General features: G+C 39.0%; 1 protein-coding gene across 1 annotated transcript; it reads left to right on the top strand.

The window, feature by feature from the left end:
• The first annotated feature begins 9,329 nt into the window (after positions 1 to 9,329).
• On the top strand, positions 9,330 to 43,533 carry RBBP8 (RB binding protein 8, endonuclease). The gene is made up of 19 exons (XM_066546403.1): positions 9,330 to 9,434; positions 12,073 to 12,293; positions 17,373 to 17,415; positions 19,796 to 19,891; positions 21,957 to 22,069; positions 23,603 to 23,678; positions 26,766 to 26,932; positions 28,349 to 28,450; positions 29,138 to 29,235; positions 29,861 to 29,988; positions 30,921 to 31,806; positions 31,892 to 32,018; positions 33,851 to 33,951; positions 34,345 to 34,459; positions 35,366 to 35,518; positions 36,139 to 36,208; positions 37,175 to 37,271; positions 40,869 to 41,010; positions 42,940 to 43,533. The coding sequence occupies exons 2-19, from the start codon at positions 12,182 to 12,184 to the stop codon at positions 43,035 to 43,037; spliced, it is 2,724 nt and encodes a 907-aa protein (XP_066402500.1). The 5' UTR covers positions 9,330 to 9,434; positions 12,073 to 12,181; the 3' UTR covers positions 43,038 to 43,533.
• Positions 43,534 to 66,410: the final 22,877 nt, after the last annotated feature.

The following is a 66,410-nucleotide window of genomic DNA, read 5'->3' on the forward strand; positions in this document are numbered from 1 at the left end:
CCTTCACTATAAGAACAAGTTGAAGCCTGCACCATTTATATTGTCTTACTTTTCAGAATTGCACCTTTCTGAGACTCCTCTCCTGAAGGAGATTTTATGTGATCACTGTATAAATTGGTAGAGTTCACAGATAAGTACTACAAGACTTTTCTGGATGGAAGTTGGAGATGACAAATAACTTGTACTTTATTCTCAACTGGAAAAGCATGTAACAGTAGGTTTGATTTTGAAGAGAATTTATCTGTGAAATCCATTTAATGCAAATTATATTTGAAATAAGAGAGAAATAGGTCCTTCAGATAATTTTACTGCCTTCTTCAGGAGAAAAAATGATCTCTCTCACTGAGAACTCCAAGGAAGCCTGATACTACAATATTTATGTCTGTGGTAACTTTACATTTAGAACTGCTATGAGTTATGAGGCTGGGAACAACAGTCAACTGATGTCAAAATATGTGTTGATACATACAATAACTTCCTTGTCTTATACTTTTGCCTTTCAGTTATGAAAAATTAAATTTCTGTAACTTGTGGAAATTAATATAAAAGCATAACTTAAAATCTCAGTCCTGACAGCGACACTGTATGAGAAGCCCTAACTAAGGAAAAGCCCCTGCTGAATCTCTAAGGTGTGTACATGGTGGGTTTTGTTTGGGGGGAACAAGAGTCTGGAAACAACAAGCTCCTTAAAAGCTCTCAAGTCAAAGGAAGAGGTAGTAAACATCCCCTTTTCGCTAGGCTTTTCAGAGTCCAGTAAAGAGTTCAATGGCAAGTACAATGCCTTTAAAGACCCACCATCAGGTTCACTAAAAGACTCCAAGTTTAATGGTGAGCTCAGGATCCAGAAAGGAACATTTCAGAGACCAGCTGACATAGTTGAAAGCGAAAGGATGCAGAAAGGAACATTTCAGAGACCAGCTGACATAGTTGGAAGCAGACCAGCTTTGAAGCAAGCACACCATCCCTCCTTAAGTCTAGTATACAGGCAGAAGAACCTTTGCCACATTTTACATTCTTACAGCTATTTTGGGTGGTAATTTACTTGTGTTAATCAGTTACACAGTTTGTCCAATTATGCGACACTCATAAAACCAAATCGTAGGTAGACAACAGTACATTCACATTGGATAGGGATTTACAGTTCAAGATTAAGAGCTTGTAGAAAGAGCTTTGGAGTTTTTAAAACTTCCATTTAATATGGCACCAAGACTGGGGCATACCCAGAACCCAATGTCCCCGTCACATTTGGCAGTGATGCCCGATTATTCAGTATAGCCTCCTGAATCAGCAAAACCACTTCCTGCAGCAGACTCTCTGTAAATCCCTTATCCAAGTACTGACCCAGCCCAACCCTGCTTAGCTGTATGCAATCATAGCCTAAGGTGGTGTGAGTGCAAGCACAAACAGCATACATCTGGCATTTCAGCTCAGTTAGCTGCCTTCTTCAGAAAAGAGCCTTCCTTTCAAGGCAGTTTTATAGGAAGGGTTACTTTCCTGTAGTAAAATCATCTGAGTATATTCAAATATCAGCTTGTCCTTCATATTCAAGTCAATGGTGAAAACACCATTGCCTATCCTACACAGCACCATTTGAATTTGGTGGTAACTTCCTGTTCTAATCACAGGTTGTGTAGTAACTATTGCTAAAATCAGTAAGTAAGAAAAGATGATCTAAAAAATGATAAATATCACTGTGGAATCATTTTATGAACAAACACAGCTTTCTAGAGTTACACATATACAGGTTTGCTGTATTGAATGTTGAAGTTTGACAACATTCAATACAGCAAACCTTTTCAAGCCTGAGTGTTTAAATTCTGGGTGCCTAAACAAAAAAGAAGCACACGTTTAGCCAATTGATTGTATATGTACCCATGATTACATTTCCAGAAGTGTTAATTCCAGTTCTTACTGATTTAACTCAACATCTCCGACAATCACAGCAGGAGATGTAAAAATTATGGCCTATATTTGTATTTGAAAAAAAAAAGAGTACTAAGTTTACACAGATGCAGGCTTCAGCTTCTGTCAGGGCATATGCTGATCTCTGCCTACAGCCTGAATAACTATGCAATCTGCAGGACTGCCGTGCAAGTATTCTTGCCCCACAGCCATGAACAAGAAGCGGCACAGCTGCTATTGCAGCCCATGTGCTATTGTAGCCGGGCAACTGCTGTAGTTCCTCACAGTTATGGCCCAAACGTGCCATGTTCTCTGACCTGTTTCACCTTGAAATAGGCTGTGCAGTAACTCAGGGTCAGATTGCACAGACTTGGGCTCCACCAAAGTCACAAGGTAGATATTCCACGTGCAAGCTCCCAGTATGCTGTTTCTCAGGTGGTAACAAAGATACACTGAACTCTATGAATACAGTAAATACACTTTTCATTGGAAAGAAATCTGAATTAGTGCATAATTTTGGGGGTTTTAGCTGGTCACACTAAAGATTTGGTGTTACATTATAATAAGTCTGTACTGTTAGTGTTATAAAAAAAGGGCATTTTCTTCTCTGTTTCTCTTTGCACTTATGCTGGGCAGACCTCTAGCCCAGTTCATCTGCATATAAAATGAAACAAAATTTATAACAATAAGATCTTGCTACACTTAACAAGGATGTATCACTCCCCCACCCCTCGGTAAATTATTTTGCTGGAGGCTACATCATTCTCTCAGAGTAGTATGTTGGGAGTTGACAGAGGCGTGCATAATTCGCCGCGGAGAAGCCTCCCCAGCCGAGCTGAGCTGCAGCATGTTGGGCTGGCCTTTGATGCAGACTGGTTGGGCAGGTTCCTGGGTGCCCCGGGAACCGGTCTGACGGGCCTGTTATGCCAACAAATTCTGGTATGATTCCATGCTCTCCAGAATGCAAAAACCTGCCCAGCCAGTTAAATGAAAGGCATATTAGGTTATCCATTGCACATTGTATATATCTTAGGTGCAGCAGATCTCCACTCGGCATTCTCTAGTGTGGTCCACAGTGGCTTCCTCATCTCACTTACACTTGAGGTTTATAGCTGGAGGGGAAGTCAATAGTAAATATTTATCACCCCGACCAAGAACAGAACTTTTCACAAGTCAAACAGAAGGGTGAGTTTTGAAAATCTTTCTTTTAAATTAATTTAAGATAACCTTAAGCAAAAAATTTCTCTGATGCTTGAAGTGGTATAGTGTCTATTTCCTTGATGTGTCTGAGTACTGCCAGTCTCTACAGCACTGGTTGACAGAATTTTGGTAATTGCAGCTGTTTGAGCTTTCTGTGTGCAGCTCAACATCATCTGCTGTCTGCAGGGTATTTACTGCAGAGATAGTTCAATGGACCTAGCACAGCAGTGAGACAGAAACTCCACAGCCAATGACTTGGTATTTTGAGCAGTTCACTTAAGTATTGCTTATATTGCTTCTCTTTTATACAGCATTTTTATAATCCCTGTCACATAACAGCAGTGTTGTGATAAGGCATAATGCCATTACAGTAAGGTGTGTGGTTACTAATTCTTGCCAGACTAATTTTTTTAATAGTTCAATTTTATAGAGTGAGCTACTTAAGCCTGGATTTACCTATTTCATGGTAAGATAGGAAAATTGCTTGTCATTCTTACTGCTTTCTTTCTACATACTTATTAGAAATTTACCTGTTTAGAATGAGTAACGGTGGTAGTAATGGCAATAAAAAGCAGTGCTAGTCATAAAGGGTAGGCTGACCTGAAAGTTGTACCTGTATCTGCAGCTGAATCCATTCACAGGTTCTGTGTCAAATAAGAAAAATTAAACGGTGTGAAAACAAAAGCTGTGGAATCTGGTAACTGATTAACTACTGGGGCACAGAACTACTTGCTGAGCTGAATAGAAAGGAATGAAGACAGGTTTTGTCATGCCTGTTAGGACAAAATAACTCTTTAACTTAAGTAAATGTGAATCTTCTCAACATCTGTGTAGCTACATTTTTAAAAACCCTCATATAGCTACTTCCGTCTCCTGGGAATTCTTGATTTTGCCTAACTTTAAGCAAAACAATTACCATTCTCTTTCACGATGTGAGAAAAACCCATATCAGAATCAGTGGATACAAACCACTAGATACAAAATATCTATATTGGATTATGTAAGATTTTATGGTAGTCACACAACAGGAAGTTTCAATTATGTTTACTGCCAGCTATTTCCAGGCTGATGCTAAAATTAATATTATTCTTTTGTAGAGTGCCAAGAAAAAGGCCCCTTGAGCCTCTTAAAAAAATCAATGAATTGAAATCACTTTCTCATTAGCAGTACTGTATGTGTGTGTAAAATTTTTTCTTCAAAGTGTAGATAAACAGAAAAGAACATAGGAAAATTTTATAGTCTCACAGAGGCTGATAATACTCATCAGGAAAAAAAAGTTCCATTTTCTTATATTCTCAGTTGATTCTGCTATCAAATACATAATGAAAACTTGCTAAGGGATAAACCATTCTCCAAAGAAAAATTACAGCTGGCTGAACTATATGGTTTGCATAAGAACTCTGTGTAGAGCCTCTAAAATGCTACAAGAGAGCATTGATTTCTAAAGCTATAGGATTTTAACACAGAACATGTTGAATGTATTTAAAATTCAAACTAAATAAACCACTTTTTCAAAACGCTGCTTGCCATCCCCTCTTCCCCTGTCCAGTTTATGTGTTCTGTTTTATTTGAGTTTTCCTCAGCTGCCTTTTTTTTTTTAGGGGGCTGGAAGTACAGGGGCTATTGTTTGGGAATTTCTTTTTCCCAAATGGTAAGTAAAATATTACAAATATTACTTCCTATATGCTGTTTCTTTTCTGTCCCTGAATTCATGTTGTTTACTACAGTAAAAGGTAGGTGGCATGATTTTTTGCACAGATCTGTTAACTTTTACTTCAGCCTTCCAAAGCTGAGATAAATATGCATAACTAATCAAACTGGTCATGTTATCCTGAGTAACATCAGTATGAACAAAACATTTCCATCAGTATGAACAAAACATGCAGCTAACACAAATAGGTGCTTCTGCTTAGAGCCTGAAGACCAGGAACTGGGGTCCTGCAACTGTATCCCTCACATTGCCCTTTTTGGTTTTTTCCCCCTCCATCAGGTCTTCCTAAGAGACCTGAGAGTTTGAGTTGAGTAAGCCCTGGCAGTTTCTGACTATAGATGAGGAGCAGTGAAAGCACTTCAAAGAAGAGGGCTCCTTAAAATGAACAGTGTTACTGGCATCGGGAAATTTGATCTTGGCTCAGTTTCAAATGGGGCTACGCAAGCAGCTTGAGAAGAATCAAATTCAACTAGTGGGGTGATGGAGTGGCTCCTCCCTATTTTTCCACAGAGAGCAACCACCTGTGCCAGACAGCAGTGGTGGGGTCTGTTGCCTGTGTGCCTTCCCAGCTGTAAAAAATCATGCTACTCAAAGCACTTCCAGTTCCAACACTTCCAGTTCAAATCCCATTTAGGTAGCAGCTGAACTGTGCCACATATTCTTATTTACTGCATCTGAAGTTAGGCTCCTTTGATGGTCTTTTTGGCAATTGCCACATAAAGTGCATTAAATGAACACGACCAGAGAATTAAACAATATATTTATCCTTCAGTTGCAGATCTGCAAGTCGAGGAGGTTGTGAACACACTGGCCATGTATATGTATGTGTGATCTATTAAATGTGATGCAAATTCATAAAGACCTCACTATTTTATTTTATGCACACACACATATATATTTATTTTATACACACACACATATATATATGCAAAGAATGAAATAGTTACCTTTGTGCATAAAGCAAATAAAATATTTAAATTGGACTTCCTATTGTAATTATTAGCTGGTTTTAATCTCTACATCTAAATTTAAAGTAATAGAAACAAAAAAAGAGTAAGCTTTTCTGCTAATATCTTTTAGCCCTACTCTGTATGCGTATGCAGTGAACTATGTTCTCTGCTGCTACCTGAGTGGTTAGAAACACTGATGCAGCCTCTGTACTACCCCTCAAAAAGGGAGGGGTGTGTGTGTGAATTAAAGGCTATTTTTAATTTTATCTGTGCTGCACATTGCAGTACTCTCACAATAGAACTTCATTTATTAGCTGATTTGCTGGTAAATAGTCCAGTCATCAAGAAGAAAGGCATTGCCACTAAACTGTAACTGAAAATTGACAGCTCCACCTACTATTATAGGATTAAACAGTTCAGACCATCCAGGTCTAAAATGGGCTAGGACAAAATAAGATTCCTGCTTTTCAGAATTGCTCATGGATAAGGGTTCTGTCACCTAGTTCAATGTGCCACAGTAAGGGTTATTTTGAAATCTGGACACAAGCCATGACACCACAGGAAGTTTCATATCTGTTCAAGCGCAGCAACGGTGAAGCATTTTTCCCACAGTTTTATTGTCTAGGTGTGTGTGTTTACTCTTACGGGGTGAATGAGATGCAGTTCCAGTTAGACTAGTCATCTCAAGACACCCAGTGTGTGAATGTGGACTATCAGACTCTCCAGTAGTTTTCTGGCACATTCAATGAGCCAGGAATTTATTCAGTGGCCACCTATGTGATTATGAAATACATAAAATCAAATAAATCTGGAAGGGAGATAAAACTAAAGTTCAACCGTTAACGTTAATCCGTTTTCACTTACTGCAGAGTAGATAAGGATAACACTGTAGAAGTCAGTGGATTTATACTGCTGTAAAGATCAACATGAGAGAATATGAAAACAAACAGCTCAGAGTTTATTGGGCAATAAAAGGGATGACATCATTATTTGCCAGAGTGCTTCCTATAAATAGTAAGAAAGGTACAGTTTATGGTAAAATATCTGATCGATCAGCAAGAGGGCTACTTTATTTCTACTTATCAGATCTGTGCATAGATTTAAGAAATCTCTTAACATGAGGAAATGATTGCTTGCCTACATCACAAACTTTTAGATTACAGAAGTTTCAAAAGTAGAATGAAAAGCTGCCAACAAGCATTATTTAGAAAGACTGGAGTGTCTATCACAACCTATTATGACATGACAGCTTTCTCCAAAACACCTAGCTAATTTTAGTTCCATCATATGTCTACTGATCTGATAATGCATCAAACTTACAATTTGATCCTACAATAAGTAATCTGCTGCTGAGCTCCTGAACAACATGTTTCTTTTATTTAAGTCAAAAAATAAGTGTTTAAACAATGATGAGGAATGAGCAGAAAAGTTAAGTACATGATTTTTTTCAAAATACTTCAGAATTCATGGTACATACTTGATGGGAAACAAAGAATATTTTCAACAGTGGGGAACAACAGATTTGAAGCTTGAATCATGTGTCATCTACCGTCTGACAGTATTTCAAAATACCTCAAAAATGTTGAAATAGTATTTCGGATACAGTTTTATTTATGCTGTAGCTCCTTATTTATGTTTTCTTGAGACCTGAGTGATCTGAGTAATGTAAAAAGAATTAGATGGAACAGCTACTAACAATTATGAAAGACCTGAACACTTAACTTTTTAAATATTGCTATTAACAATCTAGAAAGTATAAGTTTGCAGCACTGTCCCTTCCAAACTGATCACTATTATGTCTTCTAGTCATGCCACCAAGCTGTCTCTGCATGAGTTCCTATACATACCAAAATGGTCCAGCGGAATCACATGAAGGCAGAATAGTAATAGTGAAAAACTCTGTTTTGTTTCTATTTCATCACTAAGAACTACCTAAAATCAAGAGGTTTATCTCATTGCAGACAGCAGGGCTGGTCCCAATGAATGAAGGAAAATTGATCTGCAATTTGGGCAAAAAAAATATAACACTGAGAAGTAACAAAAAAGTTCAGCAACCTTATACCGTACTAATTATATGTGCCTACTGGTTTCCATACTCACATAAAACACAAAAATATGCCTAGGCTGCCCTGTTTTACAGTAAAATGACAAGCCACGGAAACTGTTAAGGTCAAGAGGATGGGGGGAAGCCCCCCCACATACTTCTGTGGGTAAGCCCCAGCAACCAGAATATGAATCCTGGGGCACCGATAAATTTAACAGCATAGTTTTAAAGGCAAGACCACTTCTGGCACAGTAGTACACCCGATGATCCTTTTTACATCTAAACCAGCAAGAATTTCTTTCAGGAAGGCAGGGGCAACATTTGTTTCAATGCAGGCTCCCGCTAACACCCTTGATTTTCCACAGTGTTCTGTGCCTGCTGTGACACTGAACTGTGGCACCAGCCAGGGCTTGGCTTATCCCCTTTGCTTTCCTCTGGCAGCTCTCTGTGGAAAGCCCAGTACTGGGCCAGAGGAGGAGAGGGCTAAGACAACACCTGGTGACGTTAATAAACAAACACGAGCCAGCAGTGTGCCCAGGCAGCCAAGAAGGCCGATGGCATCCTGGCCTGTGTCAGAAATAGTGTGGCCAGCAGGACCCTGTACTTGGCACTGGTGAGGCCATGAGGCTTGGGCCCTTCACTTCAGGAAGGACATTGAGGTGCTGGAGCGTGTCCAGAGAAGGGCAGCAAAGCAGGTGAAGGGTCTGGAGCATATGTCCATGAGGAGCTGCTGAGGGAGCAGGGGCTGTTTAGCCTGGAGGAGGCTCGGATGAGACCTTATGGATCTCCACAACCACCAGGAAGGAGGGTGCAGCCAAGTGGGGTCAACCTTTCCTCCCAGGCAAAAGGGACAGGACAAAAAGAAGTGGCCTCAGGTTGCTCCAGAGGAGGCTGGTTGGACATTAGGAAGAGTTTCTTCACAGAAAGGGTGATTAGACACTGGAATGGACTGCCAGGGAGGTGGTAGCCACCCTCACTGAAGGTGATAAAGACTGGACGTGGCACTCAGTGCTGTGGTCTAGTTGACACGGTGTTGTTCGGTCAAAGGCTGGACTCGATGATCTCAGTGCTCTTTTCCAACCCAGCTCATCCTGTGACCCTGTCACTGTGCCACCCCCGCCACCCGAACCCCCCGGCGACCGCCCGGGACGGGGGCTCAGACCCTCACTCTCCCTTCTCTCGCGAGAGCCGCGCAGAAGCCTCGCGAGAGTTGCCCGCGGCCCCTCCTCCCCGGGCGGGGAAGGCGCTCGCTGCGGTTTTTCCTTTTTTCCCGCCGCCGGCGCGCGGAGCCGCCGGGAGCCAACCAGGTAACGGCGCGCGCTCTCCTCATCCTCCGCCGGGGAGCGACCGCGAGCGCGCCGCCCCCGCTCCGCCCCGGGGACGGGCCCGCCACGGCCCCACCGGCCCCGGGACCCCGCCGGGCGCTCCTCAGGCGCTGCCCCGCCTGCCCGAGGGAGCCCCGTTCTCTCCGTCTGGGAGGCTTCCGCCGCTCGGGACAAGCGGCGTGTGGGACATGCCATACCGCTCCTCTGGCGTCCCGGCTGCGGGGTGTGACCCGAGCCTGGCGGGAAACTCCCAAGTGTTGGTCATGGCAGGATTTCCCAGAGCATCCCGGCGTGTCTATCGAGTGAGTTTTATGTGCGATGTTGGTGCAAGAGGGAAAGGAGAGCGAAGTGCACCGCCGGGAAGTGCAGCAGAGTTGAGTTTGTAGGAGCAGTCGGCGGGGATCAGGGAGCCGTGTGCTCCCCCGAATCCCGGAGGGGCGGTGTGGCCCCGGCTGAAAGGTATCAGCACCGATAAGCGGCCTCGGCGCCTTTATCGGTGCTGATGAATTCCTGGAGGCAATCACTGGTGAGGCCGTGGAAAGCCTGACGGTGCTGGAGGGAGTTGGGTTGTGGAAGAAGAGGGAAATAAATGGACGCTTTCAGGTGGTTCTATGAAAGCGGCAGTCGGCAGGATAGCAGCAGAGCATGACATCCGGGAGAGGGGCTGGCTCTGTGCATCCACCCCCCAAGCAGCTTCCAGTGCTGTCCCTGCCTGCAAGTGTCCGTACATCCAGCTCTGGCGCTTTTACCCCCTAAGGACTGGAAAGCGCTTCCTTAGGGCTGGAGACTAAGCCGTCACTTTTACACCTGTGCAGCTGCCCAGGCCTGTCAAAGGCTCCACTTGAACGCTTCTTGCGGGCCCTGTGCTTTAAGGGAGGTTGAGCACCTGCAGGAAGCAATGTATCATTTTGGGATCTTTGGGCAGATGAAGCTTGGGAAAATGCCTTGCTATTTTTTTCCCTACTTATAGTCGGTTGATGCACTAATAATTTGCAGAAACTTTGAGTGGGTTTTGTGTATTTTTTTTTTTTGCAGTCATCTTGGGGAAAAAAAACCCAAAACAAACACTACGGACACCATTTATTGTCTAGAGTCAGGTGACTTTTCCATGGGGTTGAGTCATCTGACAGACTTAAATCTGAAACAGTAAGTGAAAGCAAGCGTGTGGTTTTCACTGCCCTAGTGCTTGACAGAGAAAAAGCTTGATCCTGAAACATCTGTTGAAGGTGTAAAGCAAGAGTTTAAAAGTCATTCCTAATTTCACTAGGCAATTGGTTCCACAAAGAAGTGTTGTAAGATGGCTTAATGTGGCTGCACAAAAAGTGGAGCATTTCAGCTGCAAAGATGCAAGCAAATCACTGTTCAACTTCTGTTGAAGACTTGTAGGCATTGCTAATTTCACAGGGTAATTTTATTTTCTATTAAGGATTTCTCTGAAGATAGCATTTGTTAACATGAAGCCATATCCTGAAATAGGCACTGAATTTGCTATGGACAGAGCAGGTTAAAGCAAATGTGGAGCTGCTGGCTTCATTATTGTAACATTTAAATATCCTCATACTATAGAAAACATACAGTTCGAGTGTTTCTGTTGAGAATAATGTTTTGTTCCATTATTTTTATTCCATTGTAAAGACAGCCAGACTGCAAAAAAGTGACTTAAAACAGTGCACAGAGAGATGAGACAGGAGAGTGGAACCAAAGCCTGCAGGCCCTAAACTTGGTTACTGACCACTGGACTGAACATTTTGCTGTGGTAAATCTGGGGGACCAGCTAAACCAGCAGCTGCATTCAGATACTCTAAGTTGTTTGAAGGCTTTCAAGATAGGAAATGCAGCTTCTTGACTAATCATAGGCCTTGTATCATCTGAACTACAACTTATACCTCAAAAATTTGAGAGCAAATTGTTCCTTCCATTTGTTAGTATAGGCATGGTGGTTTGCTTGCTCAAGTTGCTAATTCAGGAATAGTACAAAATATCTTTTTTTCCTTACTGCATTTTATATTACAAGGTCATAGAGATAGCGATGTCCACCTGGTAATTACAGTCCCTGTTCAGAAGTGTTTGTTTTAAACTGACTGCATAAAAATGGGGAAAACTTAGAATGTCCAGTTTCACGCAGGGAAACGGAAGGACAGAGATTACAGGAGTATTTCAGTATTGGACACCCAGTGCCAGTAGAATTGAATCTTGCCTTGGCTCAGAGCCAGATCTGAGTACCATGCTTCCTCTGTAGTTTGCCTGAGGGCATCATCTCTGTAAAAAAAACCCTTTTTTTGGGTTTTTGAGAATTATGGGTAAGATTATCCTAAATTTTGTAGGCAGTCAAGCTTCTAAGATAGAGATAGCTGACTTTGATTGTTCTTCTCAAATATTAATGTTTTGGCAATTTATAGATTTTTGTGATTACTCTCCAATTCTTTTTTTTCATCAGGGAATGGGAATCATTTTAATATAGAATTGTGAACATTTGAAGGGGATGTGAGCTTTTCTTTACAAAAGCGTGTCATTTGAATCCAAATTTATATAAAGGATGTGTATAGACAAATCCATCTCTGATAAAACTTATGACAAATTCTATTGCTGACAGCCAGATTTTGGTACTATGGCTTACTTTTGGAAAACAGGAATTTGGTATTATTCTATCTTTAGATAAGAAAAAAAATAAAGACTCTTAAGTGTTTTAATCTAATTTTAAGTTGATAGCTTTTTAAGGGAAGGAAAATTCTGTTAGTTTGTAATTACCTGCAGCAAAATACTTAGCAAATATCAGTTTGTAATTACCTGCAGCAATACTTAGCTTTCAGGGTGACTGTCACTATGAAAGTATTTAAATATATACCCTCAACAAGGATAAGTAAACTTTGCATTTCATCTATGGCTACAAGTTATGCTCTGATAAATTCAAATGTAAGTGTTTTCATTCTGTTGTTACAGATGTACACCCCTCTTCAGAAACAGTTTCATAACTATGTAATTTAAAATATCAAGTTTGAGAGTGAGCCAGTTCTGCAAGTCAAAGAAACTGGGAGCAGGAAAAAGCAATATGAATGCATCTGGAGGAAGCTGTGGCAGCCCTAGTTCTGCAGAACCTGCAGGAGATTTCTTCAAAGAACTGTGGTCCAAACTGAAGGAATGTCATGATAAAGAAGTACAAGGTAAATCATTGAAGGTTGGGTTTCAGGTTAAAGTTGATGTTTGTCAGTTACCACAGGAAAACTTTGAACCAAAATACTCTGCATGGAACTAAATAGATTTTTAATGTTTTCAGTTATGCAGAAAGTTGGACCTGATGATTACAAATGATCCTTAGAGATTGACCACCTAAGCCTGGTTTAACAGGATTAAACTATCAACACACATAAATGATTTGCTAGGTCAGTGAAGAAAAAGTAACACAATGTTACATGGAGTCTCTGCTTGCCTACAAAATATCTATGTGTTACTTTACCTTTAATGGATTGTGATTCAAATCTCCAAACCATGTAATTCAATGGATTATTTTCTTTTTCTTTTGGCTTTAGTTACTTCAGATACATTAAAATTATTTGCATTGTTTATTTCCCCTAACTTATGCAAAATCACACTGCAGATTAATGTTACTGAAGTGAAAATCATTTCTTCAGATTTTAGTGTTCTACATTTTCTCAACAAAATTTGTAATGTTTTTATAATTTGATTATTCATACATTATGTGACTTGTAATAACAATTTTACTACAGATTGGCTGTTAGTGTCTCTTCATTCTTCAGTAATTAAAAAAAGATGAATTATTGCACTACATATATTGCTATTGTAATATTGTTTTAAAAGGAGCATTCGTAAGGGCTTTTTGCTAAAAACATTAAATAAGTTAACATTTTGTTCTGCTAATCTAAAGTCACATGATCCATTCTTTTGGATGGAATTGAAACAATATTAGACTGTGTCTTCGAAGAAGTTTTTCCTTATGTATGAAATAGTATTTATATTAGGCTGGAATAAAAGTAGTTGAGTTTTTGTGATTTAAGAGCTGTAGTTATGCAAGTGGATCTTTACCTAGGGCATTTTAGTGGTCTTGGTTGTTTCTGCTAACCTCAAAACAGTTTCAGGTCTGTCCATTTTGGCCCAGTTAGACCATCACTTCTTGGTTTCAAAAACTCTTGGAGATTGTTTTATAATTTATGAATGTTACATGCCTCCTACTGAAAGTCTTGATTCAATTATTTGCAGCACTAGGCTGTGACACTTTGTTGTTGATTATTAAAAAAACCAGACCAAACAAGCAACCAAAAAGCATATACCAATATGGCAACTAGAAAAAAACTCTAGCAGACAGTAGCATTTCTTTACATTAACATATGGGCTACAGTTTTACAAAAAACCACTTTTTTTAATAATAATTTTTTAAATTGTTGATGGTTCTTTTTGGAGTGGGTGTGATGTCAACCACAGATAAACACGGAAGTACTGACAGAATGGGATCTGGCAATCTATGGCATGTCTGAACAACAAAAACTTAACAAACAAAAAGCTCTGATGTAGAGACTTATGTTAAGTGACCCTTTCTCTAGTTTCTTGGGGTGTGCAGCACGTGATTTTCAAGTTTGGGTTTTCTTTATGCAAGCAAGATACTCTTTAGAATGCATGCAGGGTGTGGCCAGGTAATTTTGCCACCAGGCAGTCTTTTTCATGCCTAGCCCTTTGTCAGTATGTCCCACACTGTGTTAGGTAAAATTAGGTATTCCATGATAACATCAAAGACATGCCTGAAGGATAGTTAATTTTTTCAGAAGGTGGGGATCCTCTTATAGAAAATGGTACTGGAAGATATTTTAGAAACATCAAACACAGACTTGCCTAGACTTTGCTTGTTTCTGAAGTCTATAAATAAGAATTAAAATTGACTCATGAGTTTCCAATCTGAATGTCAGCAAAAATTATTTTAAAGGTGGTAGAAGGTGGATTAAGGGAAAGTTAGTAGTTGTTGGAAAAGCTTCTTTCATGTACAATGTACTGAACACTGAAATGGTGGAATACTTATTTAAAATCCATGAAAAGTAGAATTTATGACACATGAACTTGACATGGTCAGAAATGCTATATGAATTGTACCTTTAAAATGTAGACTGAAGAATACTTTAAACTCATGCAAATTGAAAGGGATTTTATTGAATTTCAGTATTACTATATTGTAAAGGGTGTGTTTTTTCACCATTATGTAAAGAAATCCAGCTTCTTGTTCTTTTAAACTGATCACTTCCAAAAAGATCCAAATTTTGGCCTTCTTCAGCTGAAAGTAGCTATTATTTAAGTTAAGTTCATTATGAAACAATGGGTAGAACACCTACATTCCAGTTTCCAAAATACTGGTTATGGTCAGTGTCAGTTGACTTTTCATGGAGTTCAGAAGTGCTTAACAACTCAGAATAACGGTCATTAAAACTCTTTGCTTTTATTTCCTATGTGTGGGATACTTCCATAGTGCCCAGAAGATTCAAAGGAATTCAATAATGCTTTTTGTAAAGTGATTTATTTCTACAGGTGGTAATCCTTACCTCTTGCTTGAAATAATTATATAGATGCTTGCTGCACGTGGATTGAGATGGTTTCTGAGGATTAATTTAAATCTAAAACTCTATACTAAAAATATATATTGGCATAGAAATGTGAGCAGTGTTTTACATACAAGAAATTGCCTAGTTTTTTTAAATTATTGCCTACCTCTGAAAAGCAGAAGATATCAATGGACAAAAACTGTAGTCATAGAAGGAGAGACTTAGAAGGAAAGCAATCTCATTGGTAGATTGCTGTAGGAAAGGAAATGGCTGGAAGTTCCTCAAAAGTAAGTAATTATAGAAAACAGAGCTGGAAGGGATTTTAGGAGGTCATCTAGTCCATCTCTGTACCCTTGAGGTAGGATTATGTCTGTGTCATTGCTGACAGTAGCTTGTCCAACTTGTTTCAAGAAATCTTCAGTGATAAAGAGTCTGTGGTCTTCCCAGGCACTGTCAACATTAAGGAAGTGCATTTAATGCTTTTGAAAATTCATCAGAACAGAAATGATCATAGCCATTAATTGAAATATTACAGCCATATAGTCTAATCACATAGCAAGTTTCATAAAATAATTTAATTAATCTGCCTAATGATAGTTTAAATAAAGTCTCTGTTGCTTTAATAGGCGTCATTTACTAATGCACTTACAAGCTTTAGGTAATGTAGATTATATAAATCTACAGCTTGTCTATTCCATAAAAATATTGTGTAAAAGATAAAATTGAATTGGGAAGGGACATAGTGTAGTTCCACAGAGTTTTATGTGCTCCCTATGTTAAATAAGGAAATCCGAAAAACCCAAGCTCCTTAAATGAGCATGCTTAAAAACTCTCAATGCTCTGGAAAAGTAAAAGGAAGAGACTACAGCAGATGGAGTAATTCAAGGCTCTTGGATAAATGTATCAGGCTGGTTTCCTGCCTTCTCATTGCAGTCATTTGAACTAAGAAAAAATGCAACCTTTAAGTAACTAGTTTAGTTCCTCCTGAATTCAGGTGAGAGAGGAGATAGTGTTACCTGTAGCACAGTGCTGGGCCTTTTGAGCCCTGCCTCTTCAATTGGTTGCTCAGGTTGCCAAAGTTACAATCCTAAATACTTGCTGAACAGACTACCTGTTCATACAGGAGATGCATTGTTGTGCAGCTTCATTCCTTCCGATGGGCGTGGAGCAGCTTTAAAGCAAGCTTTATAGGGGTTCTAATTGCAGATGCCTAATTGACTTGATGAATAGCAACTGCTTAAAAAAATAAACCCTCTTTCTCTGCTGATCTGCATGATAGAACATAACTTCTCACAGGTGCTGAACACTTGGAGATAAAAGAAATCTTGCTATATTTCCTAATAATTTTTTAAGTAGTCTGTCTGCATTTTTAACTCATTGTCTCACTGGCATCTTGTAGCAAGTATGGGTTCACTGAGTCTGTGGCTGGCTTGACATTTTAAGTGGCCTGAGGAGTGAACCTTCTCAAGCAATTAATTTTTCCCTTAGAGCTATTCCTAGTTGAGTGTGGTAGTGGAGAAAAAAAATAGTCTGTTAGCTGCCTTAACCTACATTTTCTATAGTAAGATGTAGTATCAACTCTGTATTTAGGCTAAAATTCAAAATAGTCTGAAGTTTTCTTACAAGTGTTCTGGTTTTATAAGTTTATCCTGCTATCCTAAATGCATAATGCTTTTGCAAGAGAGCTTAAAAGACACCTAATGTTCAGCCTGAAGTTGGTAGCAACTTTTCATAGTTAGAAGAAAATAACCATGCTAGGAAATGTTATTTTCTGATGGATATGAAAATTTCTCTTGTATTTTTGTTTAAGAAACTGTTCTGTCATTGGGGTCTGATTATTTCTGTTTATTTGGAATAGGAATGGCTAGCTTGTGTGTGGGTAATATCACATAAATTTCCATAGCACTGTGTCCCACTTGTTAAATTGTTTTGTCCACAAATATCTTCTTGTCTCTATGCACATACAAATGCACCCAAGACCTTCCAAGCAGATTGGCTCAACAGTGTTCTGTCCCCTGGGCTGTCAGCTGCCCACTCCTGCTGAGAACATCAGTTGTATTTGAAAATCTTTTTCCTTCTGCTCAGAATGTAGTTAGGAGTGTGGAACTCTTATGGGGGAGAAAGGCCACAGATGAAATATCATTCATCAATTCACCTTCAGGTAGTCCAAGGAAGCTTTGACTGAGACAATCTGGTAGCTCGTCTCCAAAGAAGGATGTTGTCCTTCTGTGCTTTAAAGCCTTAAATCACATCTTTTTAATGTTTCCTTTATGCATATGCACTGTAAAGCATTTTTCAGTTCATTGATTGGATGCTTCATTTCCAGTGTTGTATTATGAATTTATGTGCACACAGAACATATTTTATGCTATTTCTGTGGGCATAGTCAATGAAAATATATTGACAGTGCTGGCTATTCATGTGTGGTTATTTCACAAAGGTGTTTGTTTACTTGTGTAAGTGGAAATCTGTGTGTTTGCTTAAGTCCTTATTTCCTGGAGATCACAATGACTATATTTGTTTCCAAGATCCTGTAGAACACACTCAAAAAGTCCAGAAGGAACCTTTTTCTCTCCAGATTATTGACATTTTTTGTCTCTCTTTGCAGATAACAGTGGTAAACGGGGAGTTAATTTATTGTCTCACTCATTTTTTAAAATCAGAATTCCATAACATATAATTCTTCTTTCCACTTTTCAGGCTTACAGCTGAAAATATCTAAGTTGAAAAAGGAAAGATGCTTGTAAGTACTCATCCTAATGATTAATTTATTAAAGGAGAGTCATAGTCCCATTGATGAGCTGCAATTCTTGTAAGATCAATTAAGGTTTCATGGATTCTTTCTTTAGAGGTGTAAAATACTCTGCTTACTTTAATAATTCAGCTAAAGTTATCTGCAGGTGTACAGAGCTCTTTACAGGATGTGTTATTTCTTAAGTATAATTTATAAATTAAGTAGTTGCTCATTTTTAATTTGAAATGATGAAATTATCTCTTACTTTTGATATTAACCTGCTGTATCATAAGTTGCTTTCCTGCTCTGGAGTCTTAAATTGATCAGTCAGTTTTCTAGATGAGAAATATTATCAGTGATGTGACTGAACAAGTACCAAATAGGTTAGTCATTGTTTGTTGGAATCTTTCTACAGCTGCCACATTGTGGATACAGTACTGTTACATAGGAGGTCTTGTTCTCCTTGCTGCATCTGAATACCTGGGGTTTAGTATTTCAAACTTGGTAATAAGCTGACAATGAGCACCTTATTTTGTATCCCACTCCAGCATTGGAGCTAATGACTTGTAAACCCTAGGTCAGAGACCGGCCATTATGCAGCGCCTTCATAGCCACAGAGTCTGTCATGTTTATCAGGTGCACTGAAATTTTAAGAAAAGAAAACCCAAACAAAAGCTTAGTTACTTCTGTTGTGTTACTGTCTTCATGGGGCATTTTACAGGGTTTAGGTGAAAGGCATGCAGTATTAGTGTACATCAATATCTTCCTTATTTATTGCAAGTGACTTAATGCCATAGAATGACATCTAACTGACAAGAAACAATTTTTAAATTTGCTATTTTAAGCCTCCTGTGAGTGGTATAAACAGAAAAATGAGGGGATTATTTGTGGTTTTAGTTTTTTTGTTGGAGGGATTTTTTAATGTCCTAAACATCAGGAAAATACAGCCTGCTTTTGTCAGACTTTGAATTTTGCCATGGCCTGGCTGTACTTGGTTAGTGAACTGAGGTAAGAGAACTTTAACATTTTGTGTTTCCCAAGTAGAAGTACAAGCCTTAAATGGTCCCTCATGCTGTTTGCATGTAGCTGTTTTATAGGTTGCATATGCAGTTGGAATGGCCTATGTGGGCCTGTGTGATAGTACAGAAAAATAAAGCATCTGTACTTAAATTACAGTTTAATTAAATATGCTTGTGATTGTACACTGTAGAAGCTTCCAGCTGTCCCATTCACTTTATTACCTATGATTGCTAGTTTCTTGAACTACTGTAATGCCAGCAATATGAAAATGTGGTTAGCTAAACATATGTTAAAGGGACAGTGCCAAATGAAAAGTTTGTTTGTGTAAAAGAACTGTATCAAGTTAGTAAATATGTTTTCATTTCCTGCTGTGTGTGTGTGTGTGTGTGTGTGCTTAACAGCTTTTCATGAGCCGATTTCATGACTTCCACAAATAATCCATCTCAGGCACACTGAAAACAAACAACTGCTTTCATGGATATATACAAAGTATTCCATGGTAGAAAGAAGAACTGAGAATTTCTCAGAAGTTAGCCACTGTCATGTTACACAGGTTCAGGCATTTAGCTTTTATTGAACATTAATATTCCTGTAGAAAATAATTGTGTGGTTGTCACGCGTACCATGTTTTCATCTTGAAGAGATGTTGTGATCTGATAATAACATTAAAAGGGAGCTGAAACTGGGGAGTTAACATGACTATTTTTCCTTAGCTCTTTTAAGGAGAAAATATTCTTTGTCAATTAATTAGTTCTGGTTTTTAGAGAAGGTATTTTCTACAAGATGAACTGCTTCTGAGCATTTTGTAAAGAGACTTCTTTTGTCTTTATACATATTATGGGAATACATGCTCTATAGAGAATTTCTTCTTGAGGAAGTAAACTTCTAATGGATCTAAAGACTTTTCAGAGATTTCCAAACTTAATGTGGTTTGCCACACTGCATAATTTACTCACTGATATGACAAGAACAAAACAACCTTATTGTGGAAGCTCCCATTAGATTCCCCTCAGCTCCACAACACAGTAAAGTGTAAGAGAAGTCTTTGAGTTTATTCTCTGAAATTGTTGCTTGAACATTGTTAGCTTTTATGTCTTGACTGTCATTAATTCTAGTTTTTACCTGAACAAAAGGTATATAACAGAAGATCACCTGTATTATGAATTAGAAACTAGCTGCATCTTTCCTCTGTCATTTGTAAATTATTAATCAGAAACACTAGCTTTGTGTATCTTCAACATAATATTTGTGCTCATGATAATCACATTTCCTGAGGATATGAAAGAAACATGCCAGAGAAAATTCTCTAGTGAAAAAGTAATTACTGCAATTTAAAGCTAGAACTAATTTTTCCTCCTTTTCTTTTCAGGGATGCAGAGAGGCTTGAAGAGTTCTATACCAAAAACCAACAGCTCAGAGAACAGCAAAAAGCACTTCATGACACTATCAAGGTTTTAGAAGACAGGTGAAGTAGTGTCTTCTGGCTTTTGAGTTTGTTGAGTTTTGCTCTCACAGAGTAGCTCTGGATACTTTGCAAGTTGAGTTTATTGTGTTTTGGTGTGGGATTATTGATTTTTGTTTTAGTAAGCCAGTCCTTTTCTAATGCAATCCAAATAGTGTGTTATAGGCAAAGGTGTAGAATTTACATTTTTCTGAAGAGCAATCAATAAATATATAACATATATATTTATTTATCTCATCTATATAATTAAACATAAAATCAGTAATGAATAAAAATAAATAACAATTTCTGTTCTATTGTTATCTTCAAAGTGCTTATCTTGTTTAGTTCAGTTTCAAAAGAAGTTAGAATAGAGCAGCTTGGAAGCATACAGACATTTTCAGGTTTGTTCTTTTGTATCCATCTTTGTACAGTTAAATTTTATATTGATCAAGATGTAATACGAGTACAAAACCCAAAGGCTATATACTATGTTGTGAAACTAATGAAATAACTCACTAGGAAATGTTTCAATTTGAGGGGGTCTTTTTTAGCAATTGCCTGTTTTACCTGAATTTGATCATAGGTTCCATCTGTTACCTTTTTTTGGACTTAGGTGTTCTCCTCACATATTGATCCATTCTACTCTTTCCTAATTTGTTTCTGTTTAATCTGGTGCAGCAAAGCAAAACAAATAGACATGAAATTACAGTGCATTTTTCCTTCTTTAAAAACTATACCTGTTTTGGAAAGTATATGGTAAATTTGCTGTTAATAGGCTCTCAGAAGCTTTCTGGGAACAGGAGATCATTACATAGTAAATGATTTTCCATTATTCCAATGTTACCTCAAATTTTGAGCTGTGATACTCTACTTTTACTTTCAACTCCATTTCTCTGTGAAAGGCAGTAGGGATAAGCTTTAGCCATGCAGGTAATAAACTTTCATACCATGTAAGTAGACAGGCATTCATGGTCTGGATGGACTTTTCTAATCCCTTAGCAGATGAATTACTCACATTGTGAAAAACAAAAGAAGTATTTCAACTGACTTAATACAAGGAGATTGTAATGCTGTGTTTGTTACACATTCAGATAAGCTAGTATGAAAAGGCATTTCAGTATTTTACTCTTGCCATAATTCCACAATATTAAAACACCAATAAACAGGTATGGGTTTTATTTCCAATATTCAGCTGTGAAATTGGAAAGTTACATAGTTTGTTTAATTGGGATTTTTTAATACTTGATGTAGTAGCATCAGCAATGGAGAGCTTTTGACTTACTGGTTTCTTATTTAGCAGGCAAAAGAGAGTCTGGTTTTCACTTTGGTAACACTGTTAGCTTTTTGCTGTGTACCAGAAATAAATATATTCCATTTATCAACTATAAAATGAGCACATATTTCATTGCATGAATGAATGTGTCAGGTAAGATGGAGTGATTCTAACCAGTCCTTTTCTGATCATGGATGTATTTTAAACAGCTAATCTGAACTATTAGAGACAGTGGAGTCAATGCCTCTCATGAACTTTTGTATCCACTTCAAATTATTGGTGCTTAGATAAAGATAAAGGGTTTCACATTTGCTTGGCAGTTGTTAAGAGTGAAATTACTATTTGTCCTTTTTATTTTATTATTTTGCTTAATGACAGTACATATCCTTCTTAAATGAGGTAGTAATTCTGTTTAGTGAAGTGATTTGCTTATTTGTATTTTCTTGAATGAACTTTACATAAAATGGTGATTTATATCTAACAGTATTTTTAGTAGGATGCCTTACAAAGGTTTTCAGTGGCAAGGTGTCGCATGCTCCACTTTATTATATAAAGTAATGCATGTTGCTTTAGAAGCATCCAGTACTTACAATCATTTATGCAAATGTTAGAGCGTATAGTATTAGATTGTTTAGAAATCTCAAAACATTGCTATGTGAATGTATAAAACCACAGTACTTAGTGGTGTTCTGCACAGCTGTCAGAAGTTCTCTGGTTTTCATTGTTCAAAAGGTCTGTTAAACGTTGGTATCTGCTTCATGCATGGCAATATTTTTTTAACAGAGGGACCTTTTTCTGTTCATTTTATTGTAGATTGAGAGCGGGGTTATGTGATCGCTGTGCTGTAACCGAAGAACATATGAGAAAGAAGCAGCAAGAGTTTGAAAATATCCGGCAGCAGAATCTCAAACTTATAACTGAGCTTAGTGAGTTTTATCCCCAAGCCTGAAGACAGAACATGCTATTTTGTAAACTGGTTCTCCAGTTATTCCTGTAACTTGATATAATTTATATGCGGTGTGTTTAGTAAGCCCAGAAAGTTCAGTCAGGGGATACTTAACTGTACAGTCTGAAAATATGTAACATACCAGTGACTAGTCATTTGACCCACCTTCTTAGATTGAAGTGCTGATACTGAAAGTGAACTGACGTGGAAAATCTTACACTGTAAAGTAGCTACTTTAGATAAAATGTGACTGCTTCTGTTTATTCCTACAGCTAGAATGATTGCCAGCTTTCCTAAGAATACACTGACTTCAAAAGGAACTGGTGATTGCAAAGTATCAAGTTCAGACAGAAGTGGATCCAGCTTGTGTCCTGTAGTTGATCTTGGACTTTAACTGCAGTAAACCCATAACTGTCACATAACCAACTGACGCCACAAAAAATAGCTTTATACCTGGCAGCTTGTAGCCAGCTCATTTTGAAATCAAGAAATAGAACATATGACACAAATTACACTGTTTGTTTCGGGTGATACACAAGCAGGACAGAAATATGTTCATAAAGAGAGTTTGGAAAGATTGGTTGTATAAAGCATACAATAATAAAGGACAGAATTTTTGAATGTTAATGGTATCCTTACCATTAATTATTTTGTATCATTTAATTGTCTTTATTTGTCAAGAACAAGCAGACATTAAATGAGATTTAAAATACAGGAAATGCTAGACAAAAATTAGCTTTTTGGTGCTTTAGTAAATTGTGGAAATACTATGCTAATACAGAACACATCAGTGTTTTAAGGACTTCTAATATTGAGCACTTACATAAAATTATTCTGAGTTGTGAATTTAATGATGAACAGCAAACAGGGTACAGCCAATCTCTAAATATAGCTCTGAACCTTAAAAATCAAGGTGGCACCTATTAGGTACAAATCTTGAGCTGTGACACAACAGTAGGCTCCCATGGGTTTGGCTTGAGATCTGTAGAACAATGAAAAAGATAATTTGAGGAATCTAGAGGCAAAATAGACAACAGCAAAATAAAAACAAAAACATAAAAATTAAAGTGGACGGAAGAGTTGGAGCTATCACTATGTTAGTTTGAGACAGCTTGGAAGAAAGGCTTAATGGTTGCACTAGTGGCTGAAAGCAAATTCAAATTGCTTTGTATTTCATAGGTTATCCTTAGTCTAAGGTAGCAATTTTGTCCATGGAGGCAAGTGAGCCGTTCACTCATCTTTACAACACAGTCTCACTTGTGTGTATGTGGACAAAAGTAATTAATGATTGTGTAGAACTAATGTTGTGATACAGTAATTGTGTCACCTCTGCCTTTTCTAACATGTCATTTTACTACTTTTTAAATGGCTAGCTTGAAACTTAATTTTTGTAAACCACAGAGAAGGTGCATGGTATTACATTTTACAATTGGTTCTGTTTCCTTCAAGGACAATATTATTATGTTAATATGTGTGTAATGATTTTTTAAATACTTTTTTCCATAAATTTCAGTGAATGAAAAAAACAACTTACAAGATGAGAATAAAAAGTTAACTGAACAGTTCCAGCAATTACAGAAGGAGCTAGAGTAAGTTTTGGGTTGTTTGGGATATTCCCCCATTCCTCAGTAGAAATGTCTGGGAATATAAATATCAGCTTTTAAGTCTTTAAATCTTGTTTCCTCTTTCTGATAGATAGACTATGATAAGATAGCCTACTGCCACAACGTAACAACATAAGCCCAGCTGCCTTCTGTTGTGCAAATTTTTATTTTCTTTTATCTGTGTGCATCTTGTTTTAAACTGGGAGTAAAACTGGGAGAAGTGAATTTATCATAGAAATTTTTCTTGACTTCTGATCACAGTGCATAGCAAAGCCTTACATATCATGCTTTTATTCCTTGGTTGCCTCTTTACCTTATGTTTCCTCCTAGACTAAGACTTCAGAAAAGTAGTTACTTAAATAGTCAAAAGTCCCAGGATCTTGCAATACATTTTTAAAATAAACTTATTATAATTTTGCAATTTTAAAAGAAAAATACTATAGTAAATTTGGAAAAAAAGACATAGAAATAATGAGCTACAAACTGACTGAAATTTTAATCTGCTATAGTAAGAATGTGCCATCTAATGTTGTTGTTAATATGTGAATGTGGTGTACTGTGCAAGGCAGAGGTAGTGTTCCTTTCTTGTTGTGGTCTGACATCATCTGAAAATTATCTCACTTTTCCCTATCTGTGACTAAGTTGTGTACATGCCTGGGAGAAATGGGACAGGATGTGTGGACTTGATACAGAAGGTTTTTTTATGCATAAGGCTTATTTCTTGTCTCTGTCAGAATTCAACTTCAGTAGGGAGTGAAACAACTAGAGTTCAGTTCAGAATGACTGCAGCCCTATTCCTTTGTATTTCTTGGTTTGTCTTCCATCTTTGCACCTTCGTTGTCCTTTCTTTTTTATGTATGCATTTAATTTTCTTGGGGTAACATACTTCATGACCCGAGCTTCCACTAAAAATCTCTGGCCAATGCAGGAAATCTGACAATGACCAATGACACAATATGTTATTTGCTTTGCATGTTAGGTGATCATTTAAATAAGTGCAGAGTTGAGTGGATGAACAGTAATTTACAAGGCTGGAACTGCAGTTTTAATACTACTGCATTTGGTTGGTTTGGTTGAGCTATAGTCATGGTACTTTATTTAGAATTAGCAACTTAGATTGATATAATATCATCACATTGTAGGTGCAAAGTAGCATATTGTTTCCACTGCATGATATGAAATCAGATTTTTGCAGTCTTCTGTATTTTGTAACCACATTATAATATTAGGAATAAAAATCTGAGAATTCTCCATATAAGTGAAATCAGTGGAAGTGTAGAAGAATTGTATTATCGGATCCTTTATGACATTGAGATTTCATTACGCATGGATGGGAGCAGCAAGGAAATTTATGCAAAAACCTCTCCTGGGGTCTCAGATAAATCTGTGATTCAGAAGTTATTTATTACATAGTTATGATGTACAGTATGTAGGGCAGCTGCTTCATTTGGTGGTTTTTTTCTGTGATGGTATGTAGAAACCATCCTACCTCTTGGTTTATATAGAAGTAAGGTGCAGAAAAATATATTTTTAGTTGGTTCATTTGTCAAACAAGGCCATGTGTGCCAGTAAATTTAAAGAGAACTCTAGCAGCTAACTTAAATTTGCAAAGTAAATTGATTAATATATTGCTCTGTTGTTTATTTTGATTTGTGTCTTAAGAAATTGGTAGTAGATAATACAGTTTTTCAGTGCTTTCTTTGTAAATATGCTAGAAAAGAGGAATTACAAAATCCCAAAAGGGATTCATCAAGACTTGAAAGCATCAGTGCATCAGTATTCATCATTAAGTGTTCCAAGTTAGTAGTGGTAAAAAGCCTAACTGCAAAAATGCTTTTTGTCTCAAGCCAGACAGCTTTTTAAAGTTTCCATTACCTTATTTTATATAAGATGTTGTGGTTCAGCTTCAATGCAAGCAAAAATTTATCTGTATTTCCTCTTCTTCCCTTAAATCAAAATCTTATATCCTTCTCTTTATAGTTAGGAAGTTATCTTTTGGCCTGTGTTTTCTCTTGAGAATCTTAAGGGAAAATGCAATTGCAGGAAGATGACCAAGCAGGCTGAGTTAGATTTCTGTGTGCTTTTCTTTTACTGCCTCTTCCACATCTCACTGCCACCACCATAGGGCAGTTAGCCCCTTGTGAAGTACTAAACAAACTATTTAAATTCAAAGATCCAAAATCAGTCCTTTTTTGTTGTTATTTCCTCACTATGTATAGATAGAATTTTTGGAAAGAAAAGACGTTGTTTGTTACACCGGTTTTTATATACCTACTCTCCGGCAGGCTGCTAGAGCTGACAGTGTGAGAGAAGGTAAACTTCATAGCTCATCTTGTATTTTACATTACTTTTTTCCATGCTTTTTTACATTATTCCCTGAAGACCTTTTTGAGTTGAGTTAGAGGTAACATCAATGCTTTGGAGGGGGATTGCTTTGAATACAGTGCTATTCAGTACTATTTAAAATTGTCCAAAAGCTTTTATTTTGTATTTAAGGCAGCATTTCTAATCAATGAATATATCCTAAATTGGAAAGGACCCAACAAGGATCATCAAGTCCAGCTCTTAAGCAAATGGCCCATCCAGGGAGTGAAGCCAGGATCTTGGTGTTATCCAGCACCATGCTCTAACCAACTCAGCCAATCTCGGGGTCATAAACTGTGAAGATGTACAGGGATTTCCATACAGGGGGGGAGACACTGATCCATCCATTTCAGCATTCTTTTGTTAAAGAAGCACCTGCTTCAGAGGACAAGCTATAACCTCTACAGTACCTAGCTTCATCTGGGAAAAAGGGCTTCCATAGTGCAGTTGTAAGTTGACTTCAAATGTGAAGAGCTAGGGTTCTTGGGCTATGCTGTTCTTGGGCTTGATGGAGCAATTGTTAATCTTTTGTTAGATGTATCTAAAAACTGGGTTGAATATGACTTTTTTACAGTGTAATCTTATTGAGGTGGCTGTATTTCCAGAATTGTTGGGTTCTCGTACTGTGTGATTGTCCTGCTTGCTGAAGTGAAAACTCTTCATCTTCATGACTTGGGCTTTTATTTGACCACTTGATTTGGTCTCCAGGGTGCAAAAGCAGCAAGCAGTGGAGGCAGAAGAAGTTATTCCAGATTCTCCAGTTCTAGCATCTTCATTTTCTGTGGTTAATCGTATGAGAAGAAGAAAAGAGAATAGGCATGTCCGATATGCAGAACATACACCCCAAGATTTGGAACTTAGGGAAAGCAACAGTGGTAAGAGTATTTTTTTTTTGTAATTATTTAAGGGCTAAAGAGAAAGATGGTGTATAAACTTGATTGCAAAGGGCAAAAATTAAAAAAAAAACAACCCCTGTGCTTTTTTTTGCTCTGCTTTTTCTCTTTTTGTGTGATAATGCATGAGTCCAGGGGAAAAAGTCTATAGCAGTAACTGTTACATCATTTCAACTGTTACATTTGCTCAGAATTTATCTCAACCTTCTACTTTTATTCACCCATGTGCACATGCAAATGTAACAGTTTTCCAGCCTATGTTTCTTCTCTACGTGCAAATTGGCTGATAAAGTATCTGTTCGCGTTTGACTTGTGCATGCAGCAATGTCACCACCTAGTGGAGAGTGAAACAGATATTTTGCCACATTCTGAAAGTATTCTGCAACTGAAGTAATGTAACTGGAACTGGTAGATATCTACACGATCTCTCTGTATTCCACACTGTTTGCTTTTGCTTTGTGTCTTAAATTCAGAAGTACTGTGTGCCTTTAATTTCCAGACTTTGTTCTGTCAAGAAATAGAAACGTGTCATAGAAATAACTCTAATATATTTTGTCTACAAAAAGTATTTTTGTGAAATAAAGCACTTTGTGCTTGTATTTTATTGATACACAGGAAATATTATAATCCAGGTCAATTTATCTTGTGGCATAAAAAAGGTATTTTAAGTATGAATACATCTAAGTATTGGTCTTGACTAAAAGCCTCTTCCCAAGAATAAACATAGGATAACTGTGGGATGAAAAGGGTGGTCTGGTTATTCATGCCCTTTATTTTGCATTTGAAATTTTTAATGCTGTGAGTAGTTTCTCTTTTCTAAGCATACCTTTCTCTCTCCATATTCTGTATAAAAAATGAAGCTACTAAATGAATCCAAAGTTTAATATGTAAGAAATGGTGGGAATACCTTTCACAGTTAATGGCTTTGAAAAGCTATTGGTCATCAAGGTAGAAAGGACTGCATGGCATATGTTTGTCATGATTCAGATCTCAGGTTTTTCACCTTTTTGTTACCTTAGCTGATGCAGAACATTGTTGCCTTGGATGTTTTATCCTTCAATAATTTTATTGCCCTATTAACAGGCCAAATACAGCTTGAATAACTATTTTTATGTGGTCAGACTAGATGGTGGTGTCATTTTGTGTTAGTAGTGTTTTAGGGCTGACTGGCTGAAATCATATTTGTGAGAAAAAGGATTAATATATAATATTTATCATTTTATTTTTATTCTGACACATCACTGTCACAAATTATCAGATGTGCTTACATTGCTGGATATACTGAAATATTAAATCTCACATTGAAGTGCTTTTAAGATCTAGGTCATTGTTTGTATCTATGCAAAATTATCACAACAGAATACCTAATTTCACCATGTGAAAATCCACATTTCCTAGAGTTTGGAAAAATTCCACTCTTTTCCACACAAGTGAGCACTCACCATGGAGGAGAGATACTAGTGACAGACACCTGTGATGCACAACTGTCCCCTGTGCCACGTAAGTGTATTAATAGATTTAGCTCTAATTCCATTCAAAATAAGGCAAAAATATTTTAAAACTGAGGTTTCATCTCTTTAACCTTTTTTAACACAGAAACCTAATAAAGCACAAACCTTTTTAAATAATGACTGAGAATCAGCATGGAATTATTCATGCAAGTCAGGGCTGAGGTGGTTGCTGTTCTTATGCTTTCCAATATTATTATCTTGCCCCAGTTTAATGAACTGAGTAATGGTAAACCCCTCAAAGAAGGGAAACTGTTGTTTTCCTAATAAAAACAAATGAAAAATAATGGAAATACGCAAGAAAATATGCAAGATAAGCATTGTATCATAAATACACATTATCTCTGTTCTATGTGCTTTTATCAGACTATTTGTGCCCTGGACCAGGAGTGTGAAAAGCAACTTATACATTGATTTTTAATTCTGTGGAGCTGTATTATTCAAATTGGACACATATTTCTCTGTATCAAACTGACACAGCAGTTTGCTCTCATCAGAAATTCTTTTGCCACTTACTGCTTCCAGATGTGACTTTTATCTGACAGAGATCAAACTATTTCCATAAATGCCAGTTTTAATTTGTGATCTTTTTCATTCTGTGTTTGTACCATCTCTGTGAGTCGAGCAAGATACTAAAATGCATATGTAGCTTATTGTGATCTTCTTTCTACTCACAAAGATAAACCAAGGGTGGGAGGATATCCTGCTCCAAAGCCATCTTTTAACTTGGCTGCAGTCGTTGCAGAAACAATTGGACTTAGTGTTGAAGAGGAATCTGTAAGTATTCCCAAATTTCTTACATAAGCAACTTTTTGGGCCAGTTGTTTACAAAAACAGTGGTTTTCTCTTTTGCATTAAAATTCTGCAAAAGTATTCTGAGTTCCAGTAAGCTACTTTGGTTTGCTTTTGCTTAGTCTTTGCTGACTTGAGCATGAAGAGATACAACTGTGCTGACCTGTCTGGGGGGGTTGAGGAGGAGGGTAGAGACATGGTTCCTCCTTTCATGTTTTGTTACTACAGTGATCTAAATCCTTGGGTCTGATAAATTCCCTTTGTGCAGTAATCAAATCTAAGACATTGAAAAATGTTTCTTGGCCTTGAGACTGGTTGGTGACTCAGGTGAGATTATTTGATGGTTTTGGTTGGTAACTACCATGAAAATTATAGTATGAAGAATACTTTTGTGTCTATGCATGTGAATGAATTTTTTCAGTTTCCATAAGATTTCTTTAAAGCTTCTGGTCCAAATTTCATCTCTTAGCTTTTATGATTTTTCAGAGTTTTGATTGTTTTGATTTGAATGGGTCTTCAGAATATTTATGTGCCAACCAAGCATATTTCTAATTTTAAATCCAATATCTTCTCACCCTTCTTTTCTTTGTTTTCCTTCACCACTTGCAAGGAGTCCCAGAGTGTACTGAATCTTCCCCTCACTAATACAGTTATGAGCCAGGCCTCAGAGAACATGCAGTCTGAAGACTCAAGAAAACATCCAGCTTCTGAATCAAGAAATGATGACAACAATTTAGGGTGTGTTTCCACTCAGTTTAATAGTTATAATTGTTTCACGTAGGCTTATAGAAGTTGGGTCTTTGTAGAATTTCAAACCATGCAGCATTTTGCTTTAAAGGTATAGAAATGGAAACAAATATTTTGTATCAGAGGGGTTTCTTTCAAGTAAATAACATGAGAAGCAATGAAACTGATAGAATGCAAAACTGTAGGCTTTTACTTAATTCACAAACTTCTGGTTTGGGCTTCTTGTGTACACAGTCCCTTATTTCCTAACTTCTCATTATTGCAAGGTATCTTCTGAGGCCCACAACCCTGTCGATAGTGAGCCTAGAGCTGGAATGCAAGAAGGATCTTATTGCTCTGATGAGGTGTCAAACCAATTGACTGCTGCCCTTCTCACTCTCCTCAGGATATTGTGGTCTAAACTGGATTTTTTTGGCCCTATCTGTCATCTTGAATGTGTTTTGTTGATGACAGGTAAAAAACAGTACCTGAAAGGAGCTTGCACTTTTTTCCTTCGCTTGCAGAAGCTTTAAGAATCTGTTGTGGCTTTAAGATCCATACAAGAACCTAAATAGACTCCTATTGCAACCATTCTCACTTTCTTCCTTTTCATTGCACTGAAAGGTAGGGAGTCCTTGGATAGAAGAGATACTTTGGCAAGCTTAATTCTGTCTTTGGTTCTCAGTTGAATGTGGAACAGAATTTCATACCATACACCAAAATGAAGGGCAAGATCTGCATTTTGTTTGCCTTCTACAGCTCTAAGTGCAGCAGTACCTATCCCTAGAATATGTTAATTTTTGTTTTTCCTTCTGTTTTCAGTTAATACTAGCAGCTCACACAGCTTTAAAGCAGATCAGCAATAGGAAACATGGTATTTTAATATCACTTTCTCTCCTTCCATCTGTACACCAGAAAAATCTCTCATGTTTCATTGTATTCAGTATTTCAGATCCATCTCATAACACTCCACCACATGATGACTGGGATTCTCGGGTAGCTTCTCCTGTTTTTGGAGCTTCTAGCAGCATGAAGAACAACTCAAGTACAGTTCATGCTCCTTGTATTTTAGATTTGGGATTGAAGCCTCATCTCAAAACCAATCTCTTCAACAATCCATCTAGTAGCAGATCTCATAAAAGTAGATCAAAATCTGAAGATGTTGCTTTTGTTGCACCGCTGAATCTTGGGACGGAAATCAACTCGGTTATCAGCCAGGCCTCTGTCCATAGGCAAATGGTTGTGAAAAAGAATTCTAATGAGGCTGTGACCTGTGTTGGAAACACCTGCACAGCTAAAAATGAGGTGATCAAGAGCGATGTCCTCCTTGTATACCAGAAGCAGCTAGAAGGCAGGTGTGCTAAGAGAAAGAAAGCTGAAGATGATAATGGAGTTAGCTGTGAGAAAGCATCATTCAGCAAAGAGAGCTCTGTGCCCTTTAGATCTGATGTTCAGCAGGTTAATGGGGAACATACAGGGGATAAGCCCTTGGATCTGTCTGATCGCTTCTCTGGAGTTCGTGGGCAAGAGAAAAAACAAGGAAGTGAGGAGACATATAAAAACAGACTGAAGCAAGTGACTCTGCATGACATTTTTTCACACATAGGGAAGACCATTCCTGAAGGTTCATCATCCGTTTCAAATGCCAACAATGAGAGCTGTTTGTTTGGCAGAGATTTACAAGAGGAATCCTGTGTACAAGAGGCAGTGCTGGGAAGAACATTCCCTGACAGGAAAAACCAGATCCCAACGAAAGAAGAAGTTCCTCCCTTCAAATTTGCACCACTGCCGAGTTCTGCAGAGACAGAGGAACTTTTTGATGATGTAAAGGTATGCTTTTCTGACTCTTTTTTCTTCTCCTTTGAAGTATTTTATTTGAGTTTTGGGTAATAGTAAAATTGCAATATGTTGTTAGGTTGCCAGTGGCCATGTACCCAGTAGAAAGAAAACAAGGACAGGACATGGAGAGTCTGAACCAGCATCTGTACTTCAGCCAAACCCTTGTAGACTATCAAAAAGTAAAGCACAACAAAATGAGCAAGGTAACTTGATGAAAATATTCCTTTTACTGCCTGCCTACCCCCTCAGCCTGTGCTCGGATTGAATAGTATTTTTCCTGTCTTCCTTTCTTCCACTTTAATCCTTTGTTCTGCTTCTAACTCAGTCACATTCTATTTGGGATTTCTCAAGATGACCCCCACCATGTACAAGTCTGTATTCCTGGCATACTTTTGCCAGTGTATATGAAGTATATCATTGGTATTCAAGTGTACATTTGACAGGCTAGGAATCCTCTTCTTTGTTGTTTGTTTAGCATTGTTATTTATTGGAGTGTAATAATAAAATCTCATGAAGTTTGAATTTAAACTATCTATATCAAATACTTGAAAACTACTCAAGTGTAAGCATAAGTCATTTTTTTTATTCCTAATGATCTGGTAAGGAAATTTGTATCTTCATTGATAATCAACACAGGCTGTCATATTTTTTCCGGAGCATGTATCTTCTTTCCTCTTAAGTTCTCCCAGGTGGAAAACTTCTTGAACTAGCATTGTAGAATCAAAGCTTCTGTACTCCTCAGCCAAGCTGTTACACTGCATACTTTACTTAGAAATATTGCATTATGAATTTAAGAGATACTTGCCAATAGTTGGTGTGGCCGTGTAGTTTGAAATCTAAATATTCCCCTCAAAGCTAAACCAAGAGGCATCTTTGAAGCAATGACCAGACACTTGTACTCTTTGCTTAGACCTGACACTTGCATTGTCATTGATCTAACTTCAATAGTGACCCAACTACGGAAGGCACCTCCTGAACCTGTTATAAGCAGGGAAGGACTGGTAGGTAAAGTGATGGTTGGGGACCATCTTGAGCATGACAGTCACAAAATGATAGTTTTCCATTCTCAGAGAATGAAGAAGTGGGAGGTAGCAGAACTGCTACCTTGAACTTTTGGAGGGCAGATTTTGGCCTGTTTAGGTGATCACTTGATAGTCCTCCCTTGGGAGGTGGTCCTGAAGGGCAGAGGAGTCCAAGAAGTGTGGACGTTCTTGAAGAAGGAAATCTTAAAGTTGTAGGAGCAGGCTGTCCATGTGCTGCAAGAAAGGCCAGCCTGACTGAACAGAGAGCATTGACTAGAACTCAGATATAAAGAGTTTATGACTTTTGGAAGAGGGGGCAGGCAGCTTCAGGAGAACTACAAGGATGTTGTGAGGTTACATATAAAATAAGAATATAAAGTATAAAGTATAAAAATAAGAATGACCAAAGTCCAGCTAGAGCTTAACCTGGCTACCACCATAAAAATATTTCTGTAAATCCATCAGCAACAAAAGGAGGGCTAAGGAGAATAAGCTTTATTGGATGTGGGGGAAACATAGAGATAAAGGATGAGGAAAAGAATGAGGTACGTGGTGCATTTTTGCCTAAATCTTTAATAGTAATTCTCAGGGTACCCAGCCCCTGAGCTGGAATAGGGAGCAGATTGAAGCCCCCATAGTCCAAGGGGAAATTGTCAGTGACCTCCTGCACCACTTAAACACACACAAGTCTGTGGGGTCAGATGGGATCCACATGAGGGTACTGAGGCAGTGGGCAGAAGTGCTCAGCAAGCCACTTTCCATAATTTATCAGCAGTCCTGGATAACCAGGGAGGTCCTACTTGACTGTAGGTGAGCAAATATGACACCCATCCACAAGAAGGGCTGGAGTGAGGATCCAGGGAGCTACAAGCCTGTCAGCCTGACCCAGGCTTATCCCAGATCACCTTGAGTGCCATCATAAAGCACATACAGAACAGCCAGCGGATCAGATGCTTCTGGCAGAGTTTGATTTTAATTATTTGTCCTTCTTTTCTCATATTCTGTGCATGCAGACCTGAAAGATAAACCTTCTTTAGAAAACTTCCAGTGGAGCGTAGACCCAGGAGCTGACCTTTCACAGTACAAAATGGACATTACTGTGATTGATACAAAGGTGAACTTTTATAATAAATCTGCATGTTCTGTGATGTTGGAAAAGCCTGCAAAGCAGTATCATGAACATTGTTCTGGGCAGACCAAACCCACTTTGCAACACAATTCAGAATTTGGCTCATTTGATATTTGTTCATGCTATAGTTATCCTAAAACATGTCCACTGTTTAGTTGTACTTCATAAACTCAGCAGGCATATTCTCAGTACGAAAGTGGACAAATGGTTGTGAGAAAGAATTCTAATGAAACTGTAACCTGCAGGAAAAAAAAAAAAAAATCAGTGTCCAAAAAGAAGCCAGTAACTGCTTTGAAAGTATTTCAGATACACAGCACTGACACTGACTAACCAGTTGCTTCTGGGTGGAATTGTCATGTTTGCTTCTTTTTTCCCTAGGGTGGTTCTCAGACCAGAGTTGGAGGGGAAGTTGTTGATATGGATTATACTTATGTTAGTGACAGTGTGCTATTAGAAATGAAAAATCAACAGCAAAATCAGGAAAGCAGTCCACGTAAGACTTTTTTTTTCTCTTTTCTTCAGTTTGCTTTGCTTTTTTGTGGTATGGTGGGGGTTTGGGGATTTGTTGGAGTTTTTTTTGTTTGGTTGGTTTTTTTGAGGGGGAGGAGGAAAGAGTAAAAGGGCATCTTTTTTTTCCTGTATGGCTAGATAGTAGAAAATGGTTTGCAGTAAAAAACTGGTGATGAATTTTTATAGGTTACACGGGGTCGGTCTGTTTCCTAGAGAGTTGATGGTGGGTTTTGAGGTTGTTCTTTTTTTAACATAGGTTAAGAAAAAAGACAGGATTTGTGCTGAGGAAGCCATTAGCTAGCTATTCCTTTACAGTGCTTAAAGGGTGAAATACTTAACCATATAACAGTTCTGATCTCACCTGCAGTAAACAGCTTTGAAAGTTTTCTATGTAATCACATCATACTTTGTCTGAGAAGACTAATTTCATTTTTAATGACATACAAATAGAACTAGTATGTTTAAAATAAATCCAAATGAGTTTATATCACTTTTACTGTATGGTATGTGGTGAATCGTGGCTGCAGGGCAGTGACAATTTCCTACCCACAAAAAGTATTTCCTTTTGCTTGGATAAGTCCATAATTGCAAGAACAAAAATATCACATATCCAGTATTAAGGTTAAAGGTACCTCACGGTGATTTTAGCAGTTAATCAGATTTTAGAAATGGGATCCAAGGTATCTGAAAAATAAATGAGCATTGGCCACATTTGAAAGACTGACAGAGAAGGTGCAGCAAGAATTAAGGTATAGCCGTTTTTGAGTTAATTGGTACTGGAGCAGTAAGTAAATGTTAATTATTTTGATGCACATTTAGTCAAAATGCAATTTCTTGACTAAAATAATTGAGACACTGATATGGATGTTCTTTGTGCCTTTAATAACAGGAGGAGAAATAACAGATATGTTTGATCAGACAAGCCATGAAGAATATGAATCCTGCCTACCAGAAGATAGTCCTTCTGCATGTGATGAAAGAGAAACTCTTCATGATGAAGAGCAGGATAAGGGAATAACAGCAGCAAGCAAGAAACTAAAGAGTGGGCTATAATTTGGTTTTGTCTTTATTAGCTTACTTAAACTACAAGAGTTGATTTGAAATCAGACTCTGTTCTTTAGGAACAAATATGCCAAATTAACCACCAGTTCTTTTTGCATCAGTTTGTGGTAAAGTTGATTACTTTTAAGGACAAAACATAAAGCAATATGAATTTCTTTTTTTGGTTTTTTTTTTTTTGGTAGTTCATTTTTCACCACACAAATATGGAATGTATAGTGGAAGTTGGCACAACAGCAGAACATTAAATTGACTCTTAAAAGAAACACCAGGTTTTGGCTACAGTTATTTACTTCCTTTCTCCTCACTATTCTAGGTTCTGTGGAAGATTTTACAGTATGTTGTATTTTAAGCAGCCTTTCCTTTGATGTTCTTCTTCTCTTTCTTGCTTATGTCACTGCTGCTTTCCTTCTGCTCCAGTAATGCTTTTTGATTGATGGTTCTATCAATTCTGTATTATTTTTTGTATCTATTTGAATCTCTTGTCTCAGACTGAACTGTACATGACATTTTTATATTTCTTAAAAGTTAGTTAATAATTTTACAGAAGTTTCTGCAGGCAGTGTGTTAACCTTATATTTTGTTTTGCATGTCCATTTACAGAACATGAGGATAAACAAGATAAAGCCAAGCAGAAAGCTTTTGTGGAGCCTTATTTCAAAAGTGATGAGAGGTAATTTAGTTTGTTCTCTATGGGCATTTTAAGGCTCTTTGTATCTTCCCTATAGGAAACTTGATCCTCCATAAAATAAATGTGTTTGTGTGTAACAGCCTAACAGTTGCAGAAGACACAGAAGTAGAAGATCAACTACATAAGATAAAAGACTTTAGATAGAAAGTGGGGTAAGGGAAAAAAAAATGTCGAGATGCCTATTACATTTGCTGAAGAGAAGGGATTGCCTCTTCTGCTTTTTATAATTTTAGTGAATGCAGTGTTTTGTAATCTATGTGGCTTCTTACAGGCGTGTGGTCATGCCTGAATTTATGAGCCAAGGACCTGTGGGCTGCTTGTACAAATGAAAACCTTTCCTTCTGTTTTTTTTTTACCCCCTGCTCTCTAGGCAATAAATGAATAGTGTTCAACAACTGCACCTCTTAGTGCTTCCTCTGTTGCCTTCCAGTATAATCATAATTAGAAGTCTGAGTCTTCCTTTTGTAATGACACCAAGCCCTTCAGTTAGCTTATATTTTATCTCAGTGCATGTTTTCTTTGTAGAGGAAAACTTGTTTACTGTTTTGAAAGTAGTTAAGTTGAAAAGAAACTACTGATCTTGAACTCCAACATATGTTCCTCTCATGGAAATCATTGCAAGCACAACTCTGTCTTGGACAAAATATTCTATAGAAGATCTCTATTTGAGTAATTTCTATATAGGAATTACTTTTACATTATGAAAAGCCATAATAATGAAACACACATCTCTGGTTATGTAAACATTCATATTATGTTTGAAAACTGTTTTATTTATAGAAATTGCCCTATTCAACTATGAAAGGCAGTATGATTTGGGTTTTGTAGATGTTTTCTGAATTATTTTTTTAACTTGTCTGTCCATCGTTGTGTTGTAAAAAAATGGAAAATTCCAGTCATGTAGAAGAAATAAAAGTACTATTATGTGAAAACATTTTTGTTTTTCAGAAAGAATACTGTGTTAGATTTTCCTCATATTGAGGTTATTCGGAAAAAAGAAGAAAGAAGAAAATTACTTGGCCACACTTGTAAGGAATGTGAAATAGTAAGTAGTGCTTTAAAATTTGTCAGTCTTCCATTCTTCTAACTCCAGACAGTATCTTAAGTGCTGAAGTGCTGTTTTTAATTGTTAATCTGGTTGCATCATCATCATTACCTACAGCAGCTGGGAAGTAAGTGTTTACCAAAGCTGGATAACCAAATTTGCAGGTGGTTTGTTTGTTTTTATTGCAGTAACCACATATAGCATGGAAAGACTTGGGTTTGATTTTTTTATGTGTATCTGCATGACAGAAGAGCTTCTTACATCATGGTTCCAGTACAATTACTGTTAATAAAATATACATTAGTAGTTCAAAGAGCTATTACAGATTTCCAAAGTTTAGATCAAAAGCTCTACTGAACTTTATGGGTGCTGGAATAAGTAAGTTCTGTATCCTATTGTACCTTTATATGTCTATCTATAGACAGATCTCATTTTGGTTGATTTTTTTCTTTCTTTTCTGGGTTAATTTTTTCAGATAATTGCACCATCATAGGAGACAATGTGTATATTTATGCAAATGCATGCAAAAATGTTTAAAGTTACTTGTTTAAAATACTTGTTAAAAAGTATGAAATTTTTGATTTCACATTACACAATTTTTTCTCCTTTTCTATTTTCTAAGCTGCTTTCAGATACTTGGTGTGGAGATAAAATATTGATGTAATTACATGTGTAATAAGAACATATTTTATTTAGCCATTAATAGAGTTATGAGCTCATAAATGATGACTCAGTAGAAGTGTGGATTCATGACTGAACAATGATCGATTTTCTGGAATCTTTTCACTTAATTTCCACGTGTATCTAGAACCAACACCTTCAGAGATTCTCTTGCTATTCACTTTATAGTCAAGTCCCATTTACTGAGCTGAAGAAATTTATTAGAGTATGTCTTTAATGAAATTATTTTCTGAAAAATATTGGTAAAGTTCCCTAAAAGGAAATAGCTAATTTTTATAGTCAACTATAAATACCATTTTAAAAAATAGGTTTGATTTAAAGAGTTTGAAAGAAAACAAAACAGCCCCCAACCTTCAGTCTGTTTCATGGTTCCAGAGCCATGTGTTAAGCATTTTAATTTCCTGTTTCTGTAAGCTAGAGATCTTCCTTCTGTAAATCCAATTTGTGTTACTTTCTGTCAAATTGGAGTGATAACTATAGTGTCTGGAAACATTCACAGCTCCAGTTTTGTAACAGTAGGTTTCTACATTAAATGCTAGGAAAGTTTGGGTTTGTTGTTGGTTTTGGCTTTTTGGGGCTTTTTTTTTAAGTCTGCACCATTCAAGATTAATGTCTTGGAACGTGTGGAATGCTTGGCTGTGTCATTGCACAATAATAAAACTAGCTTTGAATTAAATGCCTGTGAGAGAAGGGAGTATTGGATAAAGTATAAATGATGCTTTAGAAAAGCCTTGGCTTGCTGATTAGCCATATGGGTTTGAAAAGCTGCCACAGTCTAAGGGAATATTTAAGGAGTGGATGGAGATCAGTAAATTGATTCCTGCCCTCTACTGCAAGTGGTGTCAGTGGGGTCAGTTACTGGCACTCTGAGAAGATCTGGGATTTAACTCCTGCACGTGCTGCAGCAGGCTGATATTAAAGTCCTTTATAAGCTTTATCTTAAAGCTTTTAGAAGCATCTCATTCACTTTACAGTGTAGAACTTTTGATAAGAAGTCTTGTTTTGGTTTTTTATGACCTTGTGATGCTATCAGAGATTGTAGGCAGAAGTTACAGGTAGCTTGTAAAAGTAACATTTGTTGGTGTGGTTATTAAGTGTAGCTACACTTAGGTGAGTAGGAGGATCACTCAGATGCATTTTTATATGCATTTACATTACTAAAATTATTCTGCAAATTTTTGCTAAACTAATGGGAGGAACATTTTTTGGGTTTACTCACTTTCTGAAACTGCAAATTGTAGAGTTCTATAAACAATTCTTTTACAGGGAAGATAGGATGAGATTGCAGTATCTTCACACATGGAAAAGCCTAGCTCAAATGTTTTGTGTGGATTAAAAATGCTGTGGACAGTGGGATCAATCTAGAAAATAACTGAGAGTTCTTTTTGCTGTTTAGCTGACATACATAACTCTCATTCTCTGTCAATCCTAATAGATTTCTAAACAAACCAAAGAAGAAGTTTCTTTCTATTTTTTTTTAATTTAAATTTATTTTTTAAACATGCTTATCTTGATTTTTGATTGTTCTTGTTTTCTTTTCCTACTAAACTGTACTGTATTTTTCATTGTTGGATCTGTAATTATTCCTTACTAATCATAAATTGTTTAATTTTAAAAAATGCAACACACTAACAACTTTTAGTAGATTAATTTCTAAAATTTCAGGCTATTTACAGGACAAAATAAGGAGCACTGATAATTATCCCTAAATAAAACTCAGCAATATTTGTCTATACAGACACTATCAAATTCTTATAGTTAATTTTATTGACTTAACACCTTGTTCTTAACTTTTGTCAATAAAAATTGAATGAGCATACTTTACAATTCCAAGTAGGTTTTCTGAAATCATGCCAGTAGCTGAGAGCATGAAATAATCTCTTTTGATAGAGGTATCCTGTTCTCTTCCTGAGTTCCCCAGTCTAGGTCACTTTTCATCTGATTGAATGAGTTATAAACTTTAATTTGCCTTTTTGAATTGTAACACTGCCATTTCAGTAGATTTGTTTTACCATTTTCTACCAAGGGTCAGGTTTCTTGTGTGGCTCTGACTGTTGACTTACCAGTTGAATCAAACAGTGCATTCACTTTTAAAATATTTTGACCCTCTATGTGCTCTAAGGTCCAGATATGTATTTTTAGGAGATACAACTAGAATTACAAATTAAATAGTAGAAAACTGCATGGAAAAAATATACTCTATCTTTCTATGATGCTACTCAGGGAAACACCCAGCAAAAAGCTTTGGAGGGAGTATATACTTTTCTCACTGCAGCCCCCAGTACAGCTGACAGAGGTGAAAGAGTGTAGCCAATTTACTGTAGAGAATGCTCAGCTGACAGATAATTTCTGGAGTCCCAGTGTCAGTCAGCTACTTAAACTACCTCTTTACTTACTTCTAATTTGAGGCTAAGTAAGTAGGAAGCATTTTGACTTAAGTTTGCAGTTACTACTGTAAATTTGGATACTGGAAATAATTCTGCAGCATGGGATTTGTAGTGGGTTTTTTTATTTTTTTATTTTATTTCTAGATGCAAGCTGACACTTAAAAAATTTTAAAATTCCAATCTCTTTCAACACCTGTGCTACTTAGCTTTGTAAAATCAGTAAGTAGACTGTTGACATAAGTAATTGTACACATGCCTCAACCTTGTCTCTTATGGTATGTTAAAAGATAGAAGGTTAACAAATTTGCCACGATAAATTTGTTATACTTAGTCTGTAAATTCAGTAAGCTTTTAGGATAATTGCCAAGTGTTTGTCACTTGGATAATGAATCTCCACTCTGGCTGTCCTCACCATTGTTTTTAGATAACTGTGTTAATAAACACAGTGATTGATAATGTCAATTGTGTAAAGCAGTTTCTGTTATGTATGAATTTGTTAACTGGGATTTTTCCCCCTCCTTACATTCAGTATTATGCAGACATTCCAGAAGAAGAGAGAGAGAAGAAACTTGCTTCCTGTTCAAGACACAGATTTCGCTACATTCCTCCAAATACTCCTGAAAATTTCTGGGAGGTTGGGTTTCCTTCCACCCAAACCTGTGTGGAAAGAGGTTTGTGCCAAAAAAAGCTTGAAAAGTACTTTTTAAAGCTCTTCTTTTTTTTTTTTTTTTCCCTGAAATTATCTCTAGCTCATTGCAGCCTTTCTCACCCAGTCCTGTTGAAGTCTGTTTATCAGCAGCCACTGCAGCCACCATTGTCTGGTTTTAGCAGTTCCTGTATTTCTAAGAAAGGAATATAAGGAGAATTTCTTAGAGCCTAGATAGAGAAGGCATTGGGAAATAATTGGGATTTTCATAGAACTTAATTTAAACCCTATATATATTTTTGACCATAAGCAAGAATTGGATTTTCAGAGTTAAAGGCCAAGAGATTGTACTTACTTAGGAGAGACAGGCAGTACTATTGATGTCCTTTGTCAGTGTTTTTAGAGCTTCATAATACCAGGTGATAATGGAAATGTTGCAGGTAAGGTGTAGTTAAACAGTTTTTCATACATATACCCTGCTTGTTGGTGACAATGAAAAGATGTGGTGTTTGGTTTTGGGTTTTTTATAGATGCACTTGTTCACATAGAAGTTTGTTCTTTCTAAATAATTTTTCAAAATCTTAGAGACTGGTGTAAAAATGAGGTTCTACAAATTATGTTAAAACACAGTGAATTTGTAGTGTACTCTAGGTACAATTCTTCAGAAGTGGTGAAGTGCTGGGGTGAGCAGGCCTATAGGAACTCTGAGTTCCTTATATCTCTACTTGTGCATTAGCTGTGAAACATTAATCTTTGCTTTTATCTGTTCTTGTAACAGTGTCAGGTCAGGCATAGGAAAATGTAGCCAGAGTTGTGTATGTGTGTTGTGTGATAGTGTTGCAGTATCATCCTTAATCTTTCACAACAGGGAGCCTTGATTTTTATGGACCATATAACTTGTTACTACCCATTTGGAATCTGCTTGCAGCCTCATTAAAAATTAGCTTCTTGGCTGTCTCCTTGTTCTTCTGGAGGAAGAGCTTTCAGTTGTTAATGGTTCTCAACAGCATATCAGAGGCAGATTTTAGATCAATCCTCCCTTGGAAAAGGAAATATTTTATAGCAGTGCAGCAAGAGAACTAAAACACGAGAGAGTTCCCACGATGAGCAATTGCTCTTGCCACTCCAGTGTAGTGGGGTACAACATAGATATTTTCTCCTCCTTATTGGTATCTTGAACCATCTGTTTGTGCTGTTTTGTTGGTTTTTGGGTTTTTTTTTTAATAATTTAGTTACAAAGGCAGAATTTTCCAACTATGAAGTAGAAATCTGCTACTCTCATTTTGGATGGCATTTTTGCTGATCAACAGTAAGGAATTGACAAAAGCCAGGTGCTGAAACGGACTTGCATAAAATGTCTGCTCACTGTCAGTGTTAGCTAAGTTGAGTATGTTATAGAAATTTTCTGTCCACTTCTCTTATCAGAGAGCTTTCAAGGTGTGTTTGATCCATAGGCTCATGTTCAGCTTTTTCCAGTCTTTATAAATCTGGGTGCTCTTAAAACAGAGGGAGGTACTGTTTATACCTACAAAACACATGTGCCTGAAGTTTCCTCTGTATTACTAGGATTTACATTTTCAAAAGTGACTTTTATAAGTGAATTGAATTAGCAGTTCTGGCATACTTTGTTACTCTTATGTAAAATCCTTGGTAGAAAGAAAATGGAAAGCACAGTTGTGTTTTGAATAGATGAACAATTCATAGTTTCCATTCTGTTCTTCGTTGTTAACTGTCTGTACTGCATTACTGTGCAGTCACCTACTAGAAAGCAGCTGTGTATTTTATGAATGATATTTGTACATTGGGATCTCAAAACTTTTATGTGAAGTCAGAACCAGTTGCCCCAAAAAGAAAAAAAAAATACAAGTTATTTTTTGAGGCTAAACACACATTAAAGCTCAAGTTATGCCTGTTTTTATATAGTATTTCTTACCCCAGGTTTATTCTTTTTAAGGTTACATTAAAGAGGACCTTGCTCCCTGTCAACGTCCAAAGAGGCGGCAGCCTTACGCTGTGATGTTTTCTCCAAAAGGCAAGGAGCAGAAGACATAAAGGATGGGGAAGGGAGGAGTGCCAGCCTGAAATGGATCTCTCCTGTCCGTAGATATTTATAGTTAATATAAACTTGAAATAAAGAACTGTGTTTTTCACAATGATAGATAAATTTTTTAATTGAATATGTAAATTTTATAAAACTCGTTTGCAAGTCTGATGTACCAGGAAACAAAACTATTTAATGTATGTTTGTTTCATATTGTGTTAATACATTTTGTATTCGTTTTTGCACCTGTCAGAGAAGTCTCCTACTTTTTTTTTCTTTAAGGCCAGCAGCTGAAATTCCAGCAATTCCTGTCTGAACTTTGTGTCAGTAACTGCCTTTGAAGTCACTGAAATCAGTTGTTCTTGCAAGAGTAAATGTCTGTTAATGGGAACAGAAATGACAATTTTCTAGGGTGCTTTTATTTTGCTCTGGATTTTCTTGTATTTCTTTTCTCTTGTTGCAATAATGGTTTTATCTACTTGGAATAAAGCTGCATTAAATATGAAATGTATCTACTGTTCATAGTTTGGGAGTGTGAAAACCAGGAAGTCTAAGTGTCTTTCTTCAATTCTGGTGTTTAATGTATAGCACCATGTTTTCCTCAGTGTTTAAATTAGAGTGTCCAATATTTATTTTTTCCTTGAAATCTCTTTGCATATATGTGTCTCATTTATTGATAGAGGTAAGCATTGTTTTTTCTAAATTTGGGTGACAGCCCAGAGTTCTCCTCATGGACAGCAATAGTCATCACCTAGGTTACAAATGATTATCCAGAGATATTTTAAATTAATCTTTTGTAACAGGGGATATATTTCCATACTTGCATTGGGAATGTAAGATCATACAGTATCACAGAGGCAGGATAATACCTACATAGGTAGGCAAGCCAAAAATCACCATAAGATCCCTAGAAATAAAGAAGCTACAATCAGAGTTGGGTTCAAGCACTGAGAACTCTTTTAAAAAGAGATCATAAAGCAAGCAACTATTGAAATGCCTGAAGTAAAAATAAAATAATAGAAAGTACACAAACATCTGGCGATTTATCTGTATATATTTATATATAAAAAGGTATCTGTAATTTCTATTCTTATACTTTATGTATGGGTATAAAAATATATTTAAAAACTTGGTGGATAGGACCATTTAAATTCAGCTGTATTTATATAGGAATGGTGGCAGGTTCTGCTGGTGGAGAAGTTGCAGCATAGGCCCAAGAAGAAAACTAAAACAAATGTGATCAATTTAACTGTAACACTAATTGACACAAAATCCTTTTAGATTGAAGTTACAGGCCTTGCAGAAAAGTAGAAGAGATAACAGTAGGCACTGTCCCCATCCTACCTGCTTAGTTGGTTTTCTTATCTCAGCATTTCACAGAGGTGTTTCCTAAGGAATGCCAAAGGCATAAAGCCAAATAACAATGAAAGTCTTGAGTCCTTCCTATATATACTAATTCATGCTGACAATAAATGTTTACAACACTGTGAAATAATTTCTTGGAACAGGCAGTCAACCCATTCCAGGGTAAGTCTGGTTTCCTGGAATATTTTTTTTTAAATTGAAAAAAAACAACAAGTGCTGCCAAAAAGTGGAATTCTTGCAGGTAACTTGAAAATTGTTTTAGAATAATTATTACATGGTCTGCATAAATATTTATGCATTAGAAAAAAGAAGTTTTAGCAAGAAGAGTAGGGTAGGAGACTGCTTTTAACTAGGGAGAGCCTTTACACAGTAGAAGCTACATCCACCATCAGAAAAATAGAAAGCACTCTGCAACTTGTCAAATGTAAATTTTGCTATGAAGTAGGCTGTTTTGATGCCTTAAGTTTTAGCTTTCATATTTTCCAGATTCTGTACTGCATTAGCATACAACTAAACTTATATAAAGTGTTAGCAAGTTCTCTTCATGGCTTAGTTAGACAAAACAATCCCTTACCAGCCTGAGAACCATGGACACTATTGCAGCTTCAGGCCCAAAAAGTATAAACAACAGCAAATTGAGGAGAGCAATCTGGGAGGATGGGACTTCATAACCTGAAGCTCTAATTGGACAATTAACCCAAATATGTAAATGGACCAAAACTTAGAAAAGTGTGAAAACTTGGACCCACCATCCATCTTGGTGGAGCCATGGCCGGGCTCTCGTACTGCCCAAGAGAAAAAAAAAGCCTTTGAAAGCCTTTTAATAAATATCTACTTTATTCCTTTAACACTGTCTAGCCTCTGTTCTAGGTAGCCTCTCAAGGCATCAGTTTGAGACAGTTTCAGAAAGAAATAATTATAAATCCTGTTTTGAGAACTTTATCAGTGAAAGGTTAAATAAAAGATCAAACAATTATGGGAACATTTAAAGGTAAGATGACAAGGAAAGATGGGACTTTTACAGCAATATTCATTATGGAAGTGCCTGGGAACCTTTCTTTGCAGTGTGGGTGGGCAGAGCTGTTGGGAACTGAAATGGCAGAAAAGGTCAATGATGTGGGTGCTGGCAAGCAGCCAGGACTGGAGGCCTGCTTCCATGGATTGGAAAGTGAGAGAAGAAACTGCTAAATCCCTCACTATAGCATAGAACATGAGCCTCAAACCAGCTGTGGTTGTCAAGGAGAACAAAGTAACAATTCTGCCTTGAGGCTTTGAAGAAGACCCCAAGGACATCAGTGGAGCTGCAGCCTGATGAGTTTTATGGAGTCATGGGAGCTAGGCTAATAGGAGTGTAATGAACAAGATTTTCAGACCTTTATAAATACAGTGTGAAAAGATGACACTTTTTACAGCTGCCATTGTGATGGCTTTTTAGATACTTTGAAGGTGTCAAAATATGATTTATCTGACAGCCTGTTTAAAGGTATATAAGACATTACAGTGGGATTCTGCTACGTTTTAGCAGAAATTTATTCAGCCTACTTGTGTTCTGAGAAAGGGTGAAGGGAGAAGTCTGTTGAATTATTAACTGAACTAGTGGAACTGGGATATAGAAGAGGGGGAAATTGCAGAGCAGAACCCCTTCACACACAAAAGGGATGTCATGGATGCTGATGAAGTCATGAAGAGGAAAGGAAAGAGCAAGAATTGCTCTCCAAGGGCAACAGGTTTAGTTACAAGAAGAAAGGAGCACAGCGTCTATGAGGATATTACTGCTCCACTAGAGGACAGTAAGGAGCTGCTTTTGAGCTTAAAGCAGTGTAAGATTTACTCTTTCTCACCCTTTGATAGTTGGCCAGTTTTATAAGATTTATATTGATTTTTAAATTGGAGATCTCTTGTCTAGCTCTTCTAATGCCAGAAAAACTATTTCGCTTCATCTTGAGAAGCAAGAGATCAATTGTAAAACTCAAGAAACAAGAATAGAAACAGACTGATTTCTCCTCCAAAAAAAAAGGATAAAGAAATGCCAGAAGTCTAAGCAACCTTTGTGTACCAAAGAGATTATTGAAATTTATAAATTTTAAAAATTTAGTTAAATATTTCTATTTGCAGAAGTTTCTAATTATGACTTACTTGCATTTTTAGGACACTCTTGGAATAATATGTATCTTTTGCCCAGAAGGAGTGGAAGAAAAAAAGGGGAGCCAATCAGAGCCAGCAAGGAAAGTCTGCTACAAAAAACTTTAAATATTGTTACATTTATACATATTGGCTATCTTTGTCGTCTCTGTGGCACAGCAGCCAATTGTAATTGCAGTCAGCTGGGCTGTCAAGAGGAGTGGACTGTGTTCTTTGAGATTTGTGGGGTTTTCCACAGTCAGCGTGGAAAAAAAAATCAGAAAAAAACCATAAGCTGAAGTAGGTTTCTGTCTTTGGAGAATATTGGGGCTAAAACCAATGTTTGTGAGCTAAATATTCAATGGCTTCTTACCTGAAGGCATTACTCAGAAGTTGAGAGACTGGGAGAAATTTCTTCAGGTGTATTGAAGGATGAGCATCCAAATGGGAATCTCTGTACAGCAGTGCCTATTCTGTCATACATCCACCACTTGGCAGTACAGCCAGGATAGCCACAGCTGTCTCCTAGTTTCCTGTCCTTGGCTGGGATTGCATCTTAGGATTCATGCTGCCTCTTCTCATTCTGTGAGATAAGGGAAAACTTAGTAATCCATGCTAGGATTTGTGCATCTTGCAGTTATGTAAATAAATGCTGATATAATATTGGTCATGACTGGAAGAGCTTGAGGACATGACATTCATGTAGGAAGCACCCCCAGGGAAACAGTAATACCTAGGAACTCAACCATTCAACAACAGCAAAAACAACGCTCCCTGGAATGAGTTGAAAACTGGAATAGGCTTCTGAATTTATCTGAAGGTAAACCTCTTGGGTTCCAGCTGAGGTTATGGCCTGCTGGAGTACAGCACATTCCTAGTGATTCTTGGCATATATTCCAACCTGTGATGTTCAGACACTGGTGTGGACCCAACAATTGTACAACTTCAAGTTGGTGGCTTAGTGTCATTCTCAAAAACATAAAGATGGCAAAGTCATGGCTTTAGCACTTCCAAAGTGTAATCTGCCCACTCTGCAAACAATCTCAGCCTGAGAAGGAAGCCTTTGATCAAAAAAATGTTTTTTTAGACTGCTTGGAGCACAGAAGTCAAATTGCTGGTAAAATGTCCATAGGCAAGCTGTTTCCTGCACTGCCCATGAGGCCAACTTGGTTTTTAGTTGCTTTTAATTAGATGTGCAGTTGAACTTTGCCTTTCTCATGCAGAAAGGATAAATGCCTTGTCTCTAATGAAGCAGAAGGAAAACTATGTCTGTGTGCTGGTAATTAGAAACTCCTGTCAAAAGAAAAAAAAGAAAAAGAATACAAGAGCAGAAAAATCATAGGCCGGGGAAAAACCAGAGAGAGCAGAAGAGAATGATGAGGTTCTTGTTGGTGGTACATCATGGGGTATCAGTGGACTCTTGTTTTTAGAAATAATAAACATCAGCCCTGATCCTCAAGAGAAGGGGTTTGCTATGTTTAAATCAGTTGTGGAGCATTTGGAAGAAGAAGCTGCCGCTTCCTTTGTCCTATGAGTCTCTTAGTGTAGAAAGACTGCTGGTCTCAACATAATCTGTCTTTGTTGTGTTCCTACACAGAGCATAAAGTTTCCAGGAGTGTTCTCTGTCTACAAGTATGAACACCTAACTATGAAGGAAAGGTAGCAAGACACTGCAGAAATAAACCTAAGGTTAACTCATTGGAAGATGGACCTGACTTTAAGATTAGTTTTTATCAGTAAAACCTGAAATGTAGTGTTTTCCTCAGATTTCAGCTTGCTTCTTTAGTCTTTTGTGCAATTGCAATTTGTATGTCACCATATCAAAAAATCGTGTGCTGTAAATGATAAAAAGAGCATTGTCCTCTGTAAATTATTTTACAGGTTATGAAGTGTCAGCACAGGTTGGGTTGTGTCTTAGAACAAGAATGTGCTATAAAAATACACAATTCATTTTGATCATCAAGTTCAAAATTGTGATTCCTCTAAATCTACATCAATCTTCTCTCAATGATAAATATGAGATTTTTTTCTGAATGGCAATTGTCTTCTGTCTCGCTGCACTCCTTTAAAAACTACTTCTGCTTTTTTGAATATTTTTTAGGATACATCTGTGGCTGGATATTTGGCATCCTGGGCACAGTGCCTGAGGTGCAAGCACCATCACAGCAGAGCCACTTGGACTTCCTGGGGTCTGGGAGAAGTTACTGTATCCCATTCATTGTGAAGAGAGCCTCCAGTCAAGGGCAGCGAGGTCTGTCTCCTGCACTTGGCAGTGGTGGGAGATAACCCTGCCCTGCAGGAACTTTGAGAAGGACATTTGAAGACTGCTTGCCCTTGGGTGGCTTTTGTCTGCATTCCAGCTGCAGCCATGGACAAGGCTTATCAGTCTCAGTTATAGCCAAGGCTCCTGTTTAGCATCTTGTTAGGAAAATTAGTTGGAGTTTAGGTCAACATGCGAGAAAGGTTTTTTCATTACAGATGGGAAAGCTGATTTAAGCTAAAAGTGTGTATTTATTGGGAAGGCATCCTCAAACTAGAACACGTTACCAAATCAGGACGGTAACATTTGGTACATGCTTGCTACACCAGTAAGTGACTACACTTGGAACTAACCAATGCACCAAGAAAGTTATCAGTACAAACTGATGACATCCATGACATACTCAGACAAGAAAAGTGAGGAAAATATCTCCAGAAATAATTGCAGGAAGAGTTCCATGTCTACCTCTATTCTACACCATGTCTTCTACAAAGATATTACACACATGTGGCAATAATGCACATTAAAATATTTCAGGTACTGTACCAGAATAAATAAAATATTAACAACAATTTGGAAATACAGAAGATCTCCCTTTCCCTCCTTTCTTACTTCTGAGTTGTCTACCCAAGCTTTTAAACTTCAAAGAAGAGATCAGTTAGATTTTTTTGTTTGGATTTGGGGTTTTTTCACTTTTGATAGTCACTAACTTTAATACCTGTTTTGAATTAATTTATTTTCAGTTACTCACTACCTTACTTGGCATGGTTCCTACTTAAGACAACAATTTCATGTGGAGAATGCTTTATTTAAAAAAAAAAAGTAGTGATACAAAGGAAAAAACCTTTATATGCCTGTATTCCAGAGCCAGTAGGAATAGACAGGAGACAGTGATGTGGATCAGACACACATGAAACAAGAAGCAGAGGAGACAAAATTCAGATCTAGTCATCAGCTCTAATCCATATGGTGACAAAACCTGCTCAATTCCCTCACAGTCAAAATTACCAACTCTATGAGTCTTTTTAGAACAGTTTTAAATAAAGTGAGAATAAAATAAAGCTAGATAAGGAAGAAATAACAATTTAGGGGCCTTTAGGAATATGTTTTGTGTGCTTTACTTGTGCCCGTGGGTAAATCAGTTGTGGGAAAAGATAAAGAGATTAAATACAGTCTTTGAAATTACATTCCTAATGACTCACCATTTCAGAGAGCTTGGGAATTTAAGCTGCAATTGAAAAGAAGCATAAAATGAAAAAAAGCTAACATTATCTTGGATAATGTGTATCAGATAATGAGTTGATACTCTTTTAATGTTGAACAGATGTCCTAGAAGAGACAATTATTTTAATTCAATTTTTTTTTACTTAAACCAGTTTGCAAAAATACAGGTACCCTCTCACACAAATGTAAGGATGAATATAATTAGAACCAAGACACTGTAGCTGCAAGTCAGAAAATCTAATTTTCTATTGCTATTCCATGGAAATATCCTGCATCTCAAATTGTAGTATTCTTACACTTTGAAACAAAATAGCAAAATGTTCCATTAAATGAAATCTAAAATAATTGAGTTTGAAATATTAGACTTCTTGAAGTATTTCACTCTGCCCTAGCAATTGAACTCACATCATTACTGTCAAATTAATAGAAGCAGGCAAGAAACTCAAACTCATCATGACAACCCTCTCTGAAATCACTGCACTCTTTATATGTGTTTCTAAAGTGTTTTGCTTGCTGGATGTGAAATGAATACTTTCCAGCTTGCTAGCCTGCCAAGCACACTCTATTAATTTCTAATAGATCAGTAAATGCTTGGCAAACCATTCAGAGAAACCAGTGGGACTTTTGAAGTTTAATCCTAATAATTTGACTTCAGCAAGGAAAAAAAGACATGTAAAATGTTGTAAAGAATGTTTTTTTAGCCATACTTCCCTTTACTTCTTTTTTGGTCAGTAATAGAGAAGCAAATGAAGTCATTGGAAATATGAGTCTCTTCTTCTCAAACTTGTGTTGGAAGAGTTAACTGTTCAGGGGGGGTGTCAGAAAGCCTTTTTTATTCCTCAGCCTCTGAGTATTGACAGAGAATATTTCCTTAGCAATCCTGGAAAAGTATTATGCATTCCCAAGAAAGGAATTGCATTTACGTCTCATCTGCTCCATCTTCTGCTGTGGTTAACAGAGAGCATTGAGCCAGGGAGCTCTGGGATTGGTGGCACTTCACTCTAAGGATAAGCAAAGGAGGCTTTTGTGAAAATTTTGTCAGGACATCAAATGGCCATGTTGTTTTGATACAGTATTGTGGAAATATATATGGAAACATGTGACTTATTTCACAAGTCATTAAATCTGATCTATATTTCTTTTAAAAGACAGGTATGTGCTGTGGAGACTGGTGGTTTCCAGGCAGTGCCAGCTCTTTGAAATTACTACATGTATGATTTTCTCACAGAACTGGGTTCATTTATAAAAAGGCATTTATGTTAAAGCAAATGTGAGCTGGCGCTGAAACAATTGCTATTAAAATATATTTCCCTTTGCAATGTCAACAATTTCCAACTCACTATATATAAAAATAGCTGTCATGGGCTTTCTCAGAAGAAAACTTCTGCAGAATCTGCTTATCCCAGGACTGACCTGGGAAGGACATGAGAATAGGAACAGTAAGATTTAAGGCATTTGTTACTCAGAGAGGCTACAATTTGTTGCTCCAAATGGGTCTGTAGACTTGACATGACCTATTCTAGAGGCTCTCACCCATGTCCCCAAAACCCATGGCAGCTCTTCTACACCCAGCAAAGACACCCATGAGCTGTGGCACACACTGAGTCATTCCAGAGGGGACTGCCTTCAATATGCAGTTATGAGACTCACAGGAGACTCCCAAAACCAAACATTTCCTCTTTCTGCCACTCTAATTTGCTACCTAGAGGCAGCACCCAGCTTTATTCTGCTCTTCCAAGTTCTAGATGTACCTCCATTTTATTTCCAGGAACAAAACTGATGCTTGCCTGCCAAGGGCCATCAAGGGCCTGCATTCCTGGTGGTGAAATCTTTTCCCTCAAAATTCCCCATCTCTCCCACAATTCTGGATTCAGGCTTTCAGCTCAGACTAACTGGAAGTGTTTTGAAAAGGGGGCCCTTATTTCAAAGAGACTAAAAATGCTCTAGAATGTGATGGAGCTCAGCAACCAGAAAGTGAGGTCCTGTAATTCGCATCCCATTGCATAAAGCTCAGATACAGGTTGGGGCACTGGCAGAGGGCAACTCATGTGGAGGGAGTTTTGTGTGAAAACATTTCATTTTCTCAAAGAAGCATGTTAATTTTAGGATGCTCCAAGACCATTTTGGTCAGATCCTGGCCTACTCTACTGCCACTTTCAAAACTCACCCATCTGTAGAAACCTACTCCAGTAGCTTTCCTTGTGCCATCATGCAACTGATGGCTGTTGAATCAAATGCTTCAAACTGGCTTACTGTATTTTATATCCTATTGCCTATTTGCTGTTGTTTTAGCTTTTAGACAAAGGGAACTACACCTTTTGTATAGATTTATGCTATATAGTAGCCAAGAATAAATCATGCAAGTGGAAAAATATCAAGGACAGAGAGTAGAAAAGTAAGATAATGTGATTATGTCTGTGGCTGCTGTCTTTGCAGTACTCAAGCAGAATATCTGCTGCTCTGCACATCTCCCATTTTTTTGGAAGCTAAAAAAAATAAAAAACATAAAAGACCTGCTATTCCTTGGCCATGGCTGAAGCTGAAGGGAAGAATTTTTCAGGGAGGATTTCCAAGCTCCCACTCACTAGTCAATTCAATTTTTTAAGGCTTTGGGATAATACAGACTCATTTATTGCTCAGAAGTGGCCTACATGTAACTTTATACCAAGGAGGTTTGATGAAATTTCAACATGTGAAATTCCAGTGTTTTCCTGGCCTACTGCCAGCACTTCTGAGATCTTTCTCTTTTACTACTTATGTGTGTGCAATCAGGTATTTTGGTTGTGTTTTCAGACCATTTCCCTTTCCTGTTTTCATTGCTGCACCTTGAGGATCCTGATCTCACCACCAAACCCACGTTTTTTTTTTGTATAAACAAAGCTGCAGCCTCTAAAATCCAAAGATTGTATAAATTTCTGCTTTTACTTAAGCAAAGCTTTCAAAGTGAACGAGAGGGCAAAAAGGCTTTCATATGCCAGACCCAGTGTTGTTATGTGACAAAAGGTAGAGAGACCCTGATGACCTCATTGGGAACATGATCCCTCCCTGCCCTTTGCTGGACTGTCCCAGGGAACCCTCAGCCCCATGGCCCAAGGGTGACATCTATCAGGGTGAGACAACAGGAGAGGCTCACCTGAGGGGTTTGGCACATTGTGGGGTGCAGGGGAACAATGTCTTGGGATGCAACAAATTTAGAGGATGTTATGGGGAGGAATCAGAAGTGGCAAAAGGGAGGGATCATGGTGGCTTGGGGAATAATGAGTAGGTGAGAGTTAGGGATATAAAAGACCAGTCAGTGCCCCTGTCTGGCCATGCCCTGCACCTCATTGCTGCCACCTGTCCTGTCTGCTCATTAAACTGTGTCCAGCCACATCCCTGAGTAGAGGCTCCACTGTTGCTGGCAGGCAAATGGAATAGGTGGCTTGGAAGAGAGATATCAAAGCAGAAATATCCTGGGTCAGATATTTCTCCATCCCTACCTGCAAAACAGCTGGAGGAGCTGGCTACTGATCAAGGACAAGCACAAGGGAGAGTGTGAGGTCTGGGGTTCACTGTGAGACCTGTCTGCATGTGTGTGTGTGTGTGTCCAAAGATTGATAAGGGCATCCAGGGCCAGCTGCCAGGTGGGCTGGGTGTCCATGCCTGGTTACAGGAGGGGTCCATAGCCTCGTGTGGGTGTGTGTGTATGTTTGTCTCTGCACATGAGTGGGGCTGGAGCCCCACTGGCAGGTGCTGGATAGATTGGATAGATTGGATATATGAGCACAGTTCCTGCCCACATGGCATGTCTGCATGCATTTCCAACACACAGGCCTTCGTGTGGATCAGACACAGAGGGGGACAGAACTAAAACTTTTGTGTTGCTTGTGCAAGTGCTGTGTTTTCTAGGTGTGCTGGTTTTGACTGGGATAGAGTTGGTTTTTTCAGTGTGGCTGGTGCAGGACTGTGTTTTGGATCAGTGTTGAAAACACAGGGATGTTTTTGCTGTGCCTGAGCAGCACTTACACAGGGTCAAGGCCTTCTGTGCTCCCCAGTGCAGCCTGGCAGGCAGAGCCCGGGATGCACAAGGAGTTGGGAGGGGTCAGCTGAGCATTCCAGTGTAGCTGGTGCATTCCAAACCATATGGCATCATGCTCAGCATGTGGAACTGGGAGAAGAAGGAGGAAGGGAGGGATGCTCAGTGATGGAGTTTGTCTTCCCAAGCTACCATCAGGTGTGATGGAGCCTGGCTTTCCTGGAGTAGATTGAACACCCACCAGGGTAGGAGTGAGTGAGCAGCTGAGCTGCCAGCTGGACTAAAACCACCACACTGGGTTGTGGTGTGTGGCCACGTGTATACAGGGCTTATGTGTGTGCCAGTTTGGAATTCATACTCAACCTGCCTACAGAGTATTTTTACTTCAGTATTTACTTCTGAATCTAGTGACCTCCAATCCCACATGCCCAGGTCTCTGTTCTACTGAATGCAGTGGGAATAAATAAGTGGCCTAAAGTCTGATACTAACTGAGTTTTAGTTTTGGGGTTTCTAAATGAAGGATTTTTTCTTAGACAGGGAAGGCTTAAGACACATGGGGTCCACCCATTCTCTGCTGGCGGCTGCTCAAGGACCTGTACAGGGGAAAGTGATTTCTGACTGCTGCACAGCCACCAGGCAAAAATTAGAGAAACAAACTATGGAGGGAGAAACTTTTAGCTGCCATTAGTGCAGAGGCTGCAGGTTCTCCCATCAAATTTAACTAATGCAAGGCCATGCCTCCAGGATGGCCGTGCCTGTGGGTCTCATTCTGTCATGCTGAGAGGGATTGCACAGCTTCCAGCTCAGGATCATGAGATACATGACCTGGGGCTACAGGTCCCTCCCACTATCCAGTTACCAGGAATTTTCCAGTAAGTGAGACCCCATAAGGAGGTGTCAGTGATAAAAGCCAACCTGAGAAGAACCCTCTCAGCATCAGCACTGAGCCCATTAATAAATCATTTAGCCCAGCACCTTCTAAATACCAGCCCCAAAGCAGCAATATTTACGCAAGTTTCTCCAGCCCATGCACAGCTGGTCTCTAACTGCTGACACTGAGACCTCTCAGCATGAACAAGAGGTGCCCTGGGTGGGGGAACAGCTCAGACTTTTCACAGGGACAGTTTGCATGGTTAGCTTTGGGTACTAAACAGTGCAAAATAAAGCAAAGAGTATTTCCTACAAGTCTGGGGATTCTGACCTAATTCTAAACAAGCAACTGTTTGCTCCAAGCATCAAAGCCATGAATAAGCACAGTAAAACCCTTCTTCTAAGAGTGATGGAAAGCTTTCAAACACTTCAAAATTCCCTTTCAGACTCCTGTGTTGTGGTATCAAGTAGAAATGTCACTTCAGTACCTGCTAGGACGACAGGCTGGGTTGGCTGTGACACTGTTTGGAACACCTGAGCCACTGCCCAGCTGAGCAGAGACAGGAAATTGTACAGGTGATGCCTCCTGTCCTGCCACCAGGATAGCAAACAGCACAGTGGAAGCAGGTCAGCCTTATCTCCTTGTCTGCCTTTTGGTCCCAAGTGGGACAGTTTCTCTCCTGCAAGCATTGCTAAGTGTGAGTAGTTGGTCCATACTCTCACACTCTCACTTTCCCTTAAAAAGGTAACCTTTTTTAAGCCATGGATTGACACAGGGCAGTCCTAGGTGATGCATCATCAAAGGAGATGCACACACAGCTGGGGCTGTGACATGGTCCTGAGCTGGAAGCTTCAATTGCAGCCCTAGGTTAAAAAAAATAAAAGATGCATTAATTCCTGATTTCTAATCTTTTCCATGAAAGAGGCAATAGCAAACACAGAAAAAAAACCCCAAATCTAACCAAACAAACAAACAAACAAACAAACAAAAAAAGCTCACACAAAACCCACAGGGAAAAAACCCAAACCAAACCAAACCACTAACAAAAAGGAAGCAATAAACATGTCAGTTCCATAGGGTTGTTTTGGAAGTGTCCTAGGGGCAAGGTTGGGTTTACCTGATGGTGTTTGCAAGTTGGGCATACAGCATCATTTGGCCTCCTCTTTTGCTCTATATTGTCATCTCATGTTTTCTTCTGTTGGAGCTGTGCTTCTGCAGGTGCTTTGATAGGCAGAAAGCTCACTCAGAGTCCTGCCTGCAGGATGGGGACAGGCACCTGTCCCCATCTGCATCACGCTGTACTGACATCCACCGCCTCATGCAGGTATGACCATGCTACAACAAAGCAGGAACATCCTCTGCCTCCAGCAGCTGTACCACAGGAGTGTGGAGTACATCTCTACATGATAGCCCCTCATCAGAGACCACTTTTCAGCCCCCACTGGCATTTTCAGCTCCTAGATGGGTGTGAGTTAGGATTTAATTCTACACAACAGCCTTATGACAAGAAAAAATTAAAACTTGGAGGAGCATAGTAATTTAAAAGTCATAACACAGAAACTGTGGATAATGCACCAGCTGCATGGAGTAACATGGAGCCCAGAACAACACTGCCAGGGCCCAATACCACCAAGCAATTTTCCTTGCAGGCCTTTTGTCCCATTCTGCAGCACATTGCACACCTCAGACTGTTCCCCCTTTTTTCAACAGCCCCATCTCCCTGGCTTGTGCCTGTATGCCAATCTCCTCTCTAATGCCAGAGCATTTCTACCTTGCCTGAATTCTCTTTCCTGAGACTGGGAAGGAGAAAGACCTATGGTCTCTCATCTCTTCCTGTGCTTAGATAAGCAGTTCCCTCTTAGTTTAGCTCCTTGAGACAGCAGAGCAGCCATGAACATGGGGTCAGGGAGTCTCAAGAGACAAGAGAGACCCCCTTCTCCATCATCCTGTGCCTCCTGGGGAAAGAGGGAGATAAATTTGGAATGAAGTTAAGCCCAGGAAGAAAGGAGAGATGGGAGGAAGGTGTTCTAAGACTTGGATTTTATTTCTCATTACCCTACTCTGATTTGATTAGTAATAAATTAATTTCCTGGAGTCAAGTCTATTTTGTCTGTGATAGCAGTTGGTGCATGATCTCTCTCTCCTTATTTTGACCCATGAACTTTTCTATATATTTTGTTACTTTTTATCTCTCCCCTGTTGAGGGTGTTAGGGCATCTTTGATGAACCTCTGGCATCCAGTCAGGGTCAAAACACAACCAGCCTCTGACTGTGCATGCTGAAAGCAAAGGAACAAGGATCTCTCTGGCCTCCACCTAATATTTAGTCTGCTCCCTCAGCAGGTAGATACTTCTGGAGTGGGGATTTCTAGAATATGTGCCAGGGAGATGGACAGTGAATCACAGAGGTCAAAGTAAGCAGTCAATAGAGTGACCCAAATGCAAAATGGTCGGGCACAATCTGCTCCACACCAGCACACTGAGCATCCATTCATGCTGCAGGGACAGTCTTCCTCACTCAGAGACAGACCCCGACAAACCTCCCCTTTCACCTGGGTGGAAATTTTAAGAATGGAAGGCAGCAGTAGGAAGAACACCTCCACTAAACCACTGCTGTGCCTTGAAGAAAGAGTCTAGAAAAAGAACAAAGTGTAGCAAAAGTGTAAGTAAAGTGTAGCAAGCTGTTCCTCCCGCAGCACAGCATCCCAGCTTCCTGAAATTCAGAGATTTCTCGTGCCAGGGGTTATTCACTGGACCATCATCTGAATACACAGCTTGCTCTCACCCTCCATGGAGGAGGGAGGCTTGTTCCCATGTGAAATAAGCAGATATCTCAGTGGAAGTGAACAAAATGTCTCCAAGGGACTCTGCCACCTCATATGCCCCAACACCAAGGCTCATCAGCATCCTGCCATCCTGCCCAATGCTGGTGCAGCTTGGAGTGAGCTAAAGCTGTGAGTCAATAGCAGGATCCCTGTGCTGTGCATCAAAGGAAGTATTTCCATATTCTCCTTTCAGATTGTGTTGAGATTGCCTCTGTGCTGTGGGCCTGACTTGGTAATGCTTGCTCACAGCAGAAAAAACCCAAGTGTCAGGTGATGTGGAGTCCCTTCTAGGTCCTGCTTTAGGTCCCTCAAGCACAGGGGATGAGCTGTAGTCCAGCAACAACTTGAAGCCAAGGAGAGGGAGCAGGCCAGCCAGCAGAAGCTGACAGTATCACAGTGACTTGTGACCCACCTGGAGGTCTCAGGAGGATCTCAGGAGGTGCAATGTTCAGTTGCAGAGAGGTTCTTTTCTCCCTGACAACCATAATGCCAGCTTGGGGCACTGCTGCTTTCCACCAGCTGAGCTAATGTTTCAAGTATAGACTGTTTCCTAAAAATCCTCAGGGAAAGCAATCTCCTGCCATTATGCTGAGGAGGAAGAGGATGCAGTCCTCAGAGAAGCCCTGCTGGAAGCTGAAATCTGTCCACCATACTTTACCAGCTGGATTAGGACAGGCAGGGGAAGAAGAGGGTTTCCTACAGCCCTTCATCTCCTTGTTTTGCACGTGCATGGCTCCAGACACAGGCTTGGATCTGTGAAGGCTAAAATTTGGTTTTAATCACATCTCTAAGAGAATATGACAAAAAGCTGTTAGCATATTTGTTTGCAGTATGAATAACTAATGAAGGAAATACCAACCAAAACTGAAACTGTTGTAATTAACCACTGTGTAACAGAGATTTCGGTTCATCATCACAGTACTTTTAAATTAGGGGGTTATCTGCACATAAATTGTGAGTATTATTTAGAAAGAGAGTCATCTTAGAACAACTTGATTTGCTCTAAGAACACATTCTGGAAGTCAAATTTCTCTTTATTTACAGACAACCAAAATGAAAATATTATGTCTATTTTCATGTGACAGGCTTAGAAAACAAAAACAGTCACAGGAAAAGCATTTGTGATGGAAAGTTACTGTCCTCTCACTGGGACTTCTCAGACTGTGAGAAAAGACAGAAATGGGAGGGAAGGAATATATATATATGTGTGTGTGTGTGTGTGTGTATGCATATATATAGATGTACATATTTATCAATATATATTTAGTGCATGTTTGTTTATGTATATTTATGTAGAGAAGTAAGAATCACAATGTTAGGAGAAATCAATATGAGTATTTTTAGTTGACATGAGAATAAATAATATTGTTTCTTAGGCTGGAGGGGAGCAATGTGTGCACACAAATGCACGCATCCCTGGTGGGAACTGAAGTCCTGAACTACTGTAGTTTTGATGATGGCACAAATGGAAGACAACTAAATCCAGGCTCCAGTTGCCACCATAGCTCATGTCCTGAAGACAAGGAGTGTGGCTGGGTATGGAGAAGTGGGGGTGGGGGGGGGACGGGACTGCAGTTCTTCCCCAATTTTCCCATGAAAAACCTTCAGAGGAGATATGTGTTCTATAAAGACCTTATACACTGCACTCTGTGAATGTGGAAAGTGACTGTAGGGACAATTATCGTACTTGTCTCCTTTCCCTGTAATAAGGAACATCCCTAAGAGAGAGAGACAGAGAGAGGAGGGAACAGGGAGAGAACAAGCAGCTATCTCACTCAAACTCCTTTGTTCTGCTGCACCCTGTATTGCCCCAGCTTTGATTAAGCCAGTCCCAGCAAACACCAGCCCTGACCTCACTTCTCCTCCATCAGCCCCAGCGGCTCAGCCCCTCTGTGAGGAAAGACAGGGAAAGAGAGAGGCAAAGAAAATCAGCATGTCAAAACATCAGCCAGTGCTTTTATAAATGAGAAGGAGGAGCCATTGGATAAGCCCCTGAGAGGTCAGGGGGACGCTCGGAGCCCAGCCCTGTGCACAGACATGGTGCCACCTGCCCGGGTGGGTGTGCAGCGGGCAGCGAGGCAAACCTCACGTGCAGCCATGCTGCCTGACTTGTGGAGAACAAAACCCTCCACCAACTCTTCCAGAAAAGAAAACAAAAACCTTGAACAAACCATGCCCGAGCCATTTCAGCCAGCAACAAAGCTAACAAGCAAATCAAACAGAGAAATATCCCAGCAGACCTCAAATGGCTGAACAAACAAATGGAGAAACTCAGGTTCCAAAGAGCAGGGGAGCTGGGTTATGAAACAAGATTTTTGACACAAAAGGAAGCTAACAGCTATCGCTGGTGATTAGACATGGAAGAAAAAGGTCACTCTGGGTGTTAGACCACACTTCACACACGCACACACACAGAGGTTATTCAATCAATATTTGTCCTGGAATCACACGCGGCAGAAAAAATTTCAAGTGAATGGTCAGCAGAATTTAATGCTTGCATTCATTCATGTTGTGCTCTTGGACGAACTTGTGTTTTTATATCTAGTACAACCTAAGCTTTAGAATCCAGGAGGTTTTTAATCAAAATACAGGAAAATCTTGGAATTAAACACTACATTTGTATATGCCTTTCATTTACATTTTCAGCCAGACAGGAACACCTCACTTATTATTTTAGAAATAGATCTGTGATAGGAGGGAGATTATTTGAATCTCCAAGTTGTGGAACTAAGATGAAAAATAATTCAGTTAATGCTCCAGAAAGACAACACTGTCCACAGAAACTTCCCAAAGCAGAAGGGAGGGACTTATTCCTGCCACCGTGTTCTCAGGCCATGCTGCTGCGCTGGCATTAGAGGTTTTATTTAGGGTCACAGCAGTAACAGCAGGAAGATATAATCCTCTGATGAACAAGCAGCTGTTACCCCCTACCTTTGTGAAAATTATGATCTCAGGTTGAGGATATTGTTACCTTGAATCATCATATTTTTTTATCTCCCTGTGAGTTTGTCACAACAGATTGTTTGCTTATATTCAGATCATAAGGCCATGGCTCAATTTTCTCCCCTCAGCAAGAGTTAAAGGAAATTTGACCATAGGTGCCCTAACCATGGACTTTAGAATTTGGGTGCAAATAATCATGATTAAAACACAAACAAAGCAAAACAAAGACAAAACCCAACCCTCTTGCCTAGTGACTTAATTACAAAATATTTGTGAGGCACAGCAGAACATCCAGTTAGGGAAATGATATGATATGATATGATATGATATGATATGATATGATATGATATGATATGATATGACATGATATGTGGCATTCAGAAGACTGTCACAAAGGCAGGATGCCTCTAAGTCCTTCAAATAGTGTCATAGTGTGACTGAAGTGACATATTAGTGCTCTCTAAGGTTGCAGAAGGGCTAATTTCAACTGCACAGGGGATAGCCCTGGAGAGGAGAGCCCCAGTGAACACCACAGAGAGTTATAGAACAAAGGCAAATACAGGCTGGCTGCTTCAAGGCAGAAGCTTTTGGGGAGAAGTTTATTTTAATATCCTAGCTGGAAATTCACTGGAAAAACAGTTTCATTGGCCCTGGTCAGGAAGGATGAGAGGGCAAAGATTATGTTCCTCTGGCAGTCGGTCCTAATGAAGCCCCCGTGCTCCAGCACAGGACAAAACGTTGCCACCTCCAATGGCTGTGCTTTCTTTCAAAAAGCCGTAAGCTGGTCACACTGGTTAAGGATCGCTTTGATGGACTTCCAAGAGCCTGCAGAAATCATCTGCTGTGCCCGCAGTGCCACTCTGCTGCCAGAGGAGATGCTGCAGGAGGGCAGGGAGCAATCCCAGGTCCGGCACCACGTCCCGTTTCTCTTGCAAACCATTTTTCTTCACCTGCACACTTCTCCCCTCTAAAAACACCCTCGGGGAAGTGCTGATGATCCACGCTGGTGCTGTCTGCGCAGAGGAAACTCCCTGTTCAAAGCGGGACACCTTGGCACAAATCAGGGTTTATCCTGCAAATGGGCTGGCAGGTTTCACACGGGGATTTGCTCTTTCTAGGTTTCACCCACACGAGGCTATTGAATTTGTATTTTGTAACACTTGTAAGGGAATATTCAAAGTGGAGAGGGAAAACAAAGATTGTCCACGAATGTGATTTGTTATCCTCGGAGATCTGGCTCTCACTCTGGCATTGAGCACTACAGTGCCCTGTCTCACTGCTTCTCCAGCTCTACACTGGGGCAAAACTGCACAGATTCAGGCACAATTAAAATGATGTTTCATGGGAGTCGCTAAATGCTCTGTAATGTATTTCCTTAAATAGCCACAGATTTGGCCTAAAATTACTTGGCTTGATGCCCTTTAGAAATGTCCACTTCAGAAACAATTGCAAGCTGAATTTGAGCATTTGAAGTTCTGGGGCTGATTCCCCTGCATGCATTTGTCTTCCTCTTACCTTTATGGGCCATCATCCTCCTCCTTCCCTCTGCAATCCAGGTATACTGTACAGAGCACTAAAAACAACATATCCCTCACCTATCTCATTCTATTGGCAAGCAAATACTTAAGGCTCAAGACCAGCAGATGGCTGTTCAAACAAATTCAGGTCTTATCGAGCCTAGAAAGGATTGACACACCCATGTTTCCACTGTGTGGCTCTCCTGTGAGCTGGAAGAGCTGTTCTGAAGACAGAAACTACAAATTGTTTTTTCCAAGGGCTGAGTACACTTCATGATATAGTATCAAAAACTGCATTTGGTCTGTGGAAACGCTGATTAGGTGTCAGACAGTTTAAAATTCCTATGAATTCTTAAGAACAAAAATAGGGAGAGGTGACAACATGTCATTACTGTTTAGAGCAGCATGAAATTTAAACCAGGAAATTTCTTGATGTTAGAAAGAGGAAATTCAACACTAATTGAAGTTCTGCCATTTTCAAACATTTCTCTACAGCCTGTTCCTCTTGATTTTTTTTTCCTCACAAACATGCTTACATCTCCCAAAATACACAATCAGTCAAGTGAAACTGTACAGGCAGGTGGCACCTCAAGGCATCTTGTGAGCTGCTGAGGTGGTCAAAAACACCAGTACCACATAAATCAGAGAAGACAACTCCTGAAATGTGCTTCAAGTTTCTCAGCACCAAGTGTCAATCCTATTACAACATGACCAAAAACCTCCTTGGATGTTTTCAGTGGTGCCTTAAACATAAAGGTTTCTTTGGCACCTTTAGGATTTTCTTCTTAGGGCCTCCTCACCACACTCTTCCCTAAAGGTGACAGGGAAAATGGCACTCACAAATGGTCCCCATGCCTGCACCATGTTAATGTCTCATCCCGGCCCTCAGAACCTCAAGCAGGGTGCAAGAGAAGCTGTACTGATTTAAGAGCAGCAGTGAGGCAAACCAGGGCTATGTCAGCAGAGACAAGATATAGATGAACCAGGACTAAGAACTAGAGAAGGCATTTGAGCAGTGGTTAAGAGGGGTCTTGGAGTGGTAAGACCCTGACTGGAAGGCACAGCTCTGACATCCTTGTTTCACTTCTTTCCATTGGAAAACTGGTATTTCTGCACTCCTAGTACTAGATGGAACATAATGAGACCACACTTGGGGTTTCATTTACAGATCTACTCTTGATGTACAGGACTTCTGACTCCATTTAACTGTGTAATTCCCCCAGTTTACAATCTTGCCTTGAAATCTGAGTTCTAGTGTCCCTCTAACTTCCAGTCTGTTCATTCATTGCCTGCTGGCAAAGAACTGCAGGTGAAGTTCTGTTTCCCTCATATCACTTACAGACATCAAAACTACTTTGCTGGCAATTGTAGCAGCTCGGAGTTAAAAGTAAAGCACAGATGGACTTTGATCAGCTTCACATCAGGGAATGAACACTCAGAATACAGATTCAAATAAGTATTCAGCTAGCTGCAGCAATTGCTCTGGTCTCTGACCAACTGCTCAGATGAGTGGTTTTTTTCCCCAGAACCCTTTCTTTTCAAGGCATATCATAGAACTGCAGAATATCCCAAGTTGGAAGGGACTCACAAGGATCACTGGAGTACAGTTCCTGGCCCTGCACAGGACAAACCAAGAATGGAATGCCATGTGCCTGAGAGCATTGTCCAAATGCTTCCTCAGCTCTGTCAGGCTGGGTGCTGCGACCACTTCCCTGGGGAGCCTGTTCCAACCTCTAGGTGAAGAACTTTTTTCTAATATCTAACCTAAACCTCCCCTGATACAGCTTCATGCCACTGCCTTGATTCCTGGTCACCGGAGAGAAGAGATCAGTACCTGCCCCTCCATTTTCCCCTGAGAAGAAGCTGTGAACTGCTAGGAGGTCTCCCCTCAGCCTCTTCTTCTCCAGGCTGAACAGGCCAAGTGACCTCATCCACTTCTCATACACCTTCCCCTCTAGGTCCTTCCCCTTGGAGCCTCCTTTGGATGCTCTCTCATAGCTTTGTAACTTTCTTATGTTGTGGTGCCCACACAGGGCTCGAGGTGAGGCTGTCCCAGGGCAGAGCAGAGCAGGACAATCCCTGCCCAGCTGGCAATGCTGTGCCTGAGGCACCCCAGCACATGGCTGGCCCTCCCGACTGCCTCGTATCCAACCTGCCATCAAGCAAGGCCTTCATGTCCCATTTCCACAGTGCCACTCTGCAGAGTTTCATTCCTGCCTATACACAAATCCAGGGTGGCCCTGTTCCAGCTGGAGAGTTCACTTGTTAAACTCCATACATTTGGTGATTTCCCAGTCTGATGTCCCCCCACTGACTTTGCTCTTGAGCTGTGACCAGTTGCTCACCCATCCCATGATGTTTATAATATTCAAGAGAGCTTTGAAGTTTCAGAGTTTTCTTCTAGAAAAGATTGTTCCCACTACAAGTCAACATTAAGACAACATAAACCACTCAAAATATACAACACTTGTTTTTCAGAAGAGATCTGCATTTAAAGCAAACATGAACCAAAAGCCAGACTCCAGTGTGCTCCCTCTCACAGAGCAGTACTTAAATCAAGCAGTAGTCCCATTAAAGCCTATGGGATTACACCTGCAGTAAGGTGCTTTTCAAAAGGGAGAGCATCACTAGGCTGCAGCTCTGAGAAGTAACACTGTGGTTGCATGGAGGGTGCAAACAAGCTTTTACTACCTAGGATGTCCTCATTAGTCCTAATGATGGTTTGAATGTGACTGATTGCATCTTGCCTGGTTGGCAGAGTAGAAAAGAACCATTTCAATTAGTTTTGAAAATGAGTGAATTTAATTAGAATATTGCAGAATGCTTCATATTTAGGGAATATTTAATTTTGTGCTAAACACCAAGTTTTTAGCCAGGATTTTTGTACTCTTGCTATAAAACCCTTTTGCTTCGAAGGAGCTTGTTCCCATAGGAACACAGTCACACTGGCCACATGGAGACAGCTCAAACATTTCCAAAATCATCATCCAGCAGAATAATTCTGCTATGTATTCCTTCTACTGCTCTGATTTGAGTGTATGTATTATGTCCTATTATATCTAGTTGGGATTACATGCCCACAGGGCAAAGTGAAAAAAAAATGCATATATGCATATGCACAAACACACAAACACACACACACAAACACACAGAACCAAAATCTTGTTAATTCTTTTTGCTGTGCATCTGAACTGTTTCCTTTTTCTTCTCTTTTTCCTGGGGGACTGGCCCAAAAAACAGCCATCTCCAAAGACATTGCAGTAAATTAGAACTAAATTGTTCACTTTTACTCTGGAAGAAGGAATCACCAGTGTGTCAAACATCCCAACAGAGACACCTGCAGATGCACCAAGTATGTACCAAATGCCATGCCAGGAGAGCTGTACCCTCCTGCTACATTGCCATTTCTTTCCATTTCTTTTCCAGCCCCTAAGTAAGTTTTATTTTGTCAGAAGTTTTAGGATGGATCAGACAGATTCTTTCCAAGTCTTACTCTTCCCAGGTCTTATTTCTTCACAACTTAATGGATTTATCCTTTCCTTGGGGCTCAAGGAAGCATGAATTTTAGTCTTTCAAGTTGAATGCCATCTCTCTCTTCCCTTACTTTCTTCTACATTTGAATGCTTCATTTATTTAACAACCTCATTGATCTCAACATGAAAATTATTACACTGAGGTGCTATTCAATTTGAGCAGAGAAAGCAGAAGACTCTGGATCTGTCTTGCCAGGGGATTGCCTTTCCATTTATGTATTTTCCATTTGTTGCTTACAAAACTTCTCTGCCAAAACATTCAGAGCACAAATGTATCCTGTTTAGACCAATTTTTAGCAGCTTTAATTGCTATCAGACTATGTAAAACATGTATGTGGCAAGCTCTGGTTATGGGGGTAGGACTGAGCTGCTGTTTTGCCTTGCAATGGCAGCAAGACATCCCCACCCCACAGGCAGCCCCCTGGTCCTGGCAGACCCCACTGTGCAGCTGGGGCACCCGTGGCCATTCCTCTGGAGGAAAATTTGCTGCTCCTCCAGCGGGTGGCTGGACTCCCTCCCATTGCAACATGAAGGCAAGCGGGAGGATTTGGGAAGTGGAGGCAGCAGCCCCACATGAGCACCACAGTCGTGGCCCAGGGCAGCAGGGAGCAGTGAAAGACCTCTGGAGGGCTGTGATGGGAAGCCTGTGACTTGACCTGGCTGTGATGAGAACTGCAGCCGGGCACATGCCAGGTCAGAGGTGCACAGCC

This window comes from Molothrus aeneus, chromosome 1, assembly GCF_037042795.1.
Source record: "Molothrus aeneus isolate 106 chromosome 1, BPBGC_Maene_1.0, whole genome shotgun sequence".
In the NCBI taxonomy this organism is placed as follows: Eukaryota; Metazoa; Chordata; class Aves; order Passeriformes; family Icteridae; genus Molothrus; species Molothrus aeneus.

What these genes read in the sequence shown, in the direction of transcription:
- RBBP8 (XM_066546403.1), top strand. Translation starts at nt 12,182, where the DNA reads ATGAATGCATCTGGAGGAAGCTGTGGCAGCCCTAGTTCTGCAGAACCT. An exon ending in TTGAAAAAGGAAAGATGCTT is followed by an intron (nt 17,416 to 19,795) that starts GTAAGTACTCAT and finishes TTTTCTTTTCAG; the next exon opens with GGATGCAGAGAGGCTTGAAG. An exon ending in CTTGTAAGGAATGTGAAATA is followed by an intron (nt 37,272 to 40,868) that starts GTAAGTAGTGCT and finishes CCTTACATTCAG; the next exon opens with TATTATGCAGACATTCCAGA.